The sequence below is a fragment of the Gigantopelta aegis genome, chromosome 15 (genome assembly GCF_016097555.1).
Source record: "Gigantopelta aegis isolate Gae_Host chromosome 15, Gae_host_genome, whole genome shotgun sequence".
Taxonomy (NCBI): domain Eukaryota; kingdom Metazoa; phylum Mollusca; class Gastropoda; order Neomphalida; family Peltospiridae; genus Gigantopelta; species Gigantopelta aegis.
In genome coordinates, this window is record NC_054713.1 from 36,675,721 (window position 1) to 36,747,809 (window position 72,089).

At 37.6% G+C, this 72,089-nt stretch overlaps 2 protein-coding genes across 2 annotated transcripts in view; one reads left to right on the plus strand and one right to left on the minus strand.

Annotated features, from left to right (window-relative positions):
• Nucleotides 1-4,639: 4,639 nt before the first annotated feature.
• On the minus strand, nt 4,640-59,483 carry LOC121389801 (rho guanine nucleotide exchange factor 10-like protein). Its single transcript, XM_041521451.1, has 21 exons — nt 59,393-59,483; nt 51,935-53,097; nt 50,240-50,397; nt 42,871-43,035; nt 41,437-41,514; nt 40,160-40,333; nt 38,964-39,080; nt 29,604-29,696; nt 28,225-28,458; nt 26,496-26,581; nt 24,635-24,786; nt 22,955-23,070; nt 22,097-22,215; nt 20,291-20,382; nt 19,795-19,901; nt 18,305-18,558; nt 17,183-17,290; nt 15,528-15,685; nt 10,998-11,143; nt 10,003-10,174; nt 4,640-8,944 (listed from the first exon to the last, which is right to left on the minus strand). The coding sequence occupies exons 2-21, from the start codon at nt 53,043-53,045 to the stop codon at nt 7,989-7,991; spliced, it is 4,596 nt and encodes a 1,531-aa protein (XP_041377385.1). The 5' UTR covers nt 53,046-53,097; nt 59,393-59,483; the 3' UTR covers nt 4,640-7,988.
• Nucleotides 59,484-65,038: 5,555 nt separating this feature from the next.
• The window catches only part of LOC121390774, a 9,213-nt gene continuing 2,162 nt past the window's right edge, over nt 65,039-72,089 (plus strand). Inside the window, exons 1-2 of the mRNA XM_041522692.1 lie at nt 65,039-65,174; nt 71,294-71,394. Coding sequence (XP_041378626.1) covers nt 65,137-65,174; nt 71,294-71,394 — 139 coding nt within the window. The 5' untranslated portion in view covers nt 65,039-65,136. The remainder of the gene's footprint in view (nt 65,175-71,293; nt 71,395-72,089) is intronic.

Here is a 72,089-nt window from a genome sequence, read left to right on the forward strand (position 1 = left end):
CATTCTAAGAAAGTTATTTTCCATCACTCCCAGTAGGTTATGCCCGTTTCAAATTTAGTATGCATGTCAATATTCAGCTGGTTATCTCCCTTTAGTAGTCTACACAGGTCAGGTCATAAGGTTTAACATGCACATTCAGAGCAAGCTGTTGTAGCGCACGCCTGTCCTGGACGCAGGTGTCAACTTACGCTGGCTCTTTTGTCCAAGACAGGCAGTCTACACTGGTTATTTCCCTTTTAGTACTGGTATACTCAGTACATGTAGGTTTTTTCCCTTTCATATATATATATATATATATATATATATATATATATATATATATATATATATATATATATATATATATATATATATACACATATATACACACACACATTATTAATTCTCAGTGGTTATCTCCCTTTATTATTTTCTCCCTTTGCTTGTTAATCTCTCAGGAGTAGGTTACTTCCACTGATATTAACGTTGGGCTGCTTGGGTTCTTTTTGTTATTCACTCAAGTACACATATACGTTATTTCCCTTTAATAGCAATTAGAAGTTGTTTGGAGGGTGGTAGTGGGAGGGGGGTGGGGGTGAGAATGGAGTGTGAAGAAGTGATGGTCAGTTGAGGACTAAAGTCATAAGCTCCTAACCCCCTCACCTACCCCCTTCACCACCAGATTTGGGTTTTTTTAAAATTCTAATACATGGGTGTGGCTCTTAAAAATAAATAAATAATCAAAGCTAATCATTTAGACGACTGTTTTAAAAAATCAAAAAAATCTTACATGTTGACTGAAAAAGAACACGCAATAAGGTCTTGATAATATGGGACAAAGTCATTCAATTCAAATGCCAGTCATAGTTCTCTGAATAACCAACATTCATGCAAATGGAAATGAGCCAAAGAATTTTTTTTATGTATAAATAATAGTAAAATAATGATGAATATTCAACATGGGTGAAGGGAAAAAACTCTTAGCGAAATTACAGCATTTAAAAAACCCTTCTATACAGACACATGTATATAAATATATTGGATTATATTTGAACTGTCTTTCAAATTCAAATGGTTCTTGTAAAATAATACTAAATTAAATAAAGCATTTTATTGTGATGATAATTTATATGATCAGTACCATGACATAAAGTACTAAATTTAAACATTTATGGTTATGGGACGGGTATATGAAAAGCATGCAATGCAAGGGGATAAATATGCTAAAAATAGCAGAAGCGAAAGACAAGTTATTCACAACATGTTTATAAGTATAGAATATACTCCCCACAAAAAATTAAGCAACTTAAGATGTGTTTTTGGTGGGGATTTTTTTATAAATCATCTGTTCTACTGTATTTCAACTTATTTTAACAATATCAATAATATACTGACGCCCAAAAGAAACTTTATATACATAAATAATTTGATAAATATTGTTGCTAATCGAAAAGAACCAGTTCAGAAACTACCCTACGATACATTTGCATGTATCACAAAGAATAACACCCAGTAGCCGATGTGTATTTTTTGTGCTGGCATGTCATTAAACATTTGTTCATTCATTCACTATAGACACCATATAACCATAAATAAAATGTGTTGAGTGTGTCGTTAAATAAAACATTTCCTTCATTCATTGTATCTCACAGAGCAGCGATTTTATAAACTTCAAATATGTACCAATTAAAACATACATGTACTTTGATATTCCACCGTAACGATTGTTGGCCAGTACAATTTCAAGCCTTGTAAAGTTTCTTTTGGATGTCAGTATATATCGTATAGACTTGCTCGTGTCAAAACACCCCAAAATATCAGTAACATAAACTGACCAAGAGTGGACATCTATCTCGATTAGCCAGCCACTCGCCAAATTCACCAAATTGTGAATTTTGAAAACAATTGGCGAATTTTATTTTAATTTGGCAAAATAACATTACCTAATAATTGATATTTGGTTAGAAAATTGTGTGGGTTTTTTTTGCAATTTTTGTGTTAACCCAGAGCTACAGCCCTGATCAGCACAAATGTAATAAAAATGAGAAAATAATCATATTAGTCACAGATTGCTTAACGTTTTAGGAGGAGTATGACATTGGTGCCCTTTGCAAAACTCACATCTGCCTTTTGCATATTTAAGTTCTTATAGAAATAATAAAAAGTTATTTCTACTCATGCTATATAAAGTCACAAAATATGTCGAGATCAGATAATGTGACCCTACAGTACAAGTACATGTATCACATTGTTTTATCGTTAACAAAGTTTTACTGAAATAACATTCAAACACCACGATCCAATCATGTGACCTACAAGTATCATATCATTTGTACTTTAATAACAACTGTTATGCAAACAATATGCACATATGAATATATAATATAAAGATATTATAATTTGTAACATTCATAATAAAAAAAGGTATTTTAATTCGTAACATTCATAATAAAATTTATCATGGTAACAAACACAACAGACAAGATAAAAAAAACTTAACATGCGCACCCCCCCCCCCCCCCCCCCCCCACCAAACCCACCCATAACAACACCCCAACCTTTTTGTATGTTAATTAATATTTTTAAGATGTCCTCCAAAAACATTTCAATGTGTAAAAGATTTCAAGTTTTTTTTTATTTGATCGTACTAAAGAGAGCAGGAATATTATTTCTTATTGTGTATTTAAATATAATTAAATTTCCGCTACCTTCATTACAAAGTAACGTCATCCCATTGGTCCAGACGCTGCAAAGATGAACGTGGAAATTACGTTGTCAGGGAACGTCATATTTGATACTGTCATTTTATACGAACAAGTTGTTTTATTGGGCGTTATTGTTTATGAACCCAAAATAATTCCAGGTAAAGTATAACCTTTTAGTGTTATTATTAGCAAGTCTGATTCAAATTTAATTATAAGTATTATCTGTTATTTCTTTTAACTTCATCTGAGTATGAAAACTTATGTGATAACGGCTTCGCTGATTCACACAGTTTGCGGACAATTTTGTTTCGTTTTGTTCATACCCCAATGAATGTAAAAGAATAACAGACAATATCCTTAAATAAAATGTGACCGCATCTTCAAAAAGGAATACTGACGAAGGAAAATGACAAATGACAAATATTTTGGAGCACTTTTTGACAGCCAGGGCCTAATTCACAAAGCTCTCTTAGGCTCTGCTAGACAACAAAGCATCCTCTTTGCAAGTCTTTTAACACTGCACTGCGCAATCGCAAAGTTGAGAGAGTTTAGTAAATTAGGCCCCAGGTCATAAGATTATGAGTCCAATTAATTCAGCTCAAGGACATATGAATGGTCCAAGGGAATAACCTATGATATCCAAACAGATCGTCAATATCATAAAGGTCACGTATGTCAAAGTCACACTGACAAATGCGTACATGATGATAACATTTCCGTTAACACGTACCTGAACATGAGACACACTGAAATTATGTATGTCATTTTAAACAATGTTATTTTTTTGTTTGTTAATGACATCATTTTTCTGTAATCTTTTTCGCAGACACGGTCAAATATTATAAACTGACTGTAACATATCAATCAACAGACATTATCAAAAGCTGTGATAATAAAAGTTAAAGGGACATCTTGAGTTGGTGGCCATTGTAAGATGTTTCTGAATAACAGAGCCTGTTTGGCGACTAAAATTACACATTTAATACACTTTATGCTTGTATAGAATTCAATACCAGTGTCTGTATATCCAATATGTTTTTGGTCATGTGATAATATTTGTAGCAGTCATTGTTCATTTTACTTAGTAATACAGATCTTTTTTCATAAATACGAAATTATTGGAAGGTAAAATCCGGTTTTGGCTACTACAAACATCAGGACAACAACAAACACCTTGTTTATACAGATAATGACAGTGTTTGAGATTAAATTTTTTGGGCAGTATCCCAGTTGGAAACTAACATTTCAAAATCTGGTATCCCACCTGAGAATTTAGTATTATATGGTATCCCGGTGGGATACTGGGTTCTTGAAGTCTGGTATCCAAAATTAAATTCTGGTATCCATGGGATATCGGGATACCATTAATCTTGAACACTGAATGATATTCTAAACAGGAAACTATCTTTAATATGTAATTTTAGTGATCAAAACGATTGTGTTAGTTGTATAAACATGCTACAATAGCACAAAAGGCAGGACAGTCACATGACAAAAATTTTTCCCAATTACGTGATGTTCTTAAAAATAAATATCAGTGCATGCCGATATATACAATGAATACAAAAATCACCCTGTACCAACATTTACAGCTGTACACATTCAGTATTTACAAGTAACTTCATAAATTTATTAAATACATGTACATAGTGAGAGCAGTTAAAAGTTTTACAACTGACAAAGTCTTTTCAAGTTTGCTTTGTTTAACCACACCACTAGAGCACATATATCATGCTTTGTTTAATGACACCACTAGAGCACATTGATTATAGTTTGTTTTGTTTAACCACATCACTAGAGCACATTGATTATAGTTTATATTTTTACTAATAGTAACAATCAGATATGTTACCTAAAGAGGGAGAAAGCGATTAAAAACACTAAGATTGGGGTATGGGGGGGGGGGGGTGTGTGTGTTGTTGGGGGCAAGATATTAATATTTACAAAACAGACTTAAAGGCAGCATTTTACAACCTTTTTTCACTAGCCGTCGGGGCATGGCAATAGTAATTATAATTTACTAGCTCAACAGTGAATATCACTAGCCATGGGAGTGGGGCTACCATAATGTAGAAACCCTATGAGCTAATTAAAGAAAAGCAGTATTTATGAGAAAACCCAGAATGAAATGACTTTCTTGATAAGCCTGGGTAAACTTGGTCAATTTTGATTTGTCATGCTATAGCCCACTCTGACAATGATGGGGGTGGGGGGTGGGGTGGGGGGGGGGGGGGGTGGGGGGGGGGGGGAGAGATTTAGCTCAGTCGATAGAACGCTTGACTGAGGTGATTGGGTAGCAAGATAAAAAAAAAACCTCAGCAAACCCCACCCCTGATCTCAACCAGTGTCCTATGACTGGTATATCAAAGGCCGTGGTATGTGCCATCCTGTCTGTGGGAAAGTGCAGGTAAAACATCCCTTGCTACTAATGGAAAAGTGCACTCAATTTTCTCTGAAGAATACACGAGAGATTTACCAATTGCTGATATATAATTAATCAATGTGCTCTGGTGGTGTCTTTAATAAAAAACGTTTAACTGACATTATTACTGTCAAAATGGTGTATAAGATGTAAAAAAAATGAATATTTCAGCACACTTTAAGCTTGGTCTGCTTGAACTTTTCGCATATATATATAGAGTACATACAAGGTTTTATGCATGTTGTTAATTTTTAATGTTTTGTAACTTTTTAAAAATAAAAGTTGTAAAATATATATGCATAGCTAGGGTATGATGATTTGCTAAAATTATCTACAAAAATAACATTTTTCAAGCCTTACTGAGAAAATTTAGCTATTTTCATTTCTGATATGCTAAGAATAATTCATCTACATTGTAAACATACATGTATAACATACCATACTTCATCATTAATACATTGTTTGCATGGTATATAACATTTGAAACTATTTAATAAATATAACTGAAAGTTACATGTAGTCATAGCAAAGTATTGTCATCAAAAGAAGACAAAAAACCAACAAAAAATTTACCATTATTTTTTATCATTTGCAATATATACAACTATCTGTCGATACTAATGGTAGTGGTTTATGATCGTTGGCTAAGATAAAAGTCACAAAGTTTTAAAAACAATTGAAGAGTTCTATCCCAAAATGCTTTATATCCATTTACAAGTTCATAATTTTTAGAAGGACAGTTCAAGGCCCAAACTTAATTCTTTTTCAGCTCTAGCAATATTTTAAAAACGTTGCTGTAGGTGAAGTCGCCCATCAATAGAAATTTTGATCCTGCCTGTGGCATTTTTTTAAAAGTGACTTTTGCAGCAAATCAACATGACTGAAAGGCAGTAATTTTTATCAGGCGGCATGAAAGTGACGTTGGTGATGCTTCCGACCTATGGCAATTTATATCTCAATGACGGCAATTTCTGTTGGTGCCATCTTTAAGTTCGAGTCCTGTAGTTTTAACCATCCTGTTCAAGGTTTATAGATTATAGCTTGTGTTTTGATGGAAACTTTAATATCGTAATGATGCGTTATTCTATCGTCAGTATACTACGGCAATTTATATATCAATGACGGAAATGTCTGTTGGTGCCGTTGTTAAGTCCGAGTCCTGCAGTTTTAACATCCTGTTCAAAGTTTATTGACTATAGCTTGTGTTTTGATGAAAAAATGTCGTAATGATGCATTGTACATCAGTATACTGCTAATTCCAAAATCTAAAAATTGGTAAACATGTATATATCACGTTTTGCAAATAGAACTCTTCAGTTGTCCAAACATCCTACATCTATGAAAAGTAACAAAATAACTGACTTCAGCAATCTATGAGTTTACTGTTTACAATCTAGCTACTAATATAGCTAACTTTAACTCAACTTTTTCTCGTTTGGTCATAATTAGTTTTCATTCTCCATTTTTGTTGCTTTTTTCTGTTACTAGTATATTAAAACAAATCAACAACAAAAACTTACAATGCACTAACATGGAAGACCAAGTTACAACAATGTAAATTTGATTTTTATGCTGTGGGTTTTCTTTTATAGCCCTTAAAGGTATGGAGAAAACTCGAGTGTTTTCTCTTCTAAGAATACTTCACCTGACCTAAAAGAAAAAGGATATTAGTCTGGTCAGAAAAAAATACATGTAGTTTCGTACAACATGCTCATTGCTTATAAAACTTTTAAAGTCTAGACTCAAGACTAATACAGGGGCCTAGCTTCCATATACGCAGGTACGCAGCTGCGTACCACCTGAGATCACAAATATATATTTTTTTATTGATGTAAATGTGTGTATGTGTATGCGTTTTATTCCATCACCGAAAAAGTCTGCGTACCACCTGAAAATCACAAGCTAGGCCCCAGTAATATACTCTAAGTGTTTAACGTCAAGCCATACAAATGACAAACCTGTGACATTATTCAAGATTTGAGTTTACACTCTAAAGCTTTATAAGTATGAGCGCTGATACATGTTAAATTAGAAATGCATTGGTTTGTATTTTATTTCGTTTAGTTTTTAAATGTTCATTAAATCAGAAAAGGGATTAAAAAATATTTGAATCACAAATTTTAGCTGAAAAAAAACATGATTCAGGCTATTTTTACAAATTAGTTGGATCACATCGAAATATGTTTTATCTTTTGTTTAAGAATGGCATCAAACTTGGCCACATGACATCCTGAATCTTAAAATGAGCCCACATTCTTATTTTATAAAGCCACAGCAGTAGCGACACATCGGAATCAGAAATATTGGCTGAAATAAACCCCCTATTGATTCAGACTATTTTTACAAGTGATTTGGATTGAAACAAAATATATTTTAGCTCTTTTTTTTAAAAAGAATCACCTCAAACTTGGCCACATGACATCTTGAGTCTTAAAATTAGCTAAACATTCATATTTATTAAATCCACAACAGTAGCAATGCATTATCTACCTTCAAGACATTGGCTGCATGACATGACGTGTCTTCAAATGAGCCACAATTTCATATTTTATAAATCCACATGATGTCTCGAGTCTTAAAATGAGCCACACTTTCATATTTTATAAATCCACAACAGTAGGGATGCATCATCCACCTTCGAGACATTGGCCACATGACATTTCGAGTCTTCAAATGAGCCACACTTTCATATTTAACAAATCCACATGACGTCTCGAGTCTTAAAATGAGCCATGATTTCATATTTAATAAATCCACATGACGTCTCGGTCTTAAAATAAGCCACACTTTCATATTTAATAAATCCACAACAGTAGGGACGCATCATCCACCTTCGAGACATTGGCCACATGACATCATGTGTCTTCAAATGAGCCGCACTTTCATATTTTATAAATCCACAACAGTAGCGACGCATCATCCACCTTCGCGAGGGCGCTGGGTTTGTTCCAGTCACAGTATCCGTCACCGCCGGACATTACGATGACAGAGTTACACGTGTTCTTCTTCATCGTGCCGTGCATCGTGTGACTCTTCACCGCCGACACTCCTCGAGGCAACGTCCGCGATGAGCGACACACAAACTGGGTAGAATCGTCCACCCGTGTTTTAGTTTTAGATTTGGTCTGATCTGTCGACGGCGGGAGATCCAACTGCAGCTGGGTGGAATCGTAAGTAGATTCATCGTCACCGTCATTGTTTTCGTCCAGTTCCTCGTCCACTTCGTTATCACTTTCCAACAGATGCTCGTACAACACTTTAATTTCGTCGTCGTCTATCAAATCAGTGTTCACTCCCGCTGACGCTCTAATGGCAATTTTATTCACCAGTTCGCTTCGAAACGAAAGGGTCTTGCTCTTCGAGGGAATCCTCTTAACCCCCGACATCTTTTCCAGACTTTTTGAGCTCCCCGATTTGGACGATGTGTTGACGGACCGATTGACCTCCGCCCCCGTTCCTCCTTCGCCTTGCTTGCTCTCCGAATCCACCTGAACCCGGACGTAATTCGACCGAGCGTGGGCGTCGAGCGACAGCTTGTGACCTACTTTCGAGCCTTTCCGTAGCGACGACCAAAGGGAATTGCTCCGGTTGAACTCGGCGACGCTGCTGGAGTAGTAGATGGGCAGGAGGAACTTGACGGGGCCGCGGTGGCTGTGCAGGGAGATGTTGGGGCGGCCGCTGGCCAGGGGAACCCCGTCGCGAAGTCGCGGCAGCGGCAGGGTGAGGATGAATCCCGGACTGGTTCCGATCCACAGGATCCCCTTGCTCACCGACAGACTGGTAACAGTGCAGGATTTACAGCTCTCCAGATGCTCGGAGGTACACGCTTTTGACTTTTCTACAAAATAAAGAAGAACTTTGTATGGGCGAGATTTTTAATCGAACACAGGAAGGAAGGAAGGAAGGAAGGAAGGAAGGAAATGTTTTATTTAAAGACGCACTCAACACATTTATTTACAGTTATATGGCATCAGACATATGGCTACGGACCACATAGATATTGATAGAGGAAACCCGCTGTCGCAACTTCATGGGCTACTCTTTTTGATTAGCAGCAAGGGATCTTTTATATGCACCATCCCACAAACAGGGTAGTACATACCATGACATCTGATATCCCAGTCGTGGTGCACTGGCTGGAACGAGTAATTGAACACAGAGTCTAGATTTTAATGGATTATAAGCACAGGTCCAAAATTAAATTAGTACATTTAATATTGATCAACTTTTTTAAGATATCTAAAGTATACTTTTCCTAAATACAGAACAAGGATTCCACAAAATTGAATGTCTCTCCTACAATAATCTTCTTTATTGTCAATAACCGTTCAATCCATAGATATTCACTTCAAAGCAAAAAAAAAAAAAAAAAAAAAAAAAAAAAAAAAAAAAAAAAAAAAAAAAACTTAATTTTTTTAAAATTAATATTTTAATTTTAGTAATTTCGAAAATTATAAAAGTTCATTGAGAACCATGTTTCATTAATGTAGGACTTACAGTTTGCAAAAAATGACACTAAACAGGAAACTTTAAACGCAAAAGTTAGACTCAAATGCCGCCGCAATTGGAAAAATAACATCCATATTGCACCTTTTTACTTCATAAAGGTGAGACAAAAATATATCACAGATTCTTTTTCTTCCATTTTTCTTAATAAAGCAATTACAAATAAATACCATATAACGAATTTACTCCTAAAATGAGATAACAGATGTGGCCGAGATATTACAACATCTACAACCCCTGCAATTGCCCATGACAATTGGCAATGCCGTGGAGTTTTTCATTCTCGACAGAACTTTTTTTTGCTGTGGACTGTATTAGAATTTTTTTTCCACTGCTTGTTTTATGCCGTGGACATTTTCTTAACTGCAGGGGTTGATCTAATACACACACCTCCCAGAAGCCGCAGCACGGATGATGCGATGTTGATCTCCTGCAGGTTAACGAGCGTCTCCACATGGTACAGCTGGAGCACGGAGCTGTTCCTGTACGACACCCACAGACCCACGCCCGTCCGCACGATGCAGTCAATCGGCTTGTCGTCAGGACTCAGCACTATTGTTTGCTGCAACGGTAAGACACAACATTAAAGGCACGGGTCCCAGACATTACCTAGTAGGGTCTCCACGAGTACCAGGGCACAAACTCGAGTCTCTAATTTAATTTAAAAAAAATTTCACGTCAGTTTGCCATAGTTTGCTTGCCGCCAGTTACAATATAGGGCTATGAGACAAAGAGGGAAAACAAAAGTCGAATGTGGCATCCATGTTCAGTGCTGGAATTAAGAAAAAAAGAAAGAAAGAAATGTTTTATTTAACAACGCACTCCACACATTTTATTTATGGTTATATTGCATCAGACATATGGCTAAGGACCACACAGATATAATGAGGAAACCCGCTGTCGCCACTTCATGGACGACTCTTTTCGATTAGCAGCAAGGGATCTTTTATGTGCACCATCCCACAGACAGGAGAGTACATACCACAGCCTTTGTTACAAAAGTTGTGGAACACTATCTGGAACGAGAAATAGCCCAATGGGTCCACCGACGGGTATCGATCCCAAACTAACTGCGCATCAAATGAACGCTTCACCATTGAGCTATGTCCCCCTCCTTAAAAACACTAAGATGACCAGAAACACTTCGAGTGTACAGGATTCTTTAAACAATAAAATGTAACTAATGTATGATTTGAGTTATCAAACACGACTCTAACAGTGAAAAAGAGGCCATTTTTTTAAAACTAAGGTCTGTCTCTTTAAACAAACTGACTGGAGAGAGACTGATAAGCAATAGTGGATCAAAACAAAACAAGTATAAAGAAAAAAAAGGAGAAAAACCCCATTTTAATATGATTAACTAGAATTAATATACTGAACCGGACCTTGACCTTGAAGGTCTCGACATCCACGACATGGACATTTGTCCCGATGGCGGCCCACAGGTCTTCTCCCTCGAACTGCAGACACACAACAGGTCCTATCCCCAGATTGACTAGAACTGGACTTGTAACATTCCACGACGCGTCAGCTGAAAAAAGTCATGAAAAGATAATTTACGTTTATATTCAGCCAGGGCTTCTAGATTATGGTAGCCCCACTCTCATGGCTAGTGATATTCAATGCTGGGCTAGTAAATAACTACTGTTGCCATGCCAGACAGGGCTTCTAGATTATGGTAGCCCCACTCCCATGGCTTGTGATATTCAATGCTGGGCTAGTAAATAACTACTGTTGCCATGCCAGACAGGGCTTCTAGATTATGGTAGCCTCACTCCCATGGCTTGTGATATTCAATGCTGGGCTAGTAAATAACTACTGTTGTCATACCACACAGGGCTTCTAGATTATGGTAGCCTCACTCCCATGGCTCATCATATTCAATGCTGGGCTAGTAAATAAATACTATTGCCATGCCAGACAGGGCTTCTAGATTATGGTAGCCCCACTCCCATGACTTGTGATATTCAATGCTGGGCTAGTAAATAAGTACTATTGCCGTGCCAGACAGGGCTTCTAGATTATGGTAGCCCCACTCCCATGGCTTGTGATATTCAATGCTGGGCTAGTAAATAACTACTATTGTCATACCACACAGGGCTTCTAGATTATGGTAGCCCCACTCCCATGGCTTGTGATATTCAATGCTGGGCTAGTAAATAAGTACTACTGCCATGCCACACAGGGCTTCTAGATTATGGCAGCCCAACTCCCATGGCTTGTCATATTCAATGCTGGGCTAGTAAATAAGTACTATTGCCATGCCAGACAGGGCTTCTAGATTATGGTAGCCCCACTCCCATGGCTTGTCATATTCAAGGCTGGGCTAGTAAATAAGTACTACTGCCATGCCAGACAGGGCTTCTAGATTATGGTAGCCCCACTCCCATGGCTAGTGATATTCAATGCTGGGCTAGTAAATAAGTACTACTGCCATGCCAGACAGGGCTTCTAGATTATGGTAGCCCCACTCCCATGGCTTGTGATATTCAATGCTGGGCTAGTAAATAAGTACTACTGCCATGCCAGACAGGGCTTCTAGATTATGGTAGCCCCACTCCCATGGCTTGTGATATTCAATGCTGGGCTAGTAAATAAGTACTATTGCCATGCCAGCCAGGGCTTCTAGATTATGGTAGCCCCACTCCCATGGCTTGTGATATTCAATGCTGGGCTAGTAAATAAGTACTATTGCCATGTCCGATGGGGCTTCTAGATTATGGTCGCCCCACTCCCATGGCTTGTGATATTCAATGCTGGGCTAGTAAATAACTACTATTGCCATGCCAGACAGGGCTTCTAGATTATGGTAGCCCCACTCCCATGGCTTGTGATATTCAATGCTGGGCTAGTAAATAACTACTATTGCCATGCCAGACAGAGCTTCTAGATTATGGTAGCCCCACTCCCATGGCTTGTGATATTCAACGCTGGGCTAGTATATAAGTACTATTGCCATGCCAGACAGGGCTTCTAGATTATGGTAGCCCCACTCCCATGGCTTGTGATATTCAACGCTGGGCTAGTATATAACTACTATTGCCATGCCAGACAGGGCTTCTAGATTATGGTAGCCCCACTCCCATGGCTAGTGATATTCAGTGCTGGGCTAGTAAATAACTGCTATTGCCATGCCAGACAGGGCTTCTAGATTATGGTAGCCCAACTCCCATGGCTTGTCATATTCAATGCTAGGCTAGTAAATAAGTACTATTGCCATGCCAGACAGGGCTTCTAGATTATGGTAGCCCCACTTCCATGGCTTGTCATATTCAAGGCTGGGCTAGTAAATAAGTACTACTGCCATGCCAGACAGGGCTTCTAGATTATGGTAGCCCCACTCCCATGGCTAGTGATATTCAATGCTGAGCTAGTAAATAAGTACTATTGCCATGCCAGACAGGGCTTCTAGATTATGGTAGCCCCACTCACATGGCTTGTGATATTCAATGCTGGGCTAGTAAATAAGTACTACTGCCATGCCAGACAGGGCTTGTAGATTATGGTAGCCCCACTCCCATGGCTTGTGATATTCAATGCTGGGCTAGTAAATATCTACTATTGCCATGCCAGACAGGGCTTCTAGATTATGGTAGCCCCACTTCCATGGCTTGTGATATTTAATGCTGGGCTAGTAAATATCTACTATTACCATGCCAGACAGGGCTTCTAGATTATGGTAGCCCCACTCCCATGGCTTGTCATATTCAATGCTGGGCTAGTAAATAAGTACTATTGCCACGTCCGGCAGGGCTTCTAGATTATGGTAGCCCGACTCCCATGGCTTGTGATATTCAATGCTGAGCTAGTAAATAAGTACTATTGCCACGTCCGACAGGGCTTCTAGATTATGGTAGCCCCACTCCCATGGCTTGTGATATTCAATGCTGAGCTAGTAAATAAGTACTATTGCCACGTCCGACAGGGCTTCTAGATTATGGTAGCCCCACTCCCATGGCTTGTGATATTCAATGCTGAGCTAGTAAATAAGTACTATTGCCACGTCCGACAGGGCTTCTAGATTATGGTAGCCCCACTCCCATGGCTTGTGATATTCAATGCTGAGCTAGTAAATAAGTACTATTGCCACGTCCGACAGGGCTTCTAGATTATGGTAGCCCCACTCCCATGGCTTGTGATATTCAATGCTGGGCTAGTAAATAAGTACTATTGCCACGTCCGACAGGGCTTCTAGATTATGGTAGCCCCATTCCCATGGCTTGTGATATTCAATGCTGGGCTAGTAAATAAGTACTATTGCCACGTCCGACGGCTAGTGATTTTTTTGTGGTCAAATGCTGCAGTAATAGTCTATTTTGTAAATATACATGTATATATCCTGGCCCACCACCACCACCACCAAGTGTTAGTGTTTTTAAGCTCTATCTCCCTCTTTAGGTGTCATATCTGATTATTACTATTAATTAGTAAAATTATATTAACTTAAAGTAAAGTAAAGTAGGGCTAGTGAATTTTTAATCATGGCTAGTAAATTTTAAAAATCACTTATCCCATGGCTAGTGGGTTTTATAAAAAATTCTACAAGCCCTGATTATTCAGCCATAGTTGAGGCATCAGGATAACAATGGTAGTGATCCACAGTAGGGTGGAACCATAAGCATACGGGCTCCCATTTTTGGAAAGGGGCAGACATGGTTTTGCCAGAATTAAGTGAAATTGCCCGAATCTGGATAACAACATTTATTTATTTATATACAGCATTACTACCAAACAGCTATATAGGGTTGCTAACGAATCATTACGTATTTCTAACTTTGAAGGTACAATGATACAAATACATGGTAAAAACGTCTCAGGTTAGCAAATTTTGCCCGAATATCTGTATAATTTTTGCCCGAGTTTGAAGTTTTACTCCAGCACTAGGGGGGAGGGGAGGAGTTGCCCCCCACCCCCCGTCTCGTATGCTTATGGGTGGAACACAGCTCAGTGGTAAAGCTTGTCTGATGTGCAATCGGTCTAGGATCGATTCCAATAAGTGAGCCTGTTGGGCTGTTTCTTGCTCCACGACTGGTATATCAAAGGCTATGGTATGTGCTATCCTGTCTATGGGATGGTACATATACAAAATCCCTTGCTATTAATGGAGAAAAAAAATGTAGCTGGATCCCTCTCTTTGACTACATGTGTGTATGTCAGAATTACCAAATGCTAAGACATCCAACAGCCGATGATTAATAAATCAATATGCTCTAGTGGTATCATTAAACCTGAACCTTTTTTTGGTTAATATTTCGTTGAGTGACATGAAATGGGAGAAGCAGGGTGGGAATAATGACCCCCTACATGTACTTTTCCCTGTTATTGTGCTCAGAAGGCTGAAAATGCTATAGTTTGTATATTTGATAAATCTAATTTTTCACCCGAGGCTAATTAATGCCAACTTTGGTGAAAAATTACATTTGTGGGCATCAACTAGACAATGACACTTGCAAATCTCAAAATGTGATATTGTTATCTCCTTAGTTACAAAAAAAACCAAGTTGTGTGACAGGAACAGGGAAGAAAGGAAATGTTTTATTTAACAATGGACTCAGATATATGGTAAAGGACCACGCAGATATTGAGAGAGGAAACCCGCTGTCGCCACTTCATAGGCTACTCTTTTCGATTAGCAACAAGGGATCTTTTATATGCACCATCCCAAGACAGGGTAGTACATACCACGGCCTTTGATATACCAGTCGTGGTGCACTGGCTGGAATGAGAAATAGGTGACGGGAACATTTTGTTCAGTACTGCATTCTAATTCGTTACACAAATTTCAGAGATCGCTACATAATTCTAAAATGTTAAATATTAGTTGCTACTCAATTTTGCTAATGATCAACAACTGTCGTTAATCAAAATAAAAAAAAAAAAAATAAAAATAATACCATCCGGTTCAGTTTACTTACTGTTGTCTCTGGTAATGACCGCCAGTCGTCCATCCATCAGACCGCAGAAAACCTTGTCGTCAAGGTATTTCATTTGCGTCACTTCAGCCGGCATAGGGAACGACGAGACCGCCTCCCTCTTCATCCCGTCCGAGTTTATGAGAAGAAACACGAGAATCCTGGAAATAAAAACAAATTCAAATAATCGGAGAACAAAACTATTTTAATAAGACTGTCTGGAGTTTGCTGCCATTGTAAAATTCCCAACTAAAAGTTTTTTAGTTTTTTGTTTAACAACATCACTGGAGCACACTGACAAATTAATCATCGGCTATTGGAATGAAGGAAGGGAATGTTTTATTTAACACATTTTATTTATGGTTACATGGCGTCAGACATATGGTCAAGGACCACACAGATTTTGAGAGAAGACACCCTCTGTCGCCACTTCATGGGCTACTCTTTTCGATAAGCAGCAAGGAATCTTTTATATGCACCATCCCACAGACAGGGTAGCACATACCATGGCCTTTGATATACCAGTAGAGGTGCACTGGCTGGAACGAGAAATAACCCAATGGGCCCACCGACGGGGACTGATCCCAGACCGACTGCACATAGAGCGAGCGCTGTACCACTGGGCTACGTCCCGTCCCCGGCTATTGGATCTCAAACATACACAATGTATGGTTATTCTGACTCGTAGTCATCAGGGGAAACACGCTACATTTTTCCTAATGCAGAAAGGGATCTTTTATATGCACTTTCCCACAGACAGGAAAGCACGTACCATGGCATTTGTCCAGTTGTGGTGCACTGGTTGGAACGAGAAAAAAACCAATCAGTCGAATGGGTCCACCGAGGTGGTTCGATCCTGCGATGCAAGCACCTCAAGCGAGCACTCAACCGACTGAGCTAAATGCTGCCCCTAATTTCCCAACTAATACAGAATTTTTAATGAATAAAATCACATATTAAATACATTATCCCTTCAACTTTTTTTTATTTTTTATATCATATCATATCACTTGTCTTCTCCTACCAGCTAGCAAACACTGCCTCCTCAGTTAACACTCCATAGGTATAAGTTCCGTGCAGGACATCACATGGCACAGACTTATCTAACCACTTGTCTTCTGTAGCCAGCCAGACTGAGTTATCAAACACCGACCCCTCAGTATCCACTCCGTATCCATGTACAAGTTACTTGAAGGACATCACATATCATAGTCTTTAACATTTAATTTGGTTTCTTTTTAAATATCTTACCATTTTCCCCAGTGCCACACAACTGATATATATTCCACACCTCAAGTAAGTTTTACACCACTGAGCTACATCACATCCCATTTATTATACAGGACATCACATACCACAGTCTTTAACATTTAATTTGGTTTCTTTTTAAATATCTTACCGTTTTCCCCATCCCAACCAGTGCCACGCAACTGGTACATACTCCACACCTCAGGTAAGTTCTGCACCACCAAGCTACATCATGTCCCATTTATTATACAGGACATCACATACCACAGACTTAAAAAAATCTTACCGCTTGTCTTCTGTAGCCAGCCAGACTGAGTCATCAGCGAACATCGTCCCCTCTGTCTCCACCCGTAGCCCAGTACAAGTTCCGTGCAGGACATCACATACCACATACTATATTATGATCTTACCGCTTGTCTTCTGTAGCCAGCCAGACTGAGTCGTTAGAAAACATCGTCCCCTCTGTCTCCACCCCGTAGCCCAGTACAAGTTCCGTGCAGGACATCACATACCACATACTATATTATGATCTTACTGCTTGTCTTCTGTAGCCAGCCAGACTGAGTCGTCAGCGAACATCGTCCCCTCTGTCTCCACCCGTAGCCCGGTACAAGTTCCGTGCAGGACATCACATACCACATACTATATTATGATCTTACCGCTTGTCTTCTGTAGCCAGCCAGACTGAGTCGTTAGCAAACATCGTCCCCTCTGTCTCCACCCCGTAGCCCAGTACAAGTTCCGTGCAGGACATCACATACCACATACTATATTATGATCTTACCGCTTGTCTTCTGTAGCCAGCCAGACTGAGTCGTTAGCAAACATCGTCCCCTCTGTCTCCACCCGTAGCCCAGTACAAGTTCCGTGCAGGACATCACATACCACATACTATATTATGATCTTACCGCTTGTCTTCTGTAGCCAGCCAGACTGAGTCGTTAGCAAACATCGTCCCCTCTGTCTCCACCCCGTAGCCCAGTACAAGTTCCGTGCAGGACATCACATACCACATACTATATTATGATCTTACCGCTTGTCTTCTGTAGCCAGCCAGACTGAGTCGTTAGCAAACATCGTCCCCTCTGTCTCCACCCCGTAGCCCAGTACAAGTTCCGTGCAGGACATCACATACCACATACTATATTATGATCTTACCGCTTGTCTTCTGTAGCCAGCCAGACTGAGTCGTTAGCAAACATCGTCCCCTCTGTCTCCACCCCGTAGCCCAGTACAAGTTCCGTGCAGGACATCACATACCACATACTATATTATGATCTTACCGCTTGTCTTCTGTAGCCAGCCAGACTGAGTCGTTAGCAAACATCGTCCCCTCTGTCTCCACCCCGTAGCCCAGTACAAGTTCCGTGCAGGACATCACATACCACATACTATATTATGATCTTACCGCTTGTCTTCTGTAGCCAGCCAGACTGAGTCGTTAGCAAACATCGTCCCCTCTGTTTCCACCCGTAGCCCGGTACAAGTTCCGTGCAGGACATCACATACCACATACTATATTATGATCTTACCGCTTGTCTTCTGTAGCCAGCCAGACTGAGTCGTTAGCAAACATCGTCCCCTCTGTCTCCACCCCGTAGCCCAGTACAAGTTCCGTGCAGGAGATTGCCGAGTCAGCAGCCTTAAAAGACTCGACGAGACTCGGCTTGATGTTGTGGATGGAGACGATCGCGACCTGACCCCGGGTGGGCGTCGTCGAGCAGATCCACAGGTACTGCACACCAAGATGGCCGCTCGAGTGGAACACAGGTATTACACACTTCATCTGGAACAAAGAGATAACACAGGTTTTTATTACACACTAGTGTGAGATAATTCGTAGAAAATAACGTGTAGTAGGTCTCGACATCTGCTGACTTCTACGTTGCTGCTTGTTTGCAATTGGTTTGTAATAAATAAAATACTAAACTAGCTTGCCTGTCATACCATTTTTATAAAACTCCTGAACAGTTTTGGTATCTGACGAGTGAAAGCGAGTCAGATACCAAAACTGTTCACTCATTTCATAAAAATGGTATGACAGGCAAGCTCGTTTAGTATTCTCTATATATACAATGAAGAATACAGGTTTATACAGAACACAGGGTTAGATAGAAGAAACTGAAAACAGGATGTCATAAATCTGAGCATGCCTGTGTATATTGGCATATTAAGAGGTGGGAATCACAGGAGTTCCGTGATCACCACCTCAACCATTTGAAATACCCTTTCTAATGTTTTTTTTTTTTTTTTTTTTTAAACTTCATCATTCACACTATACAACACTAACTGCCTTAAAAATGCATCTTTGAGCATCATTAGTTCAACAGGTTTCGCTGAGCATACCCCTACTCACCAAAAAACCCTCCCCTTCCCCCATCCTCACAACAGACTTTCTTCCTTTGGGAATTCTGATCAAATTGCATGTTTTACAATTTTGTGCCAAAACAAATTTAAGTAGGGTAGATCGGCTTTTTTTGTTCTTTCTTTCTTCTATATTTTTGCTCTTTTAATCTAAATATTAATAAAAAATAATAAAAAATATATATACAGTGAAACTCCTCTAAACCAGATACCATCGGGTCCAAGTAAAAAATCTGGTTAAAAGAGGTATCCGGTTTAGAGAGGTTCTCTTCTGTACAGATATTTAAAACTGTCCAGTTTTGAGGGAATTCCGGTTTACAGACTGTCCAGTTTTGAGGGAATTCCAGTTTACAGATGGTCCAGTTTTGAGGGAATTCCAGTTTACAGACAGTGCAGTTTTGAGGGAATTCCAGTTTACAGATGGTCCAGTTTTAAGGGAGTTCCAGTTTACAGATGGTCCAGTTTTTGAGGGAATTCCAGTTTACAGACAGTCCAGTTTTGAAGGAATTTCGGTTTACAGACGGTCCAGTTTTGAGAGTTTTCATTGTATAATACATCAAACAAAAATTTATGGTCAGCTATTTTTCTTAGCTTTTCTTTTTTAAGGTATGACCGATTTCCCAGAAACATACAATTTGTTTTAAACATCTCAGCCTACCTTTGTGTAGTTCCTGGGCACATCGACGGGCAGACACTTCATGAAGTACGTGGGCTGCATCATGCTGAAACAATCGGCCGCATCCCACCCTGGGTTGTTCTGCTTCTCTGAAACAACAATCATTTTATAAATTGAACATGATAATATCTGACGCCCCTATGCAAAACAAACATGCACTGTGCTCTCTTGTGGTGACGTAGAGCAAAGTGTGTTTCTTTGTGTAGCATTGGTACTGGTTAACAACATGTAAGTATAATGTCATGACTGGACTCGAGAATAATCAAACTAAATCTCTTTGGATTCAGATTTAGGAACAAAATTGTATTTAGATACAGTAGCTTGTGATAATTTGGTTGTCAACAATTGCCAAAGCATTACATAGTTTCCACTAGCCTTCACCAACATATCAATATCATCTCATAAGGGGAGGGCTGGAGCTGACTCGAGCTACTTTGAAAGCTACTCCCTCTCTGTACTGAAATCATGCAGTACTAACCTAGAGCAAGCTTGGCAATGAGGAAGTCCATACACCAATCGTGTTTCATTTTGGGTGTCTGCGTCTGGAACACATACCGAGTAGTTTCATTCCTGAAACACAAAGTAGTGTATCAACAAAAAAATCTATGAACATTTGCTTTACGAGACCTCAGTGCATTTTGAACTACGGATGTTTACTACAATAATTTTGACCTTTCGTGTCAAACATTTGGTATTTCGAACACTTAAAACTCTATGAAAGCAAAAATGAACATTTCCTTTACGAGACCTCAGCGCATTTTGAACTACGGATGTTTACTACAATAATTTTGACCTTTTAGTGTCAAACATTTGGTAATTCGAACACTTAAAACTCTATGAAAGCAAAAAGGAACATTTCCTTTACGAGACCTCAGCGCATTTTTAACTAGAGATGTTTACTACAATAATTTTGACCTTTCAGTGTCAAACATTTGGTAATTCGAACACTTAAAACTCTATGAAAGCAAAAAGGAACATTTCCTTTACGAGACCTCAGCGCATTTTGAGGAAACCTGCTACATTTTCTCATCAGTAGCAAGGTATCTTTTATATACACTTTCTCACAGAGAGGACATCACATACCATGGGGAATTGGTTGGGACGGACAAAAACTTAATTAGTCCACAGATGGCATACAATCCATCAACTGAAGATCCCCAGGCAACAAGCCCACCAAGGTGGTTCAATCCTTCAACTGAAGATCGCAAAGCAACAAGCCCACCAAGGTGGTTCAATTCTTCAACTGAAGATCCCCAGGCAACAAGCCCACCAAGGTGGTTCAATCCTTCAACTAACCAATGACCACTGGTAGTAGGAGAGTGTAGTAGGTGGTTACAAGTGCCTCTTTACCGTCTGACTACTGCAGGCGAGTTATCTTGCCCGACGTCACGCCAGTCGACATACTGTACACTGTATACAGTGCATTCCCCAATTCATATTTCCCGCAATTTTGCACACGACACTCACCGGAAAATTTGTTTCTTAACAGGATACAGTTTAGTTTACAGCATGCTAGCTTTTGTTTGTTGTTTTTCAGTCTAAAATAGTTTGGAATTTTTAGTGGTTTTCAGCAAGTATTTTTGCTATTTTTACCAACAACAAAAATCACCAAATATTGCAATATAAATTGTAGTTCGGTTGTTTGTTTTTTTTGGACAAAATTCTGGTCAGAAAACCACTGTTATCAGGAATATTGGACATAAATACTGGAGAGCTGGCCACAAACGCCCGTAAGTAAACATGACTTTTTCAAAAAATTTTGCCTAATTTTAATCACTATTAACTGATCTAAAATATCATAAAAATTAGAAAAACCCACGAAAATAATACTTACCGATTCATATATGAACTTTATTTCATGCATTTTTAAAACATTTAAGTGAATATGTCAGTAAAATTATAAACTTGTACCCACTCAATGTGGTTTTTTTTCAAAAATTAATCCAGTAGTCTAAAGGTTGACAATGCTAGAAGTAACTACTGAACACTCCCTGAAGCTAATCTAAAGCAGATGGGAATTGGCAGGTGTGAGGCACAGATAGCCACAAGAGACAAGCACCTGTTCTGGTTGGAGTGACAAGGACTGGGATGTGGAGGTGGACAGTGAAACAAGATGACAGATAGGAGGAGTTGCCAGATCGGGATAGAAATGTGATAGAATTCAAAGGAGAGAAAGGAAAAGGTGCAGTGGGAATATAAAATAATAATAATAACAACAAATATTTTGGTCCCACCCCACCCCACTATGACCACATGTGGAAGTACTATACTATACACTACTCACTTGGATACGTCACTCAGGATGATGGTGCAGCTGTTAACTAACTGTAACTGTTCGTCTTTGATGCGGATAAACTGCTGCAGATCTCTCAGAAACTCTTGAAGTAGTTCTTCGGTCAAACCCTGAAATCAAAATACCCCTGGATCAAGCCAAATGTTTTATTCTACAGAATGCAAAACCTGCAATCTTGGGAAGGAAGGAAATGTTTCATTTAACAACACACTCAACACATAAAAATTATTTACAGTTATATGGCATCAGACATATGGTTAAGGACCACACAGATATTGAGAGAGAAAACCCGCTATCGCCACTTCATGGGCTACTCTTTCCGATTAGCAGCAAGGGATCTTTTATATGCACCATCCCACAGACAGGGTAGTACATACTACGGCCTTTGATATACCAGTCATGGTGCACTGGCTGGACGAGAAATTTTATGACAAAGACTGGCTTCCGTGGTGGATAAAGGTTAAAGTTGGTTGTTTAATGACACCACTAAAGCATATTGATCATTTAATCATCGGCTTTTCTATGTCAAGCATTTGATAATTTTGTCATAATTATAGGATATTAAACTCGCTTCCATTTCGTATCATGTTTATGTCCCGAGTGAAATAATGTTCAATTGTCACAAGCTTTAGCGAGTGACCATGAAAATTATTTCACTTTGGACATGCGTGTGACGTCAAAAGTGTAACGTCCCACTTAGCGTTCTAGTGGGACGTATCACTTTGATATGTACAAAGATATTTTTAACCATATGGGTAATAATATATAGTCTCAAGAGAGGAAAACTGCTACATTTTTCAGTTAGCAGCAAGGGAGAAATTAATAAGTGTGTTGTGAGACCACTAGTACCTGGTACGGTCGTTTGAGAGTCGCGACGAGTCCTCGGATCTGCGTGAGGACGTTGTGATCATGAAGCATATCGCGTAGGTCGGCGTACAGATTGAACGGGTCTTCGTGGGGCTTCTCTGCAAATACACAACACAAACAGAACACGAGTTAAAGGTGCATGGTCCTCTATATAAAAAAAGTTTTGATAATTTAAATTAGAAGTTATGTACATCTTATTGTTTAGAATATCCATAGGAGAGCACTTATATATCCTTTTGACTTTTTTTCTGATCAATAAAATATCTGAAAACAAAATATCCATTTTCGTAAATCTAAAATGTTTCTGATCACCCTACCTCCCAAAATACATTTTTTAAAACTCTAAAAACACATGTACTCTGAGAAGTAACGGTTAATCTAGCACGTATCCTAACTGTCCACGAGCGATGCAAGCGATGTGAGCGATTACTTTAGAAAGCACTGACTTCAGTTGCCGTATCCTAACTGGATGCGTGTGACGTGACACATTTATCCGTCGCGCCTTACATGTGCAGTTAAGCGGCGATTCAAGTCAATGATTTCTAAAATAATCGCTCGCGGTCGGTTAGGATACAGCTTTAAAGGTGCATGGTCCTCTATAAAAAAAAGTTTTGATAATTTAAATTAGAAGTTACATATATCTTATTGTTTATGTAAATCTGAAATGTTTCTGGTCACCCTACCACCCAAAATACATTTTTTAAAACTCTAAGAACACATGTACCTCTGAGAAGTAATGGTTATGGAGTCAATCTTTAGTCTATATTTAGACAGTATTTCCCCCATTAATCATCATAGACTATAGTTTAATAAGCCCTGGACATGTCTTTTTCGTTGTGTTCCGCGAAAGGTAATAAGGGTCAGTGGCTTTAAGATAACACATTTTAAAGTATGAAAGAAACGCAATCAAAACTATTAGAAAGGAAAGGAAGGCTTGATTAAAAGAAAGGAAATGTTTTATTTAACTACGCACTCAACACATTTTATTTATGGTTATATGGCGTCGGACATATGGTTAAGGACCACACAGATATTGAAAGAGGAAACCCACTGTCACCACTCCATGGGCTACTCTTTTCGATTAGCAACAAGGGATCTTTTATATGCACCATCCCACAGACAGGGTAGTACATACCACAGCCTTTGATATACCAGTCATGGTGCACTGGCTCAAACGAATGTTTGATTAATAACATTTTAAACTATGGGGGTGCTCAATAAGATGCTTGGAATTCAGTGAGAACTGGATGGAGTGGATGGGTGGGTGGATGGATAAATGGATGGATGGATAGATGGATGGATGGATGGATGGATGGACGGACAGACTGATGAATAAATTGATTGATGGATAGACAAATGGATTGAGGGACTGATTCATGGACAGATGGATGAACAGAGACTGATATGCATGTAGACAGACAGATTAGATGCACACACAAAATAGTCCCAAGGATAGGTAACTAAATAAATGTGTTTGCCCATAACCATTTTTTGGCAGTATCATAAAATATAAAATTAATGGATTAATGAATGAATGTTTAACGACATCCCAGCACAAAAACACATCGGCTATTGGGTGTCGAACAAAAGTAAATATATGAATATGATTAAAATTTAAAGTAAAAGCAAACAATTAAAAAATTAAAATTAAAATACACTAACTGATCTGTGAGGACATCATGTGGAACTTCTCTGGCCCGCCACTGAAGATACTCTTCATGTCCGAGGTTATCGCCGAGTCTTTGATCTCCAGATCTTGGAGATTCACCACCCACTTCAGTTTGTAGCGCTCGGTGACATACCCAGCATGCTCTCTGTAAAATTGTAAAAAAATGTTTTATTATAATTATACCCGAGACTGACACCTAGCTTTAATTTGTACTGTTTGCAATCAGACTGCATGTCTGTGAAAATAAAGTTTGTTTTGTTTAACGACACAACTAGAGAACACTGATAAAATAATCATAGGCTATTAGATGTTAAAGGGACATTCCCGAGTTTGCTGCAATTTTTAAGATGTTATCGACTAACTGAGACTTTTTAACGAATGTACTTACATATAAAACATATTTTTCTGCATAAAATATTAGTGGCTGTATATTCAACATGTTTCTGATCGTTCTAATATTTGTACTAGGTTAAATTTCATTTTATTTCCTCAAATATATTTTTTTCGTACGTACGAAATTATTTGAAGACAAAATCTAGTTTGGGCTTCTTACAAATATTAAAATGACCAGAAACTCATTGAATATACAGACACTGATATTCTAAACAAGAAAATATATTTAATATTTAAGTTTAATAGTAGAAATATTTTATGCGAAAACATCTTACAATGCAGCAAAGTCAGGAATGTCCCTTTAAAACATTTGGTAATTCTGACATGGTGAGATGGGAGGTATCATTATTTTTAAAAAATAATTTAAGCACCGATATTCAATTAGTAATTTTTATACACGTGTCATTTATGTACCGTATAACCTGAAATTTTCGTGGTCTTAATTTTTCGTGGTTTGGGGTATAAAAACATTTCAAGGTTTCTTATTTTCGTTGTTTGCCAAATCTAAATTGAAAGTGATTTTATTTTCGAGTTTTAGCAAGTCTAGTTGCGAGAATACTTGCTATTGTTGATTAAAGTTTCACTTCGGCCGACATTTAAAGTTAAACAATAGAACAGTCACCTGTAGCCTAATTGGCCACTGTGATACCCGGTATGCTATTCAACAGACAACTGATCACAGTCTTTGATTTTGTGTAAAGCCAATTACGACGTATGTGTGAACAAAGCACTTAAGGACGCCATGAAGTCTAATTTTACCATATGGTATTCAAAGCGGGTTTTCCTGGCTATGAAACACAGCGAGGTTGTAACGGACATCAAGATCGAAATGCGTACTTTGGCGATAAAACCAATTCATGCAAGGTGGATTATGAAAGTTATGGCAGAATTAAAAATACGCCAGGAAACGTTGAAATCTGCATTCATCCACCCCAGAATCTCTGATGCAGTGTGGGCGGACATTGACAAAAACAATATACCAAATTTAAAAATATTTCATTATATTCTGCAAACAGTGAGATTCACGCAATAACTTTTTTTAAATTCTAACTTGTTGTTTTGACTATACTATTCTCTTGTCGTATCCGGTGGACTGCACATGGCAGAAAATAAAATGTTCCGTTAATTGTCAGTGTGTTATGGTTTTCACAATAAATATTTTAGTTAGAATTTGTTGATTTTTTCAAATATTTTCAAGGATTTATATTTTCAATGCTGACTACTTACCCTCGAAACCCACGAAAATAAAAATCCTTGAAAATTTCCGGTTATATGGTATTTATTTACTAATGATGAATGATTTTATTTTTTTATTATTATTTTTTTAATCAACTGTATTACTGTACATTGTGAACAAACCAGTTAAATAAATAAATAAACAAAACATGCATTTGAATTTTTTTTGTCCAGTGTAAATATTTTTCAAAATGTCTGCAATAACAATGAATAAAATCGACTTACTTGAAGCCAACTTTGGCGCAGAGGACCGTGTCATCCATGAGAATAAGACGGATGTCTTTCATCTTCAGCTGTCCACCATCACCCACCTGTAACCAGAAGATGTTAATACAGAAGAGAGGAATGTTTAACAGCACCCCAGCACATTGTTAATCCACAAGTGAATTTCATCTGCTACTGTAGCTTTTACACCAGTTACAATGAATAGTAAAAGGTTCTTCACCACATCACAGACTAATTATAGTATTTCAGGAGCTCAAACTCAATCATTTGTTATCTACGGCAATTTTGAGCCAGCCTACTCAGCAGTTTTAAACTAGTAACACTTGTAACAAAGAAAGAAATGTTTTATTTAACGACGCATTCAACACATTTCATTTATGGTTATATGGCAAAGGACATATGGTCAAGGACCATAAAGATATTAAGAGAGGAAACCCGCTGTCGCCACTTAATGGGCTATTGTTTTTGTTTAGCAGCAAGGGATCTTTTATATGCACCATCCCACAGACAGGATAGCACATACCACAGCCTTTGATATACCAGTCGTGGTGCAATGGTTGGAGTGAGAAATAGCCCAATGGGTCCACCGACGGGGATCGATCCCAGACTGACCGCACATTAAGCGAATGCTTTACCACTGGGCTACGTCCCGGCCCCGTTTGTAACAAATGCAAAAATAAAAAATAAAAATTATTCCTTCAAAAGACAGCATTAATTTGTATCCAGTGGCAAAAAAACCACCTTTGTTTTGTTTAATGACACCACTAGAGCACATTGATTTATTAAATCATCGACTATTGGATGTCAAACATTTGATAATTGTTTTCTTGACATAGTCTTAGAGAAGAAACCTGCTATTTTTTTAGTAGTAGCTAGGGACCTTTTATATGCAGCATCCCACAGACAGGATAGCACATACCACAGCCTTTGATATACCAGTCGTGGTGCACTGGCTGTAACGAGAAATAGCCCAAAAGGCCCACCGATCGACCATTTTACCACTGGGCTACATCTCGCCCAAAGAATCAGTAAGGCCCCTGACCTATGGAAAATCATCGCATCGCAATTGCTGTCGATGCCGTGCTTAAGTTTAAGACCTGGTGTATCAGAAAGTTTTTAACATACTGTCTACCTGAAATAAGTACATGACTACCTTAAAATGTAAATAACACCCTGGGCAAGGGCAGATCTATCAAATACCCAACAAGCAGATGAAAAAAACAGAAGTGTAAAATATGGATCAAGGAAAACCAAAAAAAAAAAAAAAAAGGAAAAAGAAGTATTTTCTAATTAAGAATTTTTTCGAACAGTCACAAACTGCAAACTATTTTTCATCTCAATGTACGTGTAAAAAGCAAACAAATAAAATAAAATAAAATTAAATTAAATTAAATTAACATAAAATAACTAAACTTTTAATTTAATTCACAAAAAAACCCCAACATATTTCACAGGCATTGTGATGAACATTCATAAGGGCAACTACAAACCAAGTTAGACCCATGTATGACTTATAGTTTTTGAGACATGGAGCGAGCTATATGCAAAACTATATGACACTGAAGTATAAACGCAAAAGTTGACGGCTTCACCACAACCTTCAGAAAAGTAATACATATATCTTGGCTTTTTCATTCATAAAGACCAGACAATAAAATTTGTGTAACGAATAGGTTAGAGAGCTTGTAAATTATATTATGACAGATGTCTGCACATCATTTACACCGACCACTTGTTCGAGGTTGTCCTGGCGTATGAGTCTCTTGGGTCGTTCGAGCATTGGGCGGTTTGCAATCTGGTTGATCTGCCGGATCACCTGGCTCGTGATCTGGTGAGCCAGGAACTGCTGCTCACTGCGACGCTTCCGCTCGTTCAGCTGGTGGGTGACGTTCTCGAGTTCCGTCAGTGCCAGCTGTAACGCCACGCGGTCGTGGTGGTTCCGGGGGGTGTACTTCAACAGGTCCTGAAATAGTAACACAAAGAAAAAAACATTATTTAATGACGCACTCAACACATTTTATTTACGGTTATATGGCGTCAGACAAATGGCTAAGGACCACACAGATATTGAGAAAGGAAACCCGCTGTCGCCACTTCATGGGCTACTCTTTTCGATTAGCAGCAAGGGATCTTTTATATGCACCATCCCACAGACAGGGTAGTACATACCATGGCCTTTGATATACCAGTCATGGTGCACTGGCTGGAATGAGAAACAGCCCAATGGGCCCACCGATGGGGATCGATCCCACACCGACCGTGCATCGAGCGAGTGCTGTACCACTGCACTACGTCCCACCCTTAACAGAAAGAAAGAAAGAAAGAAAGATTGTTTGTTTGTTTTGTTTAATGACACCACTGGAGCACAATGATTTATTAATCATCAGCTATTGGATGTCAAACACTTGGTAATAACTGTAAAATTTGTAAAAAGTAATTTCTTGAGGTTTCATGTGGTTTCAAGATCACATCTGAAAGTCTCTAATTAAATACTGTGACAATCTGAGATATACGAGGTGTGAAAATATGAATGAATAAATGGCTGAGTGCTGGTGCTTATAAAGTCCTGAAATATTAATACAAAGATGTAAATTTGTAAAAAAGTAATTTCTTGAGGTTTCAAGATCGGATCTGAAAAAGTATTTAAATACTGAGACAATTTTCAGGCTGCGAATTTAGTAAGATTCTGTGCTTTTACAAACCCAAGATTTTGGGTTGGAAGCATTAGATTATGTGATGAAATCACAAAATATCTGTATTACACAATTTTACGATTCTGTGAAATCCTAAATGAAAGCCCAAATTCTATGCCTGGAATCTTGAGACATGAGGTTTAAAAACATGAATGAATGAGTGAGTGAGTGAGTGAGTGAGTGAGTGAGTGAGTGAGTGAGTGAGAGAACAAATGCAAGAACAAAAATTACATCTTATGAAAAAGCAGCTAGAGATCTTTTATATGCACTCTTCAATGGCTCAGTTTTCTTCATACCTAACTTGACATAATTTAATTTACTGAATTTAAGTTCAGGCACATTTGTTTCTTCATAGATCACATAGAACTGGTTTGAACAGACCGGTTTATTCATTAAATGATGAGCCAATGGTTACCTGTAGGAGCATTATGAACTGTGGAAACCTCTGGACGGGCTTGACCATCAGACCGAACAGTGAGAGTCTGTCACTGTGATCATGCTCCTTTGCCTAAAATTAAACAATACTCACATTTAAGATATACATACTCACATTTCAGACATACATACTCACATTTCAAATATACATACTCACATTTCAGATACACACACTCACATTTCAGATATACATACATGTACTCACATTTCAGATACACATACTCACATTTCAGATACACACACTCACATTTCAGATACACACACTCACATTTCAGATACACAACCTCACATTTCAAATATACATACTCACATTTCAGATACACACACTCACATTTCAGATACACACACTCACATTTCAGATACACAACCTCACATTTCAAATATACATACTCACATTTCAGATACACACACTCACATTTCAGATATACATACATGTACTCACATTTCAGATACACATACTCACATTTCAGATACACACTCACATTTCAGATACACATAATCACTTTTCAGATACACACACTCACATTTCAGATACACATACTCACTTTTCAGATACACACACTCACATTTCAGATACACACTCACTTTTCAGATATACATCCTCACATTTCAGATACACACACTCACATTTCAGATACACATACTCACTTTTCAGATACACACACTCACATTTCAGATATACAACCTCACATTTCAGATATACAACCTCACATTTCACGTATACATATTCACATTTCAAATATACATACTCACATTTCAGATATACATACTCACATTTCAGATATACATCCTCACATTTCAGATATACATCCTCACATTTCAGATATACACTCACATTTCAGATGTACATACATTTCAGATATACATACTCACATTTCAGATATACACACTCACATTTCAGATATACACACTCACATTTCAGATATACACACTCACATTTCAGATATACACACTCACATTTCAGATATACATCCTCACATTTCAGATATACACACTCACATTTCAGATATTCAGATGTACATACTCACATTTCAGATATACATCCTAACATTTCAGATATACATCCTCACATTTCAGGTATACATCCTCACATTTCAGATACACATCCTCACATTTCAGATATACACACTCACATTTCAGATATTCAGATGTACATACTCACATTTCAGATATACATCCTCACATTTCAGATATACATCCTCACATTTCAGATACACATCCTCACATTTCAGATATACATATTCACATTTCAGATATACATCCTCACATTTCAAATATACATACTCACATTTCAGATACATATCCTCACATTTCAGATATACATATTCACATTTCAGATATACATACATTTCAGATACACATACTCACTTTTGAGATACACATACTCACATTTCAGATACACACTCACATTTCAGATACACACACACTCACTTTTCAGATACACACACTCACTTTTCAGGTACACACACTCACTTTTCAGATACACGCACTCACATTTCAGATATACAACCTCACATTTCAGATATACATCCTCACATTTCAGGTATACATCCTCACATTTCAGATGTACATACTCACATTTCAGATGTACATACATTTCAGATGTACATACATTTCAGATATACATCCTCACATTTCAGATATACACTCACATTTCAGATATACACACTCTCATTTCAGATGTACAAACTCACATTTCAGATGTACATCCTCACATTTCAGATATACATCCTCACATTTCAGATATACACACTCACATTTCAGATATACACACTCACATTTCAGATATACACACCCTCACATTTCAGATATACATCCTCACATTTCAGATATACACACTCACATTTCAGATATACACACTCACATTTCAGATATACACACCCTCACATTTCAGATATACATCCTCACATTTCAGATATACACACCCTCACATTTCAGATATACATACTCACATTTCAGATATACATCCTCACATTTCAGATATACACTCACATTTCAGATATACACACTCACATTTCAGATCTACACACTCACATTTCAGATGTACATCCTCTCATTTCAGATGTACACTCACATTTCAGATGTACATCCTCACATTTCAGATATACATCCTAACATTTCAGATATACACACTCACATTTCAGATATACACAATCACATTTCAGATATACATCCTCACATTTCAGATATAGACACCCTCACATTTCAGATATACATCCTCACATTTCAGATATACACACTCACATTTCAGATATACACACCCTCACATTTCAGATATACATACTCACATTTCAGATATACACACTCACATTTCAGATCTACACACTCACATTTCAGATATACACACCCTCACATTTCAGATATACATCCTCACATTTCAGATATACACACCCTCACATTTCAGATATACATACTCACATTTCAGATATACACACCCTCACATTTCAGATCTACACACTCACATTTCAGATGTACATCCTCACATTTCAGATCTACACACTCACATTTCAGATATACACACCCTCACATTTCAGATATACACACACTCACATTTCAGATCTACACACTCACATTTCAGATGTACATCCTCACATTTCAGATATACACACTCACATTTCAGATATACATCCTCACATTTCAGATATACATCCTCACATTTCAGATATACATACTCACATTTCAGATATACATCCTCACATTTCAGATATACACACTCACATTTCAGATATTCAGATGTACATACTCACATTTCAGATATACATCCTCACATTTCAGATATACATCCTCACATTTCAGGTATACATCCTCACATTTCAGATACACATCCTCACATTTCAGATATACACACTCACATTTCAGATATTCAGATGTACATACTCACATTTCAGATATACATCCTCACATTTCAGATATACATGCTCACATTTCAGGTATACATCCTCACATTTCAGATACACATCCTCACATTTCAGATATACATATTCACATTTCAGATATACATCCTCACATTTCAAATATACATACTCACATTTCAGATACATATCCTCACATTTCAGATATACATATTCACATTTCAGATATACATACATTTCAGATACACATACTCACTTTTGAGATACACATACTCACATTTCAGATACACACTCACATTTCAGATACACACACACTCACTTTTCAGATACACACACTCACTTTTCAGGTACACACACTCACTTTTCAGATACACGCACTCACATTTCAGATATACAACCTCACATTTCAGATATACATCCTCACATTTCAGATATACACACTCACATTTCAGATATTCAGATGTACATACTCACATTTCAGATATACATCCTCACATTTCAGATATACATCCTCACATTTCAGGTATACATCCTCACATTTCAGATACACATCCTCACATTTCAGATATACACACTCACATTTCAGATATTCAGATGTACATACTCACATTTCAGATATACATCCTCACATTTCAGGTATACATCCTCACATTTCAGATACACATCCTCACATTTCAGATATACATATTCACATTTCAGATATACATCCTCACATTTCAAATATACATATTCACATTTCAGATACATATCCTCACATTTCAGATATACATATTCACATTTCAGATATACATACATTTCAGATACACATACTCACTTTTGAGATACACATACTCACATTTCAGATACACACACACTCACTTTTCAGATACACATACTCACTTTTGAGATACACATACTCACATTTCAGATACACACTCACTTTTCAGGTACACACACTCACTTTTCAGGTACACACACTCACTTTTCAGATACACGCACTCACATTTCAGATATACAACCTCACATTTCAGATACACACACTCACATTTCAGGTATACATCCTCACATTTCAGATGTACATACTCACATTTCAGATGTACATACATTTCAGATGTACATACATTTCAGATATACATCCTCACATTTCAGATATACACTCACATTTCAGATATACACACTCACATTTCAGATCTACACACTCACATTTCAGATGTACATCCTCTCATTTCAGATGTACAAACTCACATTTCAGATGTACATCCTCACATTTCAGATATACATCCTCACATTTCAGATATACATCCTCACATTTCAGATATACACACTCACATTTCAGATATACACACTCACATTTCAGATATACATCCTCACATTTCAGATATACACACTCACATTTCAGATATACACACCCTCACATTTCAGATATACACATACTCACATTTCAGATATACATCCTCACATTTCAGATCTACACACTCACATTTCAGATGTACATCCTCACATTTCAGATATACACACTCACATTTCAGATATACACACCCTCACATTTCAGATATACACACCCTCACATTTCAGATATACATACTCACATTTCAGATATACACACTCACATTTCAGATCTACACACTCACATTTCAGATATACACACCCTCACATTTCAGATATACATACTCACATTTCAGATATACAATGTATCTTGCAACAATGGTATAAGAAACTGTCCTTAATTTTCTGCCTAGCTGTAAGATATTTTCAACTAACAGTGCTCTTTCATCGACTGTCATCAAGTATCCAATGTATTTTCTTGTTTACAAAGTCAGTGTCTGTATATATACATGTACTCTTGAAAAATGTAGGGGAACTCTAAGAATTTACAAGTGCCAAAATTGTAAGGTATATTAGCTGTGGGGAATGGTTATATGATAATAGTGAATTAATTGGGCAAACATTACAACTGGTAGTTCAGTATTACAGTAGGTACATGTATACTCTTCAAAAGAAGAAACGCAAAACCACATTGTCGTAACATTTGGAGAATTGATTTAATTATTGAATGGTGAGTCCGATAATTACCAAATGTTGCAGGATTGTTCACAATTCACTCTAGTCCATTGTGAGTAAGTGATAGGACACACCACCAAGGTCAAGGTCATCTGGAGTCAATACCGGGTGTGACCTCCGCATGTGTTGACAACTGCCTGGCACCGCCTGCCCATTGAAGCAACCAGAGTACGGATGACGTCCCGGAAGATGGTGGCCCACTCGGCCTGCAAGGCTGCTGCCAGCTCGGGCAGGGTCTGGGGCTGTGGTTGTCGCTGTCGGAGGCGTCGGTCCAACTCGTCCCATAGATGCTCAATTGGGTTCAAATCCGGTGATGTCGATGGCCAAGGAAGGACATTAATGTTGTTGTTCTGTAGGAAAGCCGTTGTGAGACGTGCTGTGTGAGGCCTGGCGTTGTCATGTTGGAACACTGCGTTGGCGTTGGCCATAACTGGAACGATGTGTGGCCGGAGGATCTGGTCAATGTAGCCCTGTGCATTCAGGTTGCCCTGCACGTGGACCAGGTCAGTTCTGCCAGTGTGTGAGATGGCTGCCCACACCATGACACTACCCCCGCCGAATCTGTCCACTTCCTGCACGCAGTTTGCCGCATAACGTTCACCACGATGCCTATACACGCGACATCTTCCATCATCATGACGTCGGAGCAGAAATCGGGATTCGTCACTGAACCACACCTGTCTCCATCGCAGTTGAGGCCATTGTCGATGAATCTGGCACCACTGCAGTCGGAGTCGACGGTGTTGTGGTGTTAAGATGACACCTCGAACTGGACGTCTGGCACGAATTCCTACCTCACGTAGGCGGTTCCGTACGGTCTGGTCGGATATCCTGCGCAAACCTGGTATTGCTGTGGCTGTGGAGGTGGCAGTAGTCAATCGTTCCCGAAGGTGGCGTACCCGGATGTAGCGGTCCTGCCCGGGGGTAGTGACCCGTGGTCGACCGGATCTAGGGAGGTCACGTGTTGATCCATGTTGCTGGTAACGGTCCCACAGTCTGGAGATGGTGCTTGGGGACACATGGAATGCCCTGGCAACGGCCGTTCTGGATTCGCCTGCGTCTAGTCGGCCGATGGCATTGTTTCTCTGCGGTTCACTGAGACGTGGCATGTCCTGGATTGTCAACTGTCGGCCAGATACAGAGGCCAGGCAAGCGAACACCCTGCACTTTTATACTGTCGGTGTTCATGTTGCACGTGCAGACAACGCACGTGCAGTGGTGACATGGTTTGCACGTGGCTGCGTTTTTGCGAATATTCACATTTTGGAACTTTATTGTACAGTAGCTGCGTTTTATCGAATGTAACCGTGGGAATGTGTTTGGGACATACAATGACCTTATATTCACAAAGCATGAACCGGTAGGAAACATAAAATCGGAGTTATAACCCATTTGTACCCTTTTGCGTTTCTTTTTTTGAAGAGTATATATTATAACCACCAAAGATCTTGAAGGACGATTGGGGTCAAAAGTGAAATTAGAAAGTTGACGTTTTTGTATTCAGACAATAAAAATGACTAAAGGTAGTACTAGACCAAATAACTTCCGGCTGGGTCAAAGTTGGAGGTGCACCGAACTTTTGATAGAGAAGTGAACACCACAAGTCCTGTGATTGGTTATAAATGTGAGTGTGTTGGTTGTAAAAAATAATAGTTTTATCTGGGTTAAAAAAAAAATGCAATTTTATTTCATCTAGTACCAATGTGTCAAGTAGCCTTGTGCTTGAAACATGTATGGGGTACCTGTAAAAAAAAGTACTCGAATTTTGTGCGGAACTAGGGTAGTCATAGACGCTACCCGTTATCTCAGAAACGAGCAGCTTGACCCCCATTTTTTTCTGATTCACTTTAAGTGTGAGGGGTGGTAGTATTTATATCCGTGGCGTTTATGTCGGTTGATACGTTGCAGGTAGGAGTTTTAGCCACATATGTTACTATTGTCGTCTATGGGATTTGATTTGGTAGTATACACCCTATAGCACATATTCAGTGCATAATAAAAAATATTATGATTTTGTCATTTTATTTAATTAAACTATACTGGTTGATTAATTAGCCATCACTCGACCATGCAAGTTCACAATGACCTTGACCTTGACAATAATCTCTGTACATGGCTCTGAATGGAGTTTGAATCAAAGTTAGCACTGAAGAAAAGTTGGTTTTGGCCTATAATTCATACTGTAAAGATTTCAATAATTTCTTTTTACATGGTATTTGACTTGCCATATACAACTGTTCTTAAATATGGTATTATATATAGGCAACCTGAAATAAGATTTTAATAGCAATTTATTTTTATATTAAAAATAGCATGTGCCAATAGTGGGTTAATGTCTTTAGTTTCCATTAACATTGTTAATTTTTTATGTATGAAATTCTGAAAACTCAAATTTGATTATCTGCCTTGGATTAAGTTGATAATTTATTTTATTGTTAAAGCTGTATTACCTAATGTTACTAGCTAAATAAAATGCTGGATTACAGATTGTAGGAATACATCTAATATACATATTGTATTCATCCGGATTAGAAAATAATGCAAGAAAATAGATGTTAGGGTAATTTTGTCATTTAAAAATAGTTTTTTTCAGTAATTAATCAAAAATAAATGTGTGAAAGCTGCATGATAATTCCAGATATCACAACTATTAAAACCTCCAACTACAGTAGGCTATAAATAAAATATAGTCAGGAATATTGGTGGCTGCCAATGGTTTTCATGGTTCATTATGTAAATCAGCATGGCCGATGGATTTAAATTCCTACACCTGGTAACTTGAAGACACCCACACCCAGCATACAGGATTTCCTCCCAACACTAATGTTCAGGACATTAAGTCATTACTTCATACAGGTACAGTCATGTTTGTGTTTCCTTCCTCAGACAGTGTATTTTTTTTAATACTGATATTTCTTTGATGTGCCTGTTAAGGTTTTCATAATCTAGGGGTCAATCATGTGCATGTGTTTTAATGGAATTCTTTAAAGGGGTAGAGGTACTCTGACTATCTTTGTTGTCTCTATATATATACCTGAGTACACAAACCCAACTGAAAGTAAATATCTTCAGGAGTTTTATTTTAAAACATTTTGTTGTTTAATATGACATATTGCATTTGTACAAAACTATATGCAATATATATGTTTTTTGAGGTGTACATTATATTAGGTTGCACTGTAGAAACAACAGTATCAGTGAGGTTGTCAGTTTATGTCAGAATACACCAGATCCTGGTTGTCATAAAGACACATAGCTGGACACTTTTTGAAAAATGTATGTTATCAGTATAGGTAGTACTAGACCAAATAACTTCCGGCTGGGTCAAAGTTGGAGGTGCACCGAACTTTTGATAGAGAAGTGAACACCACAAGTCCTGTGATTGGTTATAAATGTGAGTGTGTTGGTTGTAAAAAATAATAGTTTTATCTGGGTTAAAAAAAAAAGCAATTTTATTTCATCTGGTACCAATGTGTCAAGTAGCCTTGTGCTTGAAACATGTATGGGGTACCTGTAAAAAAAAGTACTCGAATTTTGTGCGGAACTAGGGTAGTCATAGACGCTACCCGTTATCTCAGAAACGAGCAGCTTGACCCCCATTTTTTTCTGATTCACTTTAAGTGTGAGGGGTGGTAGTATTTATATCCGTGGCGTTTATGTCGGTTGATACGTTGCAGGTAGGAGTTTTAGCCACATATGTTACTATTGTCGTCTATGGGATTTCATTTGGTAGTATACACCCTATAAACAAAACAATAACAACTGTATGATTAACAGAATGAAAAGGATTGACAGAAATAATGTTCCACACTGATTAATCGACCTTCCTAGAAATTGTCTAAGTCAAGAATTACATTCTACACACATGTACGGGGCAACTGCGTGATGCACATGTAAACTATGGAATGTGTTTCGGTGTGTTGATAAACAGACCTGAACGTTCTTTACTAGGATGACTGTGGACAAAACGTATGTTCGGTCTAATAGTTGATATTAACATTAATATTTCACATTCCCATACTATTTTTGAAGAGTATATACATGTACAATGTGATTCTGGTTTGTAATAGCTCAAATTTATTTTATTTCCTAATATATATATATATATATATATATATATACACTGTGAAACCTCCAAAAACCATGACCCTCTGTAAACCGAAATTTCATCAAAACTAATTAATTTTTGGATGTAAATTTCAAAATTGTCCCCTTAATTTTTTTCTGTCCTGGAGCAAGTCACTGGCTATCCAGAGCCTATCGAAACTCTAGTGGTATATAAGCATGTAAAAATTATTCGCACTCGCACTCAAAACCGGACGTTTTTCACGGTCTCTTTTTAATAACCAGAACTTAACCTTTCATTATGAAGGTTTGATCCTACAACCCACTGTACCTCAGATGAGTGCTCTAAGACTGAGCTACACACCCACACCCTGCCCTCTTACCCTCAAGAAGTCGCTGAATGTCGGTTTCATTCTCTGCACAGATTTGATTTCCTCCATAGCGGCAGCGAAACTGTTCACATACGTACTGTAGCTGTCGACCAGCATGGACCGGGAGAACTGAAACACAGGACAAACCAGGAATGTATCCACTGAAGATGGATATCAGGGATCAAGGCATCAGTCAATAAATTGTGCCCTGAAAAAAAACCCCAAAAGCAACCCCCCCCACGCCAAAAAAGAAGAAACAAGAAAGAAAAAAAAAACCCTTAAAAAACTGTCTTTCCTATAAAGATCTCAATATTAGTATGATTTCTTTTTTTCCTTTTCTCACTCTTTTTATTTTTCTTTCTTTTTTTTCCTTTGTTTTTACATAATTAAACACCTCCATATCAATGCTGTGATGTTGTGTTGTACATTTTACTCACTTGATAAAATTTGATTTAAATGAAACCACATTGTAAAGCAGTGTGTTTCTTCTTCAACTTACTCACCAGACCCAGACCCAAACCCAGTTCAGGCTAGAGATTTTCGAAGATATCTTAGTGCTGTGACATCACAAAATCATAAGCTACGATGTCACTGTAACACACACCAAAGTGATGTCATAGTCTGTGATGGTTTTACGATATTGTAGCGCTAAAATAGCTTTAAAAATCTGTGCCCAGACTAGGACCCATTTCACAAAACATCGTAAGCCAAGTTTTGCATGTAAATTTACGACTAAAGCACAATTCTTTTTACTATAATTATAATTCCATTAGTAGCAAAGGATCTTTTACATGCACCATCCCACAGACAGGAATAGCACATACCACAGTCTTTGATACACCAGTTGTGGTGCATTGGTTGGGACGAGAAATAGCCCTATTAACCCATAGCTGATGGGGATCGATCCTAGACCAACCGTGCATCAAGTGGAAGATTTACGACTGGGCTATGTTGCTCCTAGGAGCTTAATGGTATCCCAGGACTATGTCGATCACTTACTGATGCTGTGAAAATGTTTCCTATCTTCTCACCAACAACCTTTGATACTCCAATCGTGGTGCACTGGTTGGGATGAGAAATAGCCCAATAGACCGACCCATTGATCATGATGGGGATCGATCCCAGACCGACCATGCATCATGTGGAAGATTTACCACTGGGGCTATGTCCCACCCCTAGGGACCTAACGGTATAGGTCTATCACTTACCGATGCTGTGAAAATGTCTCCTATCTTCTCGTCAACGTCCCAGCGTGCGACCTTGTCGGAGAGTTCTATCTGGAACATCTTATGGTGACTCAGCAACTGGTGCGTCTCGAGGAACACGATCCGAGCGTGACTCTTCATCCCCGCTACATGTGATAGAACGGTCTTCTCATAGTCCTGACGGGGGAGAGAAGGAGGAAATGGTTTACTTAACGACGCACTCAACACATTTTATTGACGGTTATATGGCATTGGACAGATGGTTAAGGACCACATAGATATTGAGAGAGGAAACCCGCTGTCGCCACTTCATGAGTTACTCTTTTTCGATTAACAGCAAGTGATCTTTTATATGCACCATCCCACAGACAGAGTAGTACATACTATGGCTTTTGATATACCAGTCATGGTGCACTGGCTGGAACGAGAAATAAACCAATGGGCCCACCAACGGGGATCGATCCCACACCGACCGCGCATCGAGCGAATGCTTTACCACTGAGCTACGTCGATGTGGGAGAGAAATGCTTAAAGACACATCAGCACATTATAAACTACGGCTATTTGGTTTCTGACACATCAGCACATTATAAACTACGGCTATTTGGTGTCTGACACATCAACACATTATAAACTACGGCTATTTGGTGTCTGACACATCAGCACATTATAAACTACGGCTATTTGGTGTCTGACACATCAGCACATTATAAACTACGGCTATTTGATGTCTGACACATCAGCACATTATAAACTACGGCTATTTGGTGTCCGACACATCAGCACATTATAAACTACGGCTATTTGGTGTCTGACACATCAGCACATTATAAACTATGGCTATTTGGTGTCTGACACATCAGCACATTATAAACTACGGCTATTTGGTGTCTGACAGATGGTTGTTTCAAAACTTGGTTAGAGGAAACAAGAATTCTGAGGAATTAGATAATTTAGTGTACTGTGATGAAACATCCATAGGTGCAACTATAAACCATGTTTCACTGCCCTAGGACTTATAGTTTGTGAGAAACTGATTTAAACTCACAACCTTAATGTTAAACTTAATGCACATGTTGACACTTTTGCCAGTGCAATTTAGAACCAGATAATCATAAAAATGCCATTGCAGATCAATTTTGTACAAATTTCGAAGGTATTCATGTGGTCAAATGCCTCATTGAGGTGAGATTAAACAAAATTGGTTGTTACACAAAAAAACCTGCATCTTCATGCACATGTAATCTTGTTAACAGGATCTAACTTGTAAATTAAGCTACCTGTGTAATTCTGTGCAGAGAGTCGATATAGGACCTCTCACTGGCAATCGTTAGATCTATCACGCACCGGCGCTTTTTCTGAAATAACACAAGAACAAAACACACATAAAAATTTAATACAGAACTGAGAAACCATCACAAAATAATATAAAGTATGTGATTAAAGTTCTGATGCATCTTTTTGTTTGAAATAATACACAATTCAGTTGCTATGATTCTATGAATGACATACAATCAAAACATTATTTTTAAACTGAAAGTAAAATAGTGATTGGCAGCAATGAAGATCAACTGTTGGTGCATCTTAAAAGCGTTGAGGCATAATGTGATACCTGGTACTGTGATAATTAGGAAAAAAACGGGGCAGTGTAAACAGGTACATGTATATCTGTACATGTATTTACCTATTCAAATTTGAAGTTATTAAAGACACATAGGGCCTACCCTAGTTTTTAAACACTACAACATACATATATATTTCACTATTAAAGCAGTTTTTGATAATTTAAATCAGAAGTGCAGAGTACATACATTTTATTATTTAGAATATTAATGTTCGTACACCTGAAGAGGTTCTGGTCAGCCATGTTTTGCAACACTCCAAAATGCATTTTTCATAATTCTAAAAATGCAAATTTGTCTGAGAAGTAATGGTTATCGAGACAAGCTCTAGTTATTTTTAAGACAATATTTCCATTTGAACATCATACTTGAGAGATATTGGGTTTTTTTGGCCCATGAATGATGCAGTACAAAACTAATTTATTACAACAGACATAATCAAATATATACTATAAATCATAAAACATTTTCGATCTTAAAATTTAGTGAAATCCAAATAAGTGACCCATTATTACCAACATAGAATTTTAGCAAGGTCATCATATCAGAAAGTAAAAAACATTAAACAATTTAAGTTGTAGGATCAACTAAAATACGGTTTTTGATGAATCCTGACATAATAAGCAGCATACAGACAACTTAAATTTAGTAGAAAATTTGCAGTAATGTGCATGCTAACTGACTATTGTTGTTAGCTATCCTTTTGGTTTAAATGATAGCAGGTACATGTAGCATTATTTCGAGTTCAGTTAATCACAGACAAAACAATCACACAATTTTTTTTTTTGACCAGTCTGTTGTAGGTCTCCTTAAATTTAGAACAATGAAACATTAGCATCTTGTACGGCCTCGCTAAATTTGCTAATATTTTATCCTCGCTAATATTTCCTGATTTACAGAATATTGGGAATAGTTTGCACAGAAATTGGGAATTTTCAGTGCCACTTTCTTTTGGGAGAGGGCCTATATATGTTCTGACCTGGATAAATAATTGCCTTAATTGTCATTGACAATATATTTTTGTGATTTACATGTACATGTATGCTCTGTAATAATAATCTTTTGCAAAGAAAATTAAAACATGATTTTTACTTGATTTTCCGACAGGTTGTCGGGAAGGGGAGGTAACTCCGGTGGTGGGTGCTTATCCGGGTTGATCGTGACGGGGAAACACCGGGTGCTATCGCCGTTCTCTCCATTATCCTTGTGGTTCAGACTGGCGACTCGCAGATTGACTTTGTTCAGAAGCCCAGGCACCTGTAAACAACCAGCAAGATGTGACAAGTATTCCTTTCTTCCCTTTTGGCACCCCAGCACACTGTTTAACCTTCAGAGTAGCAGGGCTCGAATGTAAGAATTTGTCCCCCACAGCATTTTAAAAATTTAAATAGCCGTAAATGAAATGTCCAACCCATGGAAATTTTGAGATTGCTATGGCATTTTAAAAAAACAGTTACCTTTGCAGCAAATAAATACATGTATACTGAATTTAAAGGTTATTTTCTTGCATGTACACCAGATATATTAATTTTGCTGGCATTGAGCAGTTTTAGCAACAGCAATCATTTTTATCGGTGACGTTCTTGACCCATTGCAATTAAATTTTATATCTCAGTGACGGGAATTGCTGTCGGTGCTATCGTTAATTTCGAGCCCTGGGGTAGTGCATGTGACATTCTGTATACTGCATTTACCAACTCATATTTTGCAGAACTGTAAAGTACTGTTTCTCAGTTCTCAAACTTAACATCAACAATGATACATGTGTATTATATACCAGTCGTGGTGCACTGGCTGGAACAAGAAATATAGCCCAGTTGGCGCACTAATTGGGATTGATTCCAAACCGAGCATGCATCAATCTAAACAAAATCTGTCATATTGATCATAAATTACTTTTATAGAGAGGTGTGTGTGTGTAGGGGAGGGGGGAACTTTTGTTATAAAAATTTAGATTAATCATATTTCTAGTCAATTGAAAATTGATTACCAACTACTGTTTAATGTTTTAAAATTGTGTAGCTACATGTATTTCTGAAACTTGCACAATACTGAACAAAATGTTCCCTTGGGGCATAGGTAGGGGTGAATAGGGCAATATATATTTGGGGGAGGGGGGGGGGGGGAGAGACAAAAAGAGCACTCTTTGTACATTTATGAAAATAATGATAATTGTAAACACACACCAAAAAAAGAGAAGATTATTAATAATAATAATAATAAAATAAAATGTTTAGTAACCAGTAGTAAATTACATGTATGTACATGTAGTACTTGTATGTAGTTCTTGCTATAGAATTAACACTTACCATAATAACTCAGATACATGGATAATGTATATATATATATTTTTTTAAATAGAGCTCTCACTGGAAAGAATTTTCTTTTAGCCAATTTTCAGATATATGTAGCTCTAATATTTCATTGAAAATTATTAAAAAGTGGCTAATTTAAAGAACATTTTTCTATTCTGATATTAAATGCTGTAGTCACTTCATATAAAAATTATCAATTGGCTAATATGCCAATGGACAGGGTGAGCCCTGAAAAACCTAAATCAAACCAATTAGTTCACTTAAAAAATGCTTCTAAACTAAGCATACTTGTATATGCACCACTGCCCCAATAAAACCGTTTTTGTTTTTGTTTTTTAACAGCACAACAATCTGCAATGAAATGACTACCACCACATTCCCATGCATTTTCTTACTGTCAGGTACACACAAACTGTCGCACCTGAGGCAGCCATAGAGACTTATAGAGGACTTACATTTGTTATGTTTAACAACACCACTGGAACATATTGATTAATTAATCATCAGCTATTGGAAGGAAGGAAGGAAATGTTTTATTTAATGACACACTCAACACATTTTATTTACGGTTATATGGCATCGGACATATGGTTAAGGACCACACAGATATGAGAGAGGAAACCCGCTGTCGCCACTTCATGCGCTACTCTTGTTGATTAGCAGCAAGGGATTTTTATGTGCACCATCCCACAGACAGGATAGTACCACAGCCTTTGTTACACCAGTGGAGCACTGGCTGAAATGAGAAATAGTCCAAATGGGCCCACCGATGGGAATTGATCCTAGACTGACCGCGCATCAGATGAGCGCTGTACCACTGAGCTACGTCCTGCCCCTCAGCTATTTCTGTCAAACATATGGTAATTCCGACTCATAGTCATTAGAGGAAACCTGCTACATTTTTTCTAATGCAGTGAAGAATCTTTTATATGCTAAGAAAGCACATACCACAGCCTTTGACCAGTTGTGGTGTACTGGTTGGAACGAGAAAAAAACCCAATCAGTTGAATGAATCCACTGAGGTGGTTCGATCCTGCAACGCAAGCACCTCAAGTGAACACTCAACCGACAGCTAATTCCCACCCTATAGAGGACTAAGCCATGAGTACTTAGCGACCTGGATTTATAACCCATAAAACCCAGGAAATTGTACTTGAACTAAGCAATGAGTACTTAGCGACCTGGATTTATAACCCATAAAACCCAGGAAATTGTACTTGAACTCCAGCCACAATTCACTATTTTTTTTTATCAGAAGCACACCCTCGTTTTCCCTGAATATAAATCTCAGCTTACAAGCTTCCGGCTACTTACCTTTTTTTTCTCTCGTTTTGTTTTGCCTTTTTATATTTTCCCTCCATGTCAACCTTAACCCCACCCATATTTTCTTTTAATATCCCTTCATCAAGCCTATCTTTTAAAATGAATAAATCATGACTATAATTCTTTGATTACAAATACATATATATATTAATAACCTATACATAACCAATGAAATTGTACTTGAACTCTTCAACATTTTATCAGAAGCAAATTCCCCCTCAAAGTTCGAAGGATAAAATTTAGCTAAGCTTCCAGCTGTTTTATATAGATATACTTTTTAGTATTTTCTATTTTCCATCAATGTGAATCTCATCCCCACCCTTTTCTTTTCAATATGCCCCCCCCCCCCCAACAGACCTACATGTATCTTATAAAATGAATAAATCCTGGATATAATTCTTTAATTTCAGATACCGTACATATATATGGCTATCATGCATACTAAAGGTGAAACCACACAGTGCAACTTGAGGGACCCAACGTAGCATACAAATATAGAATTCTGTCAAATATACATTAATTTTATAATTATAATTAATAAGAAATTAAAAACCTTCCCATATGCACAGCCTGTGTATATTTTGCTCTATTGTTTACAATCACACATGCGTTTCTGTTGAGCAGAGCGTATACAGTGTCAAATGCATTGACTAAGGCTCAAAGTCCTCCCTATATGAACCCATAACACCACCATTCAGTCTAAAATAAATGATACATTATGTACAATCAAAGTTCAAGCTTATGATCAAGACATCAAAGTTTTATAAGCTTACAGGTACTAATAATATGATCACATGAAGGGTTCTACAAACAATAGTAAATGCGGTTATGTAAATACATATACATACAGGTACATGTAGAAAAGTGCAGTACCTCCTGTGTGTCTGTGTGAAGGAGAAAACGCTAAACACTAGTAGTCGCTCTACACGTACATGCACTAATTGAACCACGGCATGCACATCCAGCCCAGAACCAACCACCCTGCTCATTCACGTACATGGAATTAAAAGGGTTCCAAATTTCACATCTTCGCAATTTAAACAATCTGATCTTTATTTACCATCCACCCTCTCGCCCTCATTGTTTGGCAATATAATCACTGATGAACATAAAACTAATTACTGTATTACATGTACCTGGCAATTAGCAAAAATTGCCAGTTATTCCTATACAATTTTAACTGTTGAATGATAGCCATGTCCGAGTGAAATATGTACGTGTGTACATTTTATATACCATAAAAATATGATATATGTAAATGTATAAATGTAATATAACATATTTATATACCATAAGCTATCACGTGTATTACAGTAGTACAAAGATATCTCTATCCTTAAAGCACATGTACAATGTAGATGCTAATTGTGTATGAAAAGCAGGTAATTGTGACTTGACATACAGATACTGTAGCCTTTGATATATACAACAAGTAGCAATAGTTGTAATATTGTTAAAGATAAATTTGGTTTCATTTAATGACACCACTGGAGCACATTTATTAATCACAAGCTACTGGCTATCAAAGATTTGATAATTTGGCATATACATGTACATGTAGTCTTAGAGAGGAAGCCTGCTACATTTTTCCATTAGTAGCAAGGGATCTTTTAAATGCATCATCCCACAGACAGGATAGCACATACCATGGCTTCTGATGTACCAGTCGTATGTGCACTGGCTGGAGTGAGAAGCAGCAAAATGGGCCCACTAATGGGGATCGGTCCCAAACAGACTGTGCATCAAGCGAGCGCTTTACCACTGCCGTTGGAATGGGGAAAGTAAAAGTTAAAGTCTGTTTTCTTTAATGACACTACAACTTTACAAGAGCATATTGATTTATTAATCATCTGCTATTGAATGTCAATCATTTGGTAATTTCAACATTTAGTCTTAGAGAGGAAGCCTGCTACATTTTTCCATTAGTAGCAAGGGATCTTTTATATGCACTGTCCCACAGACAGGACAGCACATACCATGGCCTTTAATATATCAGTTATGGTGTACTAGCTGGAACGAGAAATAGCTCAACGGGCATCAAGCAAGTACTTCACTACTGGGATACGTCCTGCTCCTTAGTTGTAATGACTAAATAACATAATGGGTCCTCCTCTGCTGGGGATCGAACCTATGACCCATCACACTTCAGAACAAAAATTTATTCCTTAGCTGCATCACACTGCTCTGTAGACTAGACATGTATCTCCCATTTAGTGTTCAGGGTACAAACACATTTAACTGATACCGGTATTTTTCTGTAGTTCTATAGTCCTCCCCACAGGTAATGCCTTTTTTCATGCTATGGAATTTACTACAAGTTATTTATTTTTGAGCTGACTGTTTTCTAAACTGGACACAAAAATATAATTATATATACAAAAAATTTCTTCAAAAACACTTTTACTTTTCTTCTTACGTTAAACAAAACTGAAATATTTACAAAAAAAACAAAAAAACATTGTAGCAGGATGGGGCTGATTATAAAAACATTTACTCAAACACTCATAATATGGAATTTAGAACCCTAGTTACCATGGCAACTAAAACTCACCTGCTGGATGAGCTCGAGTGAGTAGTCTCGGGAGATTCTATAGTACTTTCTCGACAACTTATATCCTCGCCGCTTTCACAAACAATTAGTCAGACACTCACAATGAACATGTTGTCAAGATGTCTTGAATAGTATATGCGTATATATTGTCCTTTAACAACATTGTATATATACCACTGCTAGGTTTTTTTATTTTTGACACAATTTTCGATATGTGGTCAACGAAGAGCAAGACACTTTATTATTAATGGTAATTTGTAAAATAATTGTAAGTATAAAAGCTAAAAGTTATAAAACTATATCTTGACTAGAAAAAAAATAATTGAATTTTCAGAATGTGGTAAATCTGTGGGTTCTGTGCATGGTCCAAATGGGACATAGGATCACTGTCGGCCATGAAACATGTCAGGTGTAAGGGAATGGGGTGCTGTGATTGGCTGAAATACACACTACAACTTTGGAGGAAGTTGAGACAGGTAGGTGATGGTCTGGTCAGCTCAGCTCAGAAGACAGTCAGAGGAAACTGACAGAAGAGGGTCAAAACATACAGCTATTGAAAATGTTGGGTAAATTGGAAAGTTATTTTTTTTTATATTAAGATAACTTTCAGAGGGTGATAGATGAGAAACTCACAGTTTCTTGCTTCTTTTTGTATACCAGGTGTGTTCTTGGATGTTCTAATGTCTGTGGAATTAGAAGTTGCAGTGTTCTCAAATTAACATTCAAATGGAATTGCTTGACTGATTTTTGATGCTATTTTTGTAGCTACCTTTTATGAGTCACAAGTCTTTGTGACAATTCAAAACATTTTAAATGATCATGAGCATAAACACTGACACATACTTTGAAAGATTTGAAGGAAAATTAAGAAAACTTGGACCGTTTTCACTTTTAACGAATACTTAACCACATCTGTAACCTAATGCATACCCTCCTTACCATTAGACTGGTCCAAACATCCCAACAGCCAATGACATGACTAAGCTCTTCCAATGAGCTATTTCAATGGTTGGAATATCCTGACCAGTCTAATGGAATGGAGGGGGAGGAATGCTGTAGGTCTGAGGTCAGGTTAAGGATGAAATTTAAAAAATAATAATTATGGAATGCTGGATAAATCTGTGATCAATTATTATCCACTGAGAAACAAATTTCAACTGATTACCATCTGATGTCATGTGAATAAAGGAAATAACTACTATTGCCATGCCCAACGGCTAGTGAAAACAAATTGTCAAATGTTGCAGTTACTTGTAAGTCTTATTTTGTAAATATGAATATCCTGACCCCCACCCCCACTGTTAGTGTTTTTAAGCTATATCTCACTCTATAGGTGACACTCTTTAGGTTTACAATTATTAACGATTTGTACTATCTTAAAGTAATGTAAAGTAGGGCTAGTGAATTTTTAATGGTGGCTAGTAAATTTCTAAAATCACTGATCCCATGGTTAGTGGATCTTATAAAAATTCTAGAAGCCCTGTCAGTCAACATGTTAATAATTAATAATTATTATTCAGTATAAAGTCAACCACAGACCACCTGTGCCCGTGCTTATAAAACTTTTAGCGTTTAGACTCAAATCTCTATTATGCATTTAATTTATATGGCGTTGCCATGACGTTAAAGTCTTAGACTCTGTGTTAAGAGTCTTGAACCTAGACTAAAAGTTTTATGAGTACAGGCCTTCCCAATAATTATTTTTTGTTATAAGTGTTATTATAGTTTTGGTTTAATAAATGTGTAGTTTATCTGTCAATTTAATTAAAATTCAATTTGATTGTCAATTTTGTTCTAAAATATACACTGAAAAAAGATACAGAGAGAGCAACACAGAGAGAGAGAGAGAGAGAGAGAGAGAGAGAGAGAGAGAGAGAGAGAGAGAGAGAGAGAGAGAGAGAGAGAGAGAGAGAGAGAGAGATATGGTTAAGACAGGATGCGGGAGGGGCAGAGAGAAAGAGACGGGAGATGGAGTTGGAGAGAAGAAAGAAAGAAAGAGACTGAGAGAGGGAGAGAGAGAAATAGACTGAATGAGAGCGAGATAGAGGGGGAGAGGAAGAGAGAAAAAGAGAAATTGAGAGGGAGAGAGCGAGTCGAAGAAGAAAGAGACAGACACAGTGAGACAGATGGAGAGAGAGATACAGAATGAGACAGAGAGAGTGAGAGAAAAACAGAGGGAGGAGAATCTTAGTATAATCTGGCAATGTACATTTGTTGTGCCTGTAACAAGATGAGAGATTGAACAGAAGGTTTTCTTGTATTAGCTATCTACCTGTATTGCTTCTTTCTTGGGTTTTGGAGGAAGAGGTTTGTCAATGAACTGGTCCTCATTGTCACTGTACTCCTCAAACTCGGAGGAACCCCAACCATCATCATCATCGTCCGAATACAAATCGTTGACATCTTCGTAAATCTTATACTCTCCAGTCTCTGCACATAGAAAACAACAGAAATAACAGGGCTAGCTCTGGCACTCGCCAACTGCAACTTTTAGAAACAACTGGCAAATTTTATTTTATTTTGGCAAAATATTTTAATGTAATAATTGATATTTTGTGAGAAAACAACTGGATTTCTGTAATTTTTGAAGCTTAATTGATACATGTAATTTGGCGAAATTGTCTGCTCACTCAGAGCTAGACCTGAATAATAACTACTTACAAAATCACTTTACACGATAGTGTTGTTACATATAGCTTAAAAAGAAGTATTGTGCATCAAATATTTAAAAAAAAAAAAAACATTACTAAAAGATTTTACAGCCATCATATCAAAATTACAAAATATTACATGATTTACAACAAAAAAAAGAAGTTTTTTTTAAATGTCATGCATTCAAGACAGACAAAAACATTTTTAGGACAATCACAAAAACAATTTTATTAACTTTAAGGTGATAATTGCATGTGAAGTCGCAGTATTTTATCTTTTGGTCTAACTGATGACTAAAATTGTTTTTATAAAAGCTTAAAACAGTTACTGTATCAGGACTCACACTGGAACACATTTTAGTTAAGCCAATTTTTTCGGAAATGTAGAGTATATCCTTGAAAATCATTAAAATGTGGTTACTTTGAGGAATATTTTATTAGCCAAAGTCTAAATTTTGTAGCCATTTTGAATAAAAATGATCAATATGCTAATTTGGCACTATACAGGGTGAGCCCTGCTGTATTAGATACATGTATGGTGCCTCAAAGTAATTATGATATATTTAGGTAGGGCACATGATTTTTACCTAGATGCTCGGTTATGTGAATATTTACATTACTCATGAATTATCTAGCTGTAAAACATACATTAACTATGGCTGAGAACTACAATAATGCTCCAAGCATCCAAAAATCAGCTTAGTACATTTCTGGAATACATATTATATAATATTTGAAAAATATATCCGTGATCCTGAAGTTTTCAACAGTGAATTTTAGAACGTAACAATTCCCCATGTAACAGATTGGTGGTTTGCATGACTTTAAAGCTGCATAACTAACAACAAACAAGTAAACAGAATCATGGTCCATACAAAATACTGTGCCCAGTTTAACTATTGTTGTAAAAAGTGCAAAACATTTATATTTAATATTATTCTTAATAAGGCCAAACAAAATAAATTTCTGGTCTCTGGTCAGCGCACATCAATTTTGACACTCACGCATCAACTTTAAAAAAAACAAAAATTCTGTGGGATGACGTTGATACTTGCCGGGCTTTTCTTGCTATGATGTAAAACCGCATTTGGAAATTTTTTTCCATCGAGCATGAACTAGGACGTGCATTCTCATTTCAATTTAAATATGCCCATTATTTTGGTATCAAATATACCCACCTTTTCTGTGCCAAACATGCCTTAGAAAAAAAGTAAAAAAAGCCATATATCACTGCATCAATTCCGGAACCTTGGTCTGACCAAAGACCAACTTTAATTTTTTTTTGGCCTAATCAACTTCATGCAACAGACTCCTACCACTTTTTCTGCCAGTTCCTCCTTCACTTGCGTTTACAGAGTCCAGACTCCTCCGCTTCAGCCTCTTTCTCGTCTGTTGTTTCAGCTTGAGTCTGTCGTACAGCCCGTCCTCCGACGCTCTCGTTGGCAGTGTCTTCAGCTTGGACACGACGTCATCGGGGTTACCTAGAAACTGGACCGACACAGGACGGCCTACGCCCTGCTTACAAGCCATGAAGCTCGGCAGAGTTCCTCCTTGTCCCTTCCCTTCTGGAACTGCAGAAGCCAGTGAGTAAATATTGTCTGGTCGGCCCCCACTCTTGTCGGCTACCGTTTGTTTGGCTATTTTAAGGAGAGCGCCTGGCTCGGCCGCTATTTCATATATTGGTTCAGGCATCCGTTTAGCTGGACGATATGATGTATCGCCAGGCGATGGGCCAGCTATTTCATATATTGAAAATCCTGACGGTGTGTCTGCCATATTGGGTATTTGATTGTTGTTTGCAGTGCTTTCCGATGAACCTGCTCCACCTCCAGATGATGCAGGTGCTTCTCCTGACAAACGGACTACGTCGTATATGGGATCGCACTTTTCCACGTCGGTAAAATCACTAAACGGATCCTCGAGTTTCGGAATGTCGTGATCGGCAATGAAGTTGTTCTCAAACGTATTTGTATCCGCGACGTTCGTCTTTGCGTCCGGTACACAACTGGAATCAAAAGCCTTTGCAATGTCCTCTACAGTCGCTTGTGAAGAAGTTCTTGGAGGGACGTCGCTATGGAAACCTGTTGTCTTAACATCTTCGAGGACAAAGTACACAGGCTTCTCATCTCCGGCAGCATTACTAATATTACCATGGTCGTCAGTGTTGCCATGGTCGTCATGGTTACCACGGTGATGAATAGAAGTGAGAACGTCTACTTCAGAGGCGCAGTCAGTGTAAACGTCGCCCCCATCCCCATCATCTATGTCGTCCAGGGAGTACAGCGGGGAGATACCGGACGTCGCGTCGTTGTAGGTGGAATCCGGTCGAGACTTGCGGTCAAGTTTGTTGCCGATCTCATCGCCACTGGCACCCGTTGTTTTAGATCTGCTGTAGGTAGATGTCACCGTGTTGTGATCATCGGTCATGTTTGCTTGAATCTCCCGTGATTACCATAGCAACAGATCAGCAGTGACAAATCTGAAAATAATATTTAGATACACTATGAAACACTTCTACTACTTTTAGATACATGCTCACAGAAAAAGGTTCCAGTGTGCCAAATAAAATAGTCTAGTTAAGGAACTGTAACGTCTGTAAATTTAATGGTTCAAATTTGTGACTCATGTGGATACACCATAATTTCATCCCGTAATGTTTATGATTTACCAATAAATACATGTCATTTGATTTGATTTTGTTTCCATGTAATATATGCACAAGAACATTTGTTTGTGAGTAGAGTATAAATAAGATTAAGAATAAGAACAATAAATAAAAAAATACACATAGACAACATTTACATATATGTCAGTTATGACATACAAATACATTGTGTACATGTAGAGGAAATATCAACTTGTTCTACTTTAAAATAAAAAAATTAACATTGACGACAGGATATTGTGGCACCTCACAACTTGCTATACTACTGAACAATAATTATATTATAATTGACATAACCATCAAAGGGCAGAGAATTACGATTGCTAACATATATGGTCCCAATGATGATAAACCAGAATTTTACGAAAATATTTTCAACCTTATAGATGAATTTGAAAACGAAAAATTTATTGTCTACAGGGATTTTTACTTGGTACTTCTTAATAAAGATTTAAAATAGATACAAAATATTATATACATATACAACCCTAAAGCTAGAACTAAAATTTTAGAAAATTTTGAAAAATATAAATTTATAGATCCATTCCGAGAACTTTATCCCAGCATAAAGAAATATATATATAGAGAAGAAATAATCCCTTTAAACAAGCTAGATTGGACTTTTATCTCTTATCTGAAAATTTAATGCCTTTTGTAAACAAAGTGTCGATTGATAGTAGGTACAGGTCGGACCACTCAGGTGTAATTCTATATTTGAAAATTCGTAACTACATGTACCGGTGTGTCAAAGGTAAAGGACTATGGAAATTCAATAATTCATTACTTAAGGACAAATATTATGTTGATTACATTAAAGAAACAATACAAAATGTTAAATGTCAGTACGCTCTATCAGTATATAACCTCGGAAATATAGATGATATTCCAAATGAAAGTATTCAATACACGGTTAATGGTCAGCTCTTCTTAGAAGTTTTGCTAATGAAAATTCGAGGGAAAACTATTGTGTACTCTACATTGTACTTATAAAAAAAAATCTGAAGAGAAACTGGAATTGAAACTTATTGACGAAATAAAAATATATTAGAAGAAAATTAAGATAATATTAATTCAGACTTGTTAGAAAGTAAGAGAAATCAATTAATAGAAATAAGAAGAAATAAGTTAAAGGGGCAAACTCATTCGATCTAGAGCAAAATGGATAGAAGAAGGTGAAAAGCCCACTAAATATTTGTGCAATTTGGAAAACCGAAATTATTATAGTAAATTTATCTGTAGACTAGAATTAGATGATGGCAATGTAGTAACCGAACAAAATAAATTTTTAGAAGAAACAAAGCAATTTTATCAAAAAGAAACCCACGAAAAATTAGAAATATTAATAATATTGTTGTAAATAAATTAACAGATGCAGAAGCGGAAGAATTAGAAGGACAAATTGAATACAGTGAGGCATTGGAATTTACTTAAAAAATGAAACATGACAAAATCCTGGCTCAGACGGTTTTTCAGCTGAATTGTAAAAATGTTTTTGGATAGACCTAGGCCATTTCATTATTAGATCACTAAATTATAGTTATGAGATAAGAGAAATGTCTAATACACAAAAACTAGGTCTTATTACGAGTATACCAAAAATAAATAAACCCAAACAGTTTTTTAAAAATTGGTGCCCAATTACCTTACTACATTGTATTCATAAGATAGCTTCAAGATGTATTGCTAACAGAATTAAAAAGGTAAAAGATAAAATAATAGCTAAGGATCAAACCGGTTTTATTAAGGGCAGGTACATAAGTGAAAATATACGATTAATATATGATATAATGTATTATACTGAAGTACAAAAAACACCAGGAATGTTGGTATTAATTGATTTCGAAAAAGCATTTGACTCAGTTTCCTGGTGTTTTATTGAACAAACTCAGGATATATTTAACTTTAAAAGTTCAATTAAAAATTGGATCAGAACTCTTTACAATAATTCAGTGTTGCGTATATTACAAAATGTTTTTTTGTCCGAGAATTTCTAAATTGGAAAGAGGTTGTCAGCAAGGTGATCCACTCTCTCTGTATATTTTTATCATCTGTGCAGAAATTTTAGCAACACTAATTAGAAACTCTAATGACATTAAAGGGATAAGTATAAATGAGGAAGAATATGTTTATCTCAATACGCAGACGATACTACCTTTATTTTAGACGAATCTCCCAAGTCCCTGGACAGTACTTTAACAATACTAGATATGTATGCTGATGTTTCTGGCTTGAAAATAAATGATTCAAAATCACTATTATTTGGATAGGAAGTAAAAAGTTTTCAAAAGAGGTTTTCCATTCAGCAAAGTGGAAGCTAGCTTGGGATGCTGATCAGTTCATGTTATTAGGAGTAACATTTATGCTGAATATGGAACAGATGGTTGCTCAAAATTACGAATCTAAAATTTTTGAAATGAAAAATTTGATAAATCAATGGTTAACACGGAAGATAACAGTTTTGGGTAGAATCACTGTAGTGAAAACACTAGTAATCCCCAAAATCACTCATTTATTAATTTCACTACCGGCAGTGTTTCTGCCAGAAAGAAATTTTTGGGTATGGCACTATGAAATTGAATGCAACCACAGTCAACAGGTGGTATGGGGGACCTCCCACAGAAAGAAAATGGGTTAAGTTTAGGGTTATGGTTAAGAAAATCATACAGTAATGATAAGAGTAATTAATTTGGTTAAAAAGTCAATTTAAAAAAATAAAATTTTGGGTATGGCACCATACCCGTTTTACCCTCTGGCAGAATCCCTGCAACCCCCCCCCCCCTCCCCCCCCCAAGAAGTTATTAAAACAAATAAAATACTATGTTTTTTAATTTTATATGGCAAAACAAACCAGCTAGAATTAAAAGAGCAGTTTTAGTGCAAGATTATAAATATGGAGGTAACAAAATGGTAGATATTACAAATTTTGCAATAGCATTAAAACTGACCTGGTTTAGAAGACTTTTTATATCGAATTCAAAATGGGCAACTCTCTTCTATTCTTTGACTGGTTTAACAATGAAAGATGTAATAATTTATGGGGATCACTTTATTCTGTTAAAGACAAGACAAATAAAAAAACTTATTTTGGAAAGATGTACTAAATAATTGGATTTTACTGCAATGTATAAACAAACATTCGTCAATACAGAAGACATTCTATGTTCAAACATTTGGTATAATAACAATATTGTTATAGATAAAAAGCCTGCAGTATATAGAAATTACATCAAAAAAGGGATTTTATTTATACAAGACTTACTTAGTAACCAAGGACAGTTTATAGCTTTATGACACATTCAGCTTAAAGTATAATATAAAATCAAATTTTCTAAAATTTGCTTCTTTATTAAAGGTTATACAAGTTTTTATATGCAAGAAAACTACTTTTAACATCCAAACAGTTGGTGTTCCAAAGCATTCCATTTTACCAGTTAAAATAAAACCCTTTTTGAAAAATAAATCTGGAAGTAAAGAAATCTATAAACTACTCAACGACACAAATATACTTCCTACTTCGCAGATTAAATACTCTGCTGAAGGATTTGCTTTTTCCCCTTCTGAATGGGTGAAGAATTATAGCCTGCCATTTAAGATTTTGAAATCTTCTTGACCCAAACACTGTTATGGTTCCAATATCAAATGCTACATAGAATTACAGCAACGAATACTTTCTTATATAAAATAAAAAACAATGGTTGCAACAAACAGGTGAAGACTTCCATTTTGACAAAACTATGATTTTATTTGGTGACATAAATATGGAAAACAATTTCGTAAATTTTTATTGGTTAATTATAAATGTAAAGTATTATACATTATATTGAAAATAAGCTATTATTAGAAAAATAAATGTATTACAAGAATTGTTTACATAAAGAATTTGACGAAAACTAGGAATGTTGGTTAAGATTGTTGTTTTACATAAAAAAGACTATGGTTGTGTGTTTTACAATGTTGCTGGTTTGGAGGAATTTATACTTATTTCAGCTTTCTTCCCTTTCTCTCCTTGCTCCATGGTATATTCTGTGTATAATTGCTATGTACAGTAATGATTCGGGGCCCCAACCCTGACATTATCTATTGTTTTCCTGGGGCAATAATCATTTTTAAAAAAAGAGAGAAAAAAAGATAATACAATTTTACTAAATAATAGTTAAGCCTAATAAACAGATATGTCGCCTAAAGAGGGAGATAGAGCTTAAAATCACTAACACTGGGTTGGGGGATGGGGGTGGGGTGGAGACAGGATAGTCATATTTACAAAATAGACTTAGCTGCAACATTTGACAAAATATTTTTACTAGCCATCATGCATGGAAATATTAGTTATTTACTAGCCCAACATTGAATATCACAAGCCATGGGAGTGGGGCTACCAGAATCTAGAAGCCCTGGTAATTATGACTGTCCAAACTTTATGTCCATCTAACTTTCAAATAGCAATTATTTAAAGTACTCTGTCTAATCTGTGTGGTCAACTCATTATGTCCATGTTATTTCATTAGACTTATTTTGTTGGGTTGTTCTTTGTTTTTGGGGTTGTTTTTTTTGGCAATGTATGCAACTTTATATTTTTTAATTAATAAAATTATTTACAGTTACATTTCAAAATGTAATTGGAGAATTATTATAACTTTAAGACATAAAAATTAGTCTTGGTTGTTATTTTGATTTTTTTTTTTTTTTTTATATATTAAAGATACTCTTTTAAACTATGAAATTCTTAAGTTATAGTGAATACTAATAATTAGCATATCAGTGTGTTTGAAAGGCATATGAGTCCGGTGTTTAGAACGTCGCCATGCATGTCAGCTGCAATTGTCTGCCAGCGTAATTGTCTGCTAGAAAGTGTCTGCTAGAAATAGTAGAATCCGCTCGGTAAAGTCAGACTTTTTTCCTTTAATTCAAAGTGAAGATCGTTTCATAAGTAAGTATTTCTTGGTCTCAGTGAGCTCGAAATAGATCACAATATACGATTAGGGTGGGGAAATGTGGTGATAATAGTTATTTTGACCGCAATTTCGTTCCGAGCTAAATTTCTCGTAACCGTTGTCCAGAAACTGCTAATGGCGGACTGGCTAGGCCAGGTAAACCTCACTGTTGTGCTTGCATGTGAGGTTTATCTTGGTGAACTAGGGTTGGGGTACGTTGACTTCTCTATTGTCCGAACCAAATTGTTAACAACTACGAAAAATTACTCTCCTACCTTTAATTGCCGTTAGATTTCTTCCAAAGTTTGTCCAGACACAAATCGCAGAAAAACCACTACAAATATACAGATTCCACACACAGGACTGCAACGATGTCGCCGATATTGTCTTTGCTGAGATTGCATAGGGAAAAATACATGCAGTTTTCTGCCGTCTGCCATCTTGCTTCTTTATGGAATACTCTTCAAGAGGGGTGAAAGCCTCCAAAGTATGTGACACAATTAATATGAAATCGATGATCTCTAGTGGGATCATTAAAATAATAATAATAATAATTTTAAAAAATAATAATAATATGACGTCATCACATTTGCTTTTATATCATAACACGTTATGTTATGACGTTGTTAGATTAAGTCCTATCCTTTAAGTTTCACCCTTCTTGAAGAATATTCCATAAAAAGTCAAAATGGTAGCTGATACAAAATTACATGCTTTTTTCCCTATGTGCTCTCAGCGAAGTCGATATAGGTGACATGGTTATCATCTGGTATGTGGAATCTGTGTTATTGTAATGGTTTTTTCAAGATTTGTGTCTGGACAAACTTTGGAGGAAATCTAACGGCAATTAAACTTTAATTTAAAGCTAGGAGAGTAATGTTTCGTAGTTGTTAACAATTTGGTTCGGACAATAGATTCAGAGTATGGGGAGGCAATCCCCGCCTGCCCCCCCCCCCACCCACCCCACCCCACCCCACCCCACCCGCACATAGTTCTCTCAAATGGGTGTGTAAAAAAAATAATATTGATGTTAGTAATTTTAGGGAAGGACTTTCCTTTGGCACTGTCACTAACCCTAACCTTAACCCTAACTCTATGATAAGTATTTATAATGTTCTTTATTATAGCCTACGCTACGTGACAGTGCCAAAGGAAAGTCCTACCAATAATCAGCTGACCTTGTCATTTATGAAAAAACTCACAAAGGATTTACAAAAAAACGTTCTTTTTGAAACAACGATGAAACACGGAAGTATCGAACTAACTTTTTCTGTATCCGGTCATATGCAATTTTACTTCCGGGAAAAAGTTCATTCATCACGGGACATAAGTTCTAGGTTTCATGGTACCAAATCAATGCCTATTGCCAATAATGTTAAGGTTTACTAATAAAAATTATATAAGCAGCGTATCATCACACCCAGGCAAGAAAACAATAATAATAATAATTATAATAATAATAATAATAATAATAATAATAATAATAATAATAATAATAGCCTAAAAATAAAAACGTGTGCATGGGCGTACATAGGATTTTGAAAAGGGGGGTTCCAATACATAGGATTTTGAAAAGGGGGGTTCCAAAATAGATTGCAGAGATATTGGGCATATATTTCTATGTTGAGTAACTATAATAATGTCAGATATCAATGTCAGATATATTAAATTATAAAAAAAAGCGATTTCGGGGGGGGGGGGGGTCGGTCGAACCCATTGACACCCCCCCCCCCATGTACGCCCATGGTATGGGACCTCACATTTAATATATACCTGCAGGAAGCTGGGGGGGGCAATGGGTGTAACATAACAGTTTAGAAATTTGGTGAATGGTTTTTGTTTTGTTTTTAGTATCAGCCCTTATTTTCGCTGAAAATCACAGTTCCGTTTTGGGGAATATCCTGCACAGGTTTTAACCTCGAGTGTTTACTGCATATAACATTAACAACCGTATACTATAAATATACAACTGTATTTATTTACTGGCGATAGATAACGGTATTTGCTTAATCAATGTCACACATCAGAGTCAGCTGATTTTGCTCCATAAATATTTGTCCCATTTTAACGTATTGCTATGAGGTGGGTGGGGGGAGGGTGTGGGGAGGGGGTGTGGAGAGGGGGAGTGAGTGGGAGGGGTGGGTGGGGTGGGAGGGGGTGGATGGGTGGGTGGGAGGTAGGGGGGGGGGGGGGGGTGAGGGCATTTTGAAAGGAGCAAGAATTATGCCAAAAGAGAAAAGGTGCGCAAGTTTGAATGAGGAATTTTGGTGCAATTTTGAACGGTCGGTCAAAAAGAAAGTTCCGGAGCTAATACGATTTCTTTGTATATTTGCAGTATTTATAGCATAGTAGGTGTTTTAGTTATTTGATTAAATAGTTGTAGTTACGACAATTATCCATGACTGAATTAAATGTGTCATTTACGACCAACAGTATATCAAGTAAATTTGAATACTTATTCTGAAAAAAACACCCCATCACTTCTAAAACATTTCAGTTTTGCAAATCACATATTTATTTTAAAAAAGGAGAAAGCTTATAAATAGAAAATATTTAAAAGCAAACATTCAAAAAAGGAATACAAGTAGAAGTACGTATTAATAAACTCACCGCTTAAACAAAATTTTACGTGAAAAAAAGTCATTTTACTTTTGTTAATAATAATACGATAAATAAAATCACCAATTGAACAAAATAATAATGTGAAAACACCTACTCTGACTCATGAAATCCTTATTTTCTTTGACCCACCCCTGATTTTGTGTGACCTTATCTGGTCACCAGGTGGTAATGCTCAATATTTGTTGTATGATGATGGTGCATCAGAATCAGACGACTTGTCCATACAAAACCTCTTTTTCTAGGCAAGTATTCGTTCCTGATGAGTGATCAAAAAAGCTGATGGCATGTTGTGTTTTGAGCCACGGGAGTCCTTTTGCAGATAGTTCCTGGTTCTGCTGCGGGTTTCCTCTGATGACTACGAGTCATAATTACCAAAATGTTTGACATCCAATAGCCGATGATTAATTAATCAATGTGCTCTAGTGGTCTCGTTAAACAAAACAAACAAATAAACTATCGCAAGTGCTATGTCACGTTAATTTTCTACGGCGATTATTTTCTCATGTTCAGCTTTTTGCTTTGTTATGTTCAGGTCTTGTTGTCATTGATGTGCCAAGTTCTGTTGTGTGTGTGTGCTATATATATCATTTTTCAGGTCCTGTTGTGTGAGCTATGTCATGTTCATGTCCTGTTGTTTGTGCTATATCATGTTCATCTTATGTTGTGTGTACTATGTCATGTTCAGCTTCAGTTGTGATTGCTATGTTGTGCTAATGGTTTGGTGTGTGTGTTGTGTTATGTTCACGTTCAACATTCTGTTGCAAATATTCGTTAACTGTAAAGTTAAATCTAAATTCATAGATCTTGCTATCGTTTATGTTGAGGCCACATTCACTTTATTCGCCTTTTAACCTTACGTCTGATTACACTGTCTTTTGTTACTGGACTTTGTCATGGATAACTTACAATTGCGTTTGTATGTGCAATATTTTAAATCCATAATGCCTACATGTAGGGCAATCCTGTAGATCTTCAAAGGCGGATGAAAGACGGAACTTGATTACCGTAACATAATTAAATACATCTAAAATCAGTGTATTTATGCTTGCACTTTGGTTGTATATACCACATACAACATTATTATGAATTCAAATTGTATCTACAGATACAAATTACATGTTGGAAACTTTGCTTCGATTAAAAACATTTCAAAATAGATATTTGTTTTTCACGAAAATTCACCAAAACATGTTTATTATTATAATTATGGTGCGCATAAAATAGCAAACCATACAAACATTAATGTTACTGCAATTCCTATTTGTATATACAGACACGATTCTTGTCTGTTGCCAATTGGTTCGTTGCATGAAGTATCAAAATGTTTTCCATAACAGACCGGGCTCTCACAACGACAAAAGTCATATTATTTTTAGGATTCAAGCACATAAAAATATTGACATAATATATGCTCTATTGTACTTCGCATTTGTAATTTCTATCACAGACCGATAACAAAGAATGCATATGGGTCGTATTTGGCACATACGACCTATGTCAGACATAATTATGTAACGAACTGTATTTAAAAAGGGTGTATCTACCACATACGACCAGTCGTGTTCACATAATGGACAGCAAGCAAATCGGAGAAAAGTCGTGTCAGTTACGTCTACGTTCGTGCAAATTGGTATCTGTGATTTACTAACAAAAAGACGTTTTAGGTCGTATCTGCCACTTACGACCTTTTAGCTCTCGCGCGACGATTATTGGTAGTAAATCTTATGGCAAAGACGAATTTTACTTGTAAAATCTAGTTTTCAAATTTTTACGGGGGATCATACCCCGAACCCACTAAAAACTTTGCATTGCGCCCTCGATCGATCTCAGTCAGTCTGCCTCCCCCCCCCCCCCCAATGTCTACTTGCTTCTGCTGTTACATTGAACAAATTTAACGACGCATTCAACACATTTTATTTACGGTTATATGGCGTCAGACATATGGTTACGGACCACACAGAGTTTGAGAGGAAACCCGCTGTCGCCTCTACATGGGCTACTCTTTCCGATTAGCAGCAAGGGATCTTTTATTTGCGCTTTCCACAGGCAGGATAGCACAAACCATGGCCTTTGTTGAACCAGTTATGGATCACTGGTCGGTGCAAGTGGTTTACACCTACCCATTGAGCCTTGCGGAGCACTCACTCAGGGTTTGGAGTCGGTATCTGGATTAAAAATCCCAAGCCTCGACTGGGATCCGAACCCAGTACCTACCAGCCCGTAGACCGATGGCCTAACCACAATGCCACCGAGGCCGGTCTGTTACATTGGGAACACATAATTGTTTGTCAATAGTGCATATGGCGTACATGGAATTAAAGGATTATAATTTAAACTGGACATTTTATATAAAAATTATGTGGATCCATTTCGGATTTAGTCAAATAGGCCTATGGGACAGTCAAGGCTTTCTATACCCTCACAGAGATACACGTAAGTTGAAACAAGAGCTCAAGTCGAAATATATAAAATTCTGGTCAAATACTATTCAAAACAATGATTCTAAAGTCAGAACATACAGTATATTTAAATCAGAGTTTAAATTAGAAAATTACCTGCTCTGCACACCAAACTTCGAACAACGCAGACAATTTACTGAAATGAGAATTAGTGCACACAATCTTCATAACCGTCCTCGGTGGCGCAGTGGTTAAGCCATCGGACTACAGGCTGGTAGGTACAGGGTTCGCAGCCCGGTACCGGCTCCCACCGAGAGCGAGTTTTAACGACTCAATGGGTCGGTGTAAGACCACTACACCCTCTTCTCTCTCACTAACCACTAACAATTAACAACTAACCCACTGTCTTGGACAGACATCCCAGATAGCTTAGGTGTGCCCAGGGCAGCGTGCTTGAACCTTAATTGGACATGAGCACGAAAATAAGTTGAAATGAAATGAAAAGAAAACAATCTTCATATTGAACAGGTCCCTGGCGATGTCAGAGGTCGGATCCGAGATGGGCGTGTCTAAACCTATTTCTGGATATGGGCAAGTAAAAAGAGTTCCCATACCCATATTGAACTTTGAAGATTCTGTAAACCTGTAACACTAATCGAACAGAGGACTCGTATTGTTTGTAATTCCCAAACTGTGGGAGATGAAAAACACATTTTATGTTAGACTGTCCTATTTATTATGTCGAAAAGCAACAACTCTTTGATAAGTTAACCCTATACCGACTTTTCCACTCTAAATATTAATTTACAATTTATATTTATTATGTCATACAGTAATGGTGACATTGGAATTCTTAACCATGTATTAAATTAACATTTATTGACAGCTGTATTTCTAAATGTAAAGTTCTTGTTCCGGCTATCAGTAGGGAAGAACTTAATTTAATTTAATTATTTCCAAATACTTTGACCTTTCATTTTCATAATATACTTTATTGTTATATGGTCATTTTTTTCCTATAAATAGAATACACATTTTGTGTCTCTGTCTGGCCTGTATATTCGTATTATTATTATTGTTTATATATATAATGTTGTTGTTATTGATGTTATATAATTCTTTTCTGTGTTTTGCTGACACTAAACTGTTTGGTACTGGTATTGAATTGAATTGAAATATTTCACACGGAACTTTCTGCATTGTTACAAAGCAATCTATACTGAAATACATATATATTTTTTTAAAAGGAAGGAAGGAAATGTTTTATTTAATGACGCACTCAGCACATTTTATTTACGGTTATATGGCGTCGAACATATGGTTAAGGACCACACAGATATTGAGAGAAGAAACCCGCTGTCGCCACTTCATGGGCGACTCTTTTCGATCAGCAGCAAGGGATCTTTTATATGCACCATCCCACAGACAGTATACTACCTACCATGTCCTTTGATATACCAGTCGTGGTGCACTGGTTGGAGCGAGAAATAGCCCAATGGGCCCACCGACGGGGATCGATCCCAGACGGACCGCTCATCAAGCAAACGATTTACCACTGGGCTACGTTCTGCCCCGTTTTTCAAAAGGTGTTCATTTCGGTCTTTTTATGACTCAGTAAAATAAACAAACAAATAAAAACAAACAACAAACAAACAAACAAATTATTTGTATTTCTTTATTTATTTCTTTATTTCTTTATTATTTTATTATTTTTTAATATAATTATTATTTTGTTTTTTTGGGGGTGGGGTGGGCGGTGGGTGGGGGTGGAACGAAGTACAACAGTTACTACATGGTCTGCGATCGGAAAAACGACTACGTCATATGACTGTGACGTCATTTTAATGTCCGCGAATACGGACTGGCTTGAAGAGGAATGTTGGAATTTTGTTGACTAAAAGATGTTTCCAACTTTCGTCTTCGAGTCAAAGCCAAATCAGTGAGTATATCAACGAACGTGCATTCACTTTTAACAACAAAATAACACAATGATAAATACCATTACAATGAAATACAGGGGCGGGACATAGCCCAGTAGTAAAACGTCCGTCTGATGCGCGGTCTGTCTGAGATCGATTCCCGTTGTTGAGCTCATGGGGCTATTTCTCGTTCCTGCCAATGCTCCAGCAGTGTCGTAATGTGGGCGGGGCTCTGGGAGTGCTAACGGTCCACTGGTTAGGGGCGCAATACTTGCCTTGCCCCGGGCGCAATACTTGCCTTGCCCCAGGTGCTGGCAACCCACGGTACACCACTGTGCACCGTGACTGGTATATCAAAGGCCGTTGTATGTGTATAGGATGGTGCATATATACTAAAAGGCAAAAGTTATTGTGACACACAAAAGACAAAGATAATTGATGATGAGTGTTTACTGCCGTGTATGAAACGTTATAACACGGAAAGAGAAATGTCCGAAGGTATGGAAACGAGCAATAGGGCCTAGTCCATGAAAAGGGCGCACCTGCCATATGCAAATGAACCACGTCACTAGAGGGGGTCCAGAGCGAAGTTTACACAGTCAGTAGCGAGTGTGTCCACCTTGAGCAATGATACAGGCCTGGTACCGTCGTCTCATTGAGACCACTAAACGCTGGAGAAAGGGATGGTACGGGTGTGAGGGTTGCTGGCTGGAACCTGTTTCGCAGATGCGTGGTTCGGACCCATGTGTCTTGGCGAGGGTTTGTCACGAGTGGGCGGCCGCTACGGGGACGGTCCTTGACCTGATTGTTTTGTTGATATCGTTGCCATAAGTGCCATATGGTGTTTCTGTGGAAATTGAATAGACGTGCGACATCACGCTGCGAGGTCCCAGATTCAAGCATCCCTATGACTCGCCATCTGTCATTTTCACTGAGGCGTAACATTACGAAATTGCATCAAACAGTTCACTAATGGTGTTTTTCTGACTTCTGGACTTCTGAAGGCTGCACAGAGTGGCAATGATTTGAAACTGAAAGTCTGGCCTTTTATGTGGAACACTGGACAGCATTTCTCCCCAATAGTCCATGTTTCTTGCACAAAGCATGCAATCGCTGCAAGAACTGCTTGGTTGTATTTCTTTGAGCTGTTTCGTGCACATTTTCTCAGGTTTACATCCATAAATCCATTCACAAATTTATTACTGCAAACAGTCCATGTCACAATAACTTTGCCTTTGAGTATAACAAATCCCGTGCTATTAATGGAAAAAAATGTCAGGGTTTCCTCCAAGATCATATGTCAAAATTACCAAATGTTTGACATCCAGTAGCCGATGATTAATAAATCAATGTGCTCTAGTGGTGTTGTCAAACAAAAATAAAACTTCAACTTTTTGAATTTCCAAAAGTCCACTGCCTGTTAATTAATTTTGTTGAGTATATTTTAGTCGGAGGTGGCGATCGGGATGGAACCTACACTAATATAAATGAAAGCCCGTATAATAAAGGTTTTGCTTTAAAATGACAAACCCTAGTTTTTATACACAGCCGTTTTGATAATTAAAATTAGAAGGTACTTATATTTTATTGTTTAAGTTATCCATTTTTGTAATACCGCGAAACACATTTTTCATAATTTTAAAAACGTACATTCGTCTGAGAAATAACTGTTATCGAGCCTAACTATCTAGTTTTAGACGTTATATCCCCATTTAAACCTCACAGACTTTAGTTTCACTCTAGTATAACTTTATCCACACGTGTTACCAGGGCCGTAGCTGGGGGTGGGGGTGGGGGTGGGGGGGGGGGGGGGGGGGGGGGGTGGGGGGGTGGTGGGGGGACAAGGGGGGGGGGGGGGAATCCGGAAAGCATTCTAGAAAGTTAAAGAAAATTATCTTCTTAACTGTTTAAGGAGTTTTAGGCTATTAACTACTCAATTGCCCCCCCCCCCCCCCCCCCCCAACAAAAAATCCTAGCTACGGCCCTGGTTACTGGTTTGTAGATTAACCAGACTTGAGTCCATTTTCTCGGGCTGAAACTAAGGGCTGCGCTTTTAAATTAGACACCAGTCTGTAATTAACACCCGCTGTGTATGTAAATAAAGTATTTGTTTGTCTGTTCCAGAAGCCAGTCTGTAAGTAACACCCGCTGTGTCTGTAAATAAAGTATTTGTTTGTCTGTTCCAGAAGCCAGACTGTAATTAACACCCGCTGTGTCTGTAAATAAAGTATTTGTTTGTCTGTTCCAGAAGCCAGTCTGTAATTAACACCCGCTGTGTCTGTAAATAAAGTATTTGTTTGTCTGTTCCAGAAGCCAGTCTGTAATTAACACCCGCTGTGTCTGTAAATAAAGTATTTGTTTGTCTGTTCCAGAAGCCAGACTGTAATTAACACCCGCTGTGTCTGTAAATAAAGTATTTGTTTGTCTGTTCCAGAAGCCAGTCTGTAAGTAACACCCGCTGTGTATGTAAATAAAGTATTTGTTTGTCTGTTCCAGAAGCCAGTCTGTAAGTAACACCGCTGTGTCTGTAAATAAAGTATTTGTTTGTCTGTTCCAGAAGCCAGACTGTAATTAACACCCGCTGTGTCTGTAAATAAAGTATTTGTTTGTCTGTTCCAGAAGCCAGTCTGTAAGTAACACCGCTGTGTCTGTAAATAAAGTATTTGTTTGTCTGTTCCAGAAGCCAGTCTGTAAGTAACACCCGCTGTGTCTGTAAATAAAGTATTTGTTTGTCTGTTCCAGAAGCCAGTCTGTAATTAACACCCGCTGTGTCTGTAAATAAAGTATTTGTTTGTCTGTTCCAGAAGCCAGACTGTAATTAACACCCGCTGTGTCTGTAAATAAAGTATTTGTTTGTCTGTTCCAGAAGCCAGTCTGTAAGTAACACCCGCTGTGTATGTAAATAAAGTATTTGTTTGTCTGTTCCAGAAGCCAGTCTGTAAGTAACACCCGCTGTGTATGTAAATAAAGTATTTGTTTGTCTGTTCCAGAAGCCAGTCTGTAAGTAACACCGCTGTGTCTGTAAATAAAGTATTTGTTTGTCTGTTCCAGAAGCCAGACTGTAATTAACACCCGCTGTGTCTGTAAATAAAGTATTTGTTTGTCTGTTCCAGAAGCCAGTCTGTAAGTAACACCGCTGTGTCTGTAAATAAAGTATTTGTTTGTCTGTTCCAGAAGCCAGTCTGTAAGTAACACCCGCTGTGTCTGTAAATAAAGTATTTGTTTGTCTGTTCCAGAAGCCAGTCTGTAATTAACACCCGCTGTGTCTGTAAATAAAGTATTTGTTTGTCTGTTCCAGAAGCCAGTCTGTAATTAACACCCGCTGTGTCTGTAAATAAAGTATTTGTTTGTCTGTTCCAGAAGCCAGTCTGTAATTAACACCCGCTGTGTCTGTAAATAAAGTATTTGTTTGTCTGTTCCAGAAGCCAGTCTGTAAGTAACACCCGCTGTGTATGTAAATAAAGTATTTGTTTGTCTGTTCCAGAAGCCAGTCTGTAAGTAACACCCGCTGTGTCTGTAAATAAAGTATTTGTTTGTCTGTTCCAGAAGCCAGTCTGTAAGTAACACCGCTGTGTCTGTAAATAAAGTATTTGTTTGTCTGTTCCAGAAGCCAGACTGTAATTAACACCCGCTGTGTCTGTAAATAAAGTATTTGTTTGTCTGTTCCAGAAGCCAGTCTGTAAGTAACACCGCTGTGTCTGTAAATAAAGTATTTGTTTGTCTGTTCCAGAAGCCAGTCTGTAAGTAACACCCGCTGTGTCTGTAAATAAAGTATTTGTTTGTCTGTTCCAGAAGCCAGTCTGTAATTAACACCCGCTGTGTCTGTAAATAAAGTATTTGTTTGTCTGTTCCAGAAGCCAGTCTGTAAGTAACACCCGCTGTGTCTGTAAATAAAGTATTTGTTTGTCTGTTCCAGAAGCCAGTCTGTAAGTAACACCCGCTGTGTATGTAAATAAAGTATTTGTTTGTCTGTTCCAGAAGCCAGTCTGTAAGTAACACCGCTGTGTCTGTAAATAAAGTATTTGTTTGTCTGTTCCAGAAGCCAGTCTGTAATTAACACCCGCTGTGTCTGTAAATAAAGTATTTGTTTGTCTGTTCCAGAAGCCAGTCTGTAATTAACACCCGCTGTGTCTGTAAATAAAGTATTTGTTTGTCTGTTCCAGAAGCCAGTCTGTAATTAACACCGCTGTGTCTGTAAATAAAGTATTTGTTTGTCTGTTCCAGAAGCCAGTCTGTAATTAACACCGCTGTGTCTGTAAATAAAGTATTTGTTTGTCTGTTCCAGAAGCCAGTCTGTAAGTAACACCGCTGTGTCTGTAAATACAGTATTTGTTTGTCTGTTCCAGAAGCCAGTCTGTAATTAACACCCGCTGTGTCTGTAAATAAAGTATTTGTTTGTCTGTTCCAGAAGCCAGTCTGTAATTAACACCGCTGTGTATGTAAATAAAGTATTTGTTTGTCTGTTCCAGAAGCCAGTCTGTAAGTAACACCCGCTGTGTCTGTAAATAAAGTATTTGTTTGTCTGTTCCAGAAGCCAGTCTGTAAGTAACACCCGCTGTGTCTGTAAATAAAGTATTTGTTTGTCTGTTCCAGAAGCCAGTCTGTAAGTAACACCCGCTGTGTATGTAAATAAAGTATTTGTTTGTCTGTTCCAGAAGCCAGTCTGTAAGTAACACCCGCTGTGTATGTAAATAAAGTATTTGTTTGTCTGTTCCAGAAGCCAGTCTGTAATTAACACCGCTGTGTATGTAAATAAAGTATTTGTTTGTCTGTTCCAGAAGCCAGTCTGTAAGTAACACCCGCTGTGTCTGTAAATAAAGTATTTGTTTGTCTGTTCCAGAAGCCAGTCTGTAATTAACACCCGCTGTGTCTGTAAATAAAGTATTTGTTTGTCTGTTCCAGAAGCCAGTCTGTAAGTAACACCGCTGTGTATGTAAATAAAGTATTTGTTTGTCTGTTCCAGAAGCCAGTCTGTAATTAACACCCGCTGTGTCTGTAAATAAAGTATTTGTTTGTCTGTTCCAGAAGCCAGTCTGTAATTAACACCCGCTGTGTCTGTAAATAAAGTATTTGTTTGTCTGTTCCAGAAGCCAGTCTGTAAGTAACACCCGCTGTGTCTGTAAATAAAGTATTTGTTTGTCTGTTCCAGAAGCCAGTCTGTAATTAACACCCGCTGTGTCTGTAAATAAAGTATTTGTTTGTCTGTTCCAGAAGCCAGTCTGTAAGTAACACCCGCTGTGTCTGTAAATAAAGTATTTGTTTGTCTGTTCCAGAAGCCAGTCTGTAAGTAACACCCGCTGTGTCTGTAAATAAAGTATTTGTTTGTCTGTTCCAGAAGCCAGTCTGTAAGTAACACCCGCTGTGTATGTAAATAAAGTATTTGTTTGTCTGTTCCAGAAGCCAGTCTGTAATTAACACCCGCTGTGTCTGTAAATAAAGTATTTGTTTGTCTGTTCCAGAAGCCAGTCTGTAATTAACACCCGCTGTGTCTGTAAATAAAGTATTTGTTTGTCTGTTCCAGAAGCCAGTCTGTAAGTAACACCCGCTGTGTATGTAAATAAAGTATTTGTTTGTCTGTTCCAGAAGCCAGTCTGTAAGTAACACCCGCTGTGTATGTAAATAAAGTATTTGTTTGTCTGTTCCAGAAGCCAGTCTGTAATTAACACCCGCTGTGTATGTAAATAAAGTATTTGTTTGTCTGTTCCAGAAGCCAGTCTGTAATTAACACCGCTGTGTATGTAAATAAAGTATTTGTTTGTCTGTTCCAGAAGCTAGTCTGTAAGTAACACCCGCTGTGTATGTAAATAAAGTATTTGTTTGTCTGTTCCAGAAGCCAGTCTGTAAGTAACACCGCTGTGTCTGTAAATAAAGTATTTGTTTGTCTGTTCCAGAAGCCAGTCTGTAAGTAACACCCGCTGTGTATGTAAATAAAGTATTTGTTTGTCTGTTCCAGAAGCCAGTCTGTAATTAACACCCGCTGTGTCTGTAAATAAAGTATTTGTTTGTCTGTTCCAGAAGCCAGACTGTAATTAACACCCGCTGTGTATGTAAATAAAGTATTTGTTTGTCTGTTCCAGAAGCCAGACTGTAATTAACACCCGCTGTGTCTGTAAATAAAGTATTTGTTTGTCTGTTCCAGAAGCCAGACTGTGACGTCCGTTATCACAGACTACGGGATCGTCTGCTGGAGCAGAATGTGGCCATTTGTCAACAACATGCTAGCATGCATTCGACGACTAGGTAATATATAAATAGTTTTTTTGTTTGTTTAACGATACCACTAGAGTACATTGGTTTATTAATCATCGGCTATTGGATGTCAAACATATGGTAATTCTGACACGCAGTCAGAGGAAACCCGCTACATTTTTCCTAATACAGCAAGGGATGTTTTATATGCACCATCCCACAAACAGGATAGTACGTACCACGGCCTTTGATACACCAGTCGTGGTGCACTGGCTAGAGCGAAAAAATAGTCTAAATGGACCCACCAACGGGGATCGATCTTAGACTGACCGCGCATCAAGAGAGCGCTTTACCACTGGGCTACGTCACTTCCCGCCCCCTGCCTCCAGGTAATATATTACACCCCTAAAACACCTCATGCATACTCCGACACCTCCTCTTCCATCCCTCCATCCCCTCCCCTCCGCTCCCCTCCCCTCCCCTCGCTTTCCAAGTTTACAAATTGTGCTCGTTTAGAAACGCATTAGCATCACACAGGACGTTCCACCCTACTTCCGGTAACCTCAGTCTTTTAAGGTACATTGTACGTAGGAACAACGGGGATGGGGTGGGCGAGAATGTACATTTTAGGGGTATGGTCCCAAATCATTCCTATTCCTCACCCAACCACCTGTAACATGTTCCTGTTGCCAAATAGCACGGCCCCAAGGCAGTGTGGTTAAATTATATTGTAAAATTAAAGAATT

Coding starts and splice junctions, on each gene's coding strand:
- LOC121389801 (XM_041521451.1), bottom strand. CDS start 53,045: ATGACCGATGATCACAACACGGTGACATCTACCTACAGCAGATCTAAA. Junction 50,398..51,934: donor AGGAACTGGCAGAAAAAGTG/GTAGGAGTCTGT, acceptor TTCTATGTGCAG/AGACTGGAGAGTATAAGATT. Junction 40,334..41,436: donor CTCTGCACAGAATTACACAG/GTAGCTTAATTT, acceptor CTCCCCCGTCAG/GACTATGAGAAGACCGTTCT.